We start from the raw sequence: 72089 nt of genomic DNA, 5'->3' as shown, positions 1-72089 counted from the left end.
ATCCGTCAGGCAGGGGATTTCAGGTCCTCTGGCCAAGAAACCCGAAGGCACGGTCACACGCATGGGACCAGCACCGCCTTCGTGGAGCGGAAGCTACTAGAAGGCCCCGAGTCACCGGCCATACGGGTGAGCACCACACGGTACACTCAGGGACGTGGGCTACTTATACTCGCTTCTAGCAAGGTAGCCAGAAGAGTATCGTTAGTTTGGGAGGCCTACAACTCCGCCTGGCCAGGGGAGATCCCATCTGCTCAAGGACTGACCAGGCCCCAACCGCTAGCCAGTACTCCGGGAGGGTCTATCTTTGTCACCAGTAAAGACCCTGAACTACACCGCATCGTCTCTGAGTGGTTCCTGCTACCCCCATCATCCACGTCGGCTGCCCTGAGGCCATACCCCTCCCGTTGGGGGTTATACTATCACGCTGCACAATCCTACCACCGGCCTCAGCGGTCTGCCCTGCAGCAGCAGCTCCTTAGCTGTACTCAACGGGTGGCGTAGTCGTCCAACATCTACCGCTAATACAGCGCCACTTAGTCTGACTCCCTGGGCACGGACCGGATCACCGCCACGAGACTACAACCCTCAAGAGATCCGGCTCCGGGTAAGCTCCCGCGTGCGCAACGCAGCGCGACACAGGCCCAGGGGCGCGTCAACTTTTGGCGTAGTCGGCAGGATTTCGTGCCCGCAACCACCGGGTACTGCGTGCCTGAAAAAGACTGTTCAAACTTACCCGTGGTGAAGATTCCCGCCATCCGGCGCCATCTTCCGCTTCCTTCCCGCCATCGGTGGAGTTTTCCCGCCATCCGGCGCCATCTTCAGCCTTCTTCCCGCCATACGTGGAGTTTTCCCGCCATTGGACGCCATCTTGAGGACGCCGCGCGGGAAGAAGAGGGGCGTGGACTCCGAAAGCGCGCGAGAACTGAAGCCCCGCCTCACGTCCGGACGTTGCGTAAGGTCCTGGAAGGAGCCCAGCAGACGCCGACGTCACAGGAGCGCGACGGAAGGTCCTCAACCCTGACGATCCACTGCGGAGCCGCGGCCTATGGAAGAGGATCATCGCAAGGTAGGCCACGGTCCACTAGGGGGGAGAAGGATGCCGGATACGGAGTAGAGCTTCACCGCTTCAACCCCCGCCAGCGCCACCGCTGTTGCGGTCATGCCTTTCACCATGCCCTATATCCCGGGGGCAGCCTGGCTACCCCAGTACTCAGGGGAGTCACATACCCTGCATGACTTTAGAGAAAAGCTGGATAGCCTCTTCCAGGTGTACCCCCTCACAGAGGAGCAAAAAGTGAGCATCCTGGTGGCCCAATTAACCGGGGCAGCCCAAAGGGGGGTAAAGTCCTGGCCACCTGGGAGGAGGACTGTCGCAGAGATACTAACCCAGCTAACCGAGGAGGAGCTGCAGTACTACCAATACGAGGAAAGCCAAGAGGACCCGGACGGGTCTGAGGACTACCCTCAGGAGGGAGCACAAAGAGGACATAGCTACTGAAGGGAAGTAGCGTGAATAAAGAGCTGTGAATAGTTACCCGTAAGGGTACAAGGACTGCTGCTAATTAAAATATGGTCCCCGTTGGGATTAGTGAATTGTTCCCCATGTGCCCCTATCCCTTACCAGGCTGAGGACTGTGAGCAGCCATCCCCTATCCCTTACCAGGCTGAGGACTGTGAGCAGCCAATCCTTATCCCCACTGGCCGAGGACTGAGAGCGGCCATATCCTGTAAATAATTATGTGTTTCTAGTAATTTATAGGAGTCCTTGGTGGATTTACCGGGAATCCTTTGTACAGTTAGTGGAGCGTAACCCAGGATGGACTAAAAGACTGTTAAGGACTCGGGGCAGGACAGACCCCTACCTGGTCACGTCTCCCTGTTTTGGTGAAATGGACACCTTTGTTTCCTTCAAAGACTGCACCCGGTTGCGGACATGCCGTGACCACCTTTATGTGTTTTTCTTATTGTATTATTATTGTTATACCCTGTTATGTCTTTCTAAAAAAAAAATATGTTTAGTCCCGGAGTACTAAATTTCACTAGGGGGGAATGTGGCACCCCAGGGGTCTGGTTTCCACAGTAATGCAATGTTATGTCTGAGAGCAGGTGGGAGGTCTCTTGGTCAGGAATCCTATGCATGCCACACCTCCTGCCCAGTCCTGGGAGGGGAAGGACTTCCCCTATATAAACCTGGGGCTGAGGCAGGGTTAGAGAGTTCAGAGGGAGAGTTCAGCCAGGAGGGCTGACAGGGAGCTGTGGCCCCGGCTGGGCCCAGCTCCTGGGCCATGCCAGAAGTAGAGAAGAGAAGCAGCATAGGAAGAAACAACAGGAGCTCTGTGGGAGCAGTGTTACAAAGAGTCCGGGGCTGGCAGCTGCAGAGCTCGCCCTGACTGAGAAGATTTCTTACCGGACCCGGAGTCCGAGGCTGTGGGGACTAACTCCTACCCAGCAGCAGAATCCGTCAGGCAGGGGATTTCAGGTCCTCTGGCCAAGAAACCCGAAGGCACGGTCACACGCATGGGACCAGCACCGCCGTCGTGGAGCGGAAGCTACTAGAAGGCCCCGAGTCACCGGCCATACGGGTGAGCACCACACGGTACACTCAGGGACGTGGGCTACTTATACTCGCTTCTAGCAAGGTAGCCAGAAGAGTATCGTTAGTTTGGGAGGCCTACAACTCCGCCTGGCCAGGGGAGATCCCATCTGCTCAAGGACTGACCAGGCCCCAACCGCTAGCCAGTACTCCGGGAGGGTCTATCTTTGTCACCAGTAAAGACCCTGAACTACACCGCATCGTCTCTGAGTGGTTCCTGCTACCCCCATCATCCACGTCGGCTGCCCTGAGGCCATACCCCTCCCGTTGGGGGTTATACTATCACGCTGCACAATCCTACCACTGGCCTCAGCGGTCTGCCCTGCAGCAGCAGCTCCTTAGCTGTACTCAACGGGTGGCGTAGTCGTCCAACATCTACCGCTAATACAGCGCCACTTAGTCTGACTCCCTGGGCACGGACCGGATCACCGCCACGAGACTACAACCCTCAAGAGATCCGGCTCCGGGTAAGCTCCCGCGTGCGCAACGCAGCGCGACACAGGCCCAGGGGCGCGTCACATTCACACACCTCCACCCTACCACCTCAGACCAGCAGAGGGAGCCAATTAGGGACATATATAGGGAGGGTGGAGTTAAGCAGCTCAGTTGAGTTCCTGTTGAGACACAGAGAGGGAATAATCCCAAAAACCCCATATAATAGAAGTTCCGCTTTTCACTGACCGCCCTGGGTCACGGACCGGGCCAGTCCCTGTGATATCCCCTGGCAACCAGAGGCCCGTTTGCCGAGCACCCCCCGGCCCTGGGGGCGCGTCATGTTTTGGCGTCACGAACAGGATTGCGTGCCCGTTGCCACCGGGTACTGTACGCCTTTATTGGACTGAACTGTGTGTTAAACTGCGGTGAGGACCGCCGCCATTATCACGCTGCAGCGCGGGATGAAGTGGGGCGTAACCGCGGGAACCTGGGAGGCGTAACTGCTAAAGCACACGAATCCCAGGACACGCCCCACCTCTGATGTCGAACCAGGAAGCGTCAGGTTCTGGAAGGAGCCAGAGGATGCTCTGACGTCAGACGCAAGCGATGCAAGGTCCTGAAAGAAGACCGTCGCCCGCGGAGCTGCAGCCTACCTGTTGAAGAAAGTGAAGAAGGTAGGGTCCGGTTCACTAGGGGGGCGCAACCATGGCCGACGACCAGCAAGCCGCCGGGGCACCGGTTAAAGCTCCTGATGCCCAACTTGCACCCGGCCCTGCACAGGCCGGAGCGGCCGCTCCACCAGCAGGGGTCGTGACCCCGGTATTACCTATGGCCCTGCCATATATCCCTGGAGTGAAGTGGCTCCCCCAGTATAACGGCAAACCGGACACCCTGTCTGGATTCAAGAGAAGAATATGCGGAGTGCTAGATATGTGTTCTTTGACTGGCAAACAGAGAGCTGCTGTAGTTTTGGGACAATTGACTGATGCCACAGAGTGGGAGGTTGAAACCTGACCAGCCGCAGTCCAGGAATCAGTATCCATCATCTTTAAGAGACTGCAGACTGTGTTTTAAAACCGCTCCAAGATGGATCTCAGGATGAGGTTCTACCATTGTGTCCAGAAAACTGAGGACAGTATCCGGGACTATGCCTGGCGCTTACAGGAAGCCCTGCGGTCCCTGAAACAGGTTAGTCCAGCCAGCATACCAGATGAAAATAAAATCCTGATGGAACGGTTTATCCGGGGGTTGAGGTCCCAGGAGGAGAGCAGAACTGTACGGTGGTGGGCCTTAGATCATCCAGATGCCACCTTGGACACCCTTAAGGACATGGCTATAAAGGGTCTGCAACCACTGGAAACAACAGATACTGCTGTCCAACGTTACCAGGGTGGGGCCCAGTGCCCGCAGCACCCACTGCTCCTCCACTAATGGCTGAAACAAAGATGTAAACAGTGCCTCCTAGCGAGCTGGACAGCCTACGCTCTGAAGTGCACCAGTTAAGTAAAACCCTGGCCACTGTCATGAGCACCCTGCAGCTACACGAGGAGCCCGAGCCAGATGGAAGGATACTACTCGCCAACAGCCCTGAGAATGTCTCCTGGATGAGAAGAAGAAGGAGGACAACGCCACCCCGGAGGAAGACAACGCCACCCCGTGGGAGGACCAACGACCAACGTCACCCTCCAGGAGAATTCAGCTGCTACCTCTGCCAGAAGGCAGGACACACAGTGCGGAACTGTCTTTTAAATGAGCAAACCCTTGGGCCGAGGGCCGACACCCAGGAGTAAATTAAGCAGGCCCATCAAACTGGTACCATCGGTTCATGGGAGGAAGAACTTTCCTGTCCATTGTGCTGGATGGCATAGCAACAACTGCACTACTAGACACCGGGTCACAGGTAACCATCATACCTGACATCCTCTACAAAAGGTACTGGTCCCTAGATGAACTCCATCCACCAGCTCCAAACCTTTCCGTGTACGCCTCCAATGGCCTTCCCCTGAACCTAGTCGGGGTTAAGGATGTGGCAGTAAAGGTGGGAAGAGTGGAACTCAAGGACCAGGGCCTAATTGTAGTAGAGACTAATCCTGATGATACAGACTTGTATATGGTACTTGGCACAAATATTGTCAGTAACTGTTTGGGAGAAGTGTTGTTTTTACTCCAACAGATGGCCGACACTGCCAAATCAGGGCAGAGGAGGGTGCTCCAGAAAGAGATCTGAGCCCTTATGTACCAGCAACAGGTAAAGCTATCAGGTGGTGAAATTGGTAATGTATGGGTGACAGACCCGATACCCATTGTGATTCCCCCGATGAGTGAGATGCTGATTTGGTGTAGAGCAGCAATAGGTCTCAAAGGACGGAGATACCAGGCGGTAGTAGAGCCCCTTAACTCGGAGCATAGACCTACACTCTTGACTGCCAGAGGGGTAGCGGATGTACGCAATGGGAGGGTGCCCGTACGCCTCCTAAACTATGGGGAGGACGAGGTTAGATTACCATGCTATGCCACTGTTGCCAAACTGTACACAGTATATAACAACTGCATACACACGGCGGAGTCCTTAACCTCATCAGACGAAGTGGAGGATAATGACCCGGGAACCCAGGAGGAGGATTTTTGTCAACAGCTCCATGTTGGGACAGACTCCACTCCTGCCCATCAGAAACAGGGTGTACACCGGGTGGTTCAGGAATACAAGCAGGTATTCAGTAAACACCCACTTGACTTTGGGAGGATTAAAGGGGTACAACACCATATACCCACAGGTGACCATCCACCCATCAAAGAACGTTACAGGCCCATACCACCAGCACACTACCAGAAGGCGAAGGAGATGTTGCACCACATGAAGAAGGCAGGGGTAGTAAGGGATAGCTGTAGTCCCTGGGCAGCTCCCCTGGTCCTAGTCAGGAAAAAGGATGGAAGCATGAGAATGTGTGTAGATTACAGACAGGTAAATCGCATAACACACAAAGATGCATACCCTTTGCCCCATATAGAGGAATCCCTGGCTGCATTAAAGTCTGCAAATTACTTTTCCACCCTTGACCTCACTAGTGGGTACTGGCAAGTAGCTGTTGCTGAGGAGGATCGGGAAAAGACGGCCTTTACTACCCCAATGGGACTCTGCGAGTTCAACAGTATGCCGTTCGGACTCTGCAACGCCCCCGGAACATTCCAGAGATTGATGGAGTGCTGCTTGGGACAACGCAACTTCGAGACTGTACTGCTATACCTGGATGACATGATAGTGTACTCTAAAACATATGAGGACCATTTGAAGCAGCTGGCAGAGGTATTTGAGTCACTGTCCCGGTATGGGATGAAGCTGAAGCCTTCCAAGTGCCACCTGCTCAAGTGAAAGGTACAGTACCTGGGGCACATCGTCAGTCCAGAGGGAGTAGCACCGGACCCGGAGAAGGTCACTGCCATCCAGAAATGGCAGGAGCCGAAGAGCCTCAAGGAGGTACGTCAGTTCCTGGGACTAGTCTGGTATTACCGGAGGTTTGTGAAGGACTATACCAAGAAAGCAGCGCCTTTGCAAGATCTCCTGGTAGGACAATCTGGGAGAGGCAGAAACCCCCTGTTCCAGTGGGGTAAGGAGCAAGCTGAATCCTTAGAGGTTATGAAGGAGATCCTGACCGGCGTAGAGATCCTAGCCTACCCTGACTACAGCCAACCGTTCCTGCTGTACACTGATGCCAGCAACGAGGGATTAGGAGCTGTGTTAAGTCAGAAGCAGAATGGCCGAGAGAAGGTGATAGCCTATGCAAGCAGGAATCTCCACCAGACCGAGAGGAACCCAGAGAACTATAGCAGCTTCAAGTTGGCGTTCCTGGCCCTGGTCTGGGCTATCACCGAGCGGTTCAAGCACTACCTAACCTCCAGTAAGTTAACTTCCTACACTGATAATAACCCCTTGACTCATCTAGAAACAGCCAAGTTAGGAGCCATGGAACAATGATGGATGGCTCGGCTGTCAAACTACCAGTTCACCATTAAGTATTGGGCAGGCCGCAAGAATGCCAATGCCGATGCCCTGTCCAGGATGCCTCACCAGTCGGACACTGAAGAAGAAGTGGATGACCTGGAGGAGATTGAGCTACCTGCCTTCCACCGTAATGGAATGGTCCACGAGCAACGAGCCTCCAGGAGGCATTGCGGTAAGACGTTAAACCCTTTGCCTCACCACAGCTGGAAGGAGACCCAGGACAGCGACCCGGTTGTCAGCCGTATCAAAGAGCTTATAACCCAGGAAGGTTCCTCCCTGGAGAAGGACATGTCTCCACAAAACAAGCAACTGTGGAATGAGAGAAGCCGGCTGTTTATCTATAGAGAGAAGCTGTGCCGAAGGTATGTCAACCCTAGGACCCATGAGATGGTATGGCAGATTGTAGTGCCTAGGACGGACATCCAGATGGTGTTGGAGGCCTACCACGATCAAGTGGGGCACTTTGTCTGGAAGAAGCTCGAAACTCTGCTGAAAGGTCGCTTTTATTGGGCGGGAATGCGCAGTTCCATAGAGAGATGGTGCCGGGATTGTGGACCCTGTAGCCTCAGAAGAAAAGACTACAGCAGCCAGAAGGCACCGCTGCAACCCATCAAGACAACTCGACCCTTGGAGATCGTGGCCCTGGATCATGTCAAGCTGTCACCCAGCAGGTCAGGATATTCCTATGCCCTGACCATGGTGGATCACTACTCCCTGTTCCTGATGGTCGCCCCCATCAAGGATCTGACTGCAGAAACTGCGGCGAAGACGTTTCAGGCATACTACTGCAGGCCCCATGGATACCCGGAGCAGGTGCTGACAGATCAGGGCCCTGCCTTTGAAGCCGAATTGTTAAAGGAGTTCTGCCATCTGTACGGGTGTAAGAAGATCCGGACTACACCGTACCACCCCCAAACCAATGGGTTATGTGAAAAGATGAATAACATCGTCATCTACCTATTGAAGACCTTACCGCTAGAAGAAAGAAACCAGTGGCCAGACAAGCTGCCTGACCTGGTAGATCTGTACAACCACATACCTGTGAGTTCCACCAATTGTACTCCAGCATATCTCATGCGAGCAAGACCCAGAAAGTGCCCATGGACCTGGAGCTTGGAGTGGTGGAGTCCAAGGCAAATATGTCCACTGAGGACTGGGACACGACGCGACAGGAACAGTACAGGCCTGTGTCGAAGACAATCTGAATAGGGTAAGAGACAAGCAGGAAGCACAGTACAATAAGAGTGCGCCAGCAGAACCCATAGCACCTGGAGAAGTTGTGCTAAAGAGAAAAAGAAGAAACCACAAACTTGATGACCAGTGGGAGAGGGAACCCTATACTGTGTTAAATTCAAGATTTGATAACAGGAAGACATGTTTAATTACCAAGGACGGAGGAAGAATGACTACAACGGTATCTAGAGACCATCTGAAGTTGTGTCCAGTTCTGCTAAAGCCCCAGGAAGAAGTGCCTCTCATCATACCGGAGGAGCCTAAAGAAGCAGTAATACAGTACATACTGAATTAGGAGATTTCCCGGCAGATTGGCCCCAACTAGGAGTAGCAGTGATAATACCTATGATCCACTTCTACCAACAGCCAGAAGACCCTCCACAGCAAGTAGGACCTGTAAGTGCCCCAGAAGAGCCTGCTCAGGAAGAATCCCTGGAAGAAGGATCACCAGTAGAAGCAGAGCCAGAAGGCCCAGTAACCAGTGTACTTGCCAGCCCCATAGAGAGGTTAAGACAGTTCTACAATTTACCCACACGTAGATCTGATAGGGTAGCGGACAATGCAGACACGGACATCAATAACACCCCAGTACTACGTAGGTCAACATGCAGTACAAAAGGCCAGGTCCCTGTCAGGTATAAGGAGTAAGTTAAACATACCTGTAGTATAAATAGTTACCCCATGGGGTATGTTATTCTTGTGTAATTTTCATGTATGTATTGATGTATTTTTGCCTTACAATGGACAATTTAGGTGACATGGACACTTTTCTTGTTGCATTTAGTTACCCGTAAGGGTATATATGAAGGACTCGGTGGCTGAGGACTGTGAGCAGCCCAAAAACTGTCCTGTACATAGTTGCACTCCCTGGAGTGCCCTTTTAAGTGACCACTGAACAAAAACCAGTTTGGCGTGGCGGAAGACGTGGTCGAGCACCTGGATCACCTATGCTCTGTAGCCACGCCAAGGGCCTACGTTGAGGGTTTTCAGGCGGGTCCCTCATGATCCTTCATCGGTGAAATGGACACCATTTACTTGAAAAACTCCGAACTTGTTTTATAAATATTTGTTCATAATGTTATCTGTAACGTTTAAGAAAGTGCCTCCCTTAAAGGGAATAAATGTTATTGTTAATCTGTTTTGAAAAATGCTTCAGTCCAGGAGTACTGAGTTTTACTAGGGGAGAATGTGGTGCCCTGCTGCGCATTGGTGCCACAGAACCCAGAAGGGTGCATGGATGGACTTCTCCACAAGAGGCCCTCACACATTCACACACCTCCACCCTACCACCTCAGACCAGCAGAGGGAGCCAATTAGGGACATATATAGGGAGGGTGGAGTTAAGCAGCTCAGTTGAGTTCCTGTTGAGACACAGAGAGGGACAGAGCTCAGAGTGAGCTGAGAGTATGCTGACGCTCAGAGAGCAGTGAAGAAAGCAGCAAGCTGGCTGCTGTGCTTAGGCAAGCCAAGGTCTACAGCACATGTGGAAGCCTAGTGAGGGCCTTGAGTGGGCCGAAGGCGAGAGGAGAAGGAAGAAGTAGTGAGGGGGCAGAGGAGCATACCAGTCTCACCCCGATATATATACCAGACACCGGATCCACGCCTACAGGGACACTTTACACCCAGTAGGAACAAACAGAACCCCTGGAGGACTACAGGTCCCAGGTTCACCAAACACTGACTAAAGTACCAGGGCTAGGAGTAACGGAGGTCCCAGAGTCCAGGGAGAGTGATCTCCAAAGAGAAGGCCCTACCACCAGGTCAGCAGGTGCAGAGAGAGACCGTAACCAAGCTAGTCCCAGCTCCAGGCAGGCCAGAAGCTTAGAGAATAAAGAAATGGATCAGGAGGCCCTATACCCACTCACTGGGGAGAGTCCAGAAGTGCACCCTTCACCTGGAGTACCCTGGACCGTGCCTGCAGCATCACCAGTAAAGATACTGAAGCTCACCCCTGTGTGAGTGTCCATCCTTCCTCTGGGACCGTCCTGCCGTCTCTCCCCTGCACCACCATCCAGTCCATCCCCCACACTGCCCTGAGGCCTGCTTCACCTGTGGGGAGCCGTTCCATCTCAAGCTTCCCTAACATCTGCCTCAGAGGACTGTTGCAGCGCTGGTGATCCTCACCAGACACCACAGGTGGCGTCACGATTAATCCCAAAAACCTCATATAATAGAAGTTCCCCTTTTCACTGAACGCCCTGGGCCACAGACCGGGCCAGCCACCGTGATATCACCCGCAACCAGAGGCCCGGCTGCCGAGTACCCCACGGCCCTGGGGGCGCGACACCAGTCCTTTCACTGAGCTAAAGAATATGGCTGTAGTGAAATACAACTCCCACTGAGAAGCTGTTTCAGATTGAAAAACATTGTGCCCATCGGAGGATTTGATTCTGAGGGCTCACCTTTCTCCCCCGCTCAAGAGCCCCATAGCAGCTGCAAAGTTAGCGCTATCATGAACTCTCCTGAGGTAGAAGCCAAGGCACACCAGAGGATTCCCTGGTGGGACGTCCAACCCTGTCGAGAAGCAGTCCTGGCTAAGAAAAGTGTGTGGGAAGGTTCCTGGACACTCTACGGCTGCTTTTTTAATGTGGATCAGACATGCTTATGCATGTTATTTCTCAAACCGCATTGCAGATCAGGCCATTGTCCAACTCTGTATTCATGGAATTAAATGCGCAAAGAAAGATGTTTGTGTGCCAAAGCACCACCGACAAGTGCGAGTTGATTTTGGACGGGCTGCCATTGCTTCTGCAACAAGTTGCATTACATGACTTCCTGGGAGAAATGACAACCAGGGTAGATTTGGTTTCCCTCTATGCCAGTCCTTTCACCGCGCTAAATACAATTCTCAGCTAAAAAAGCTGTGGACTGGCTCCGTACAGTCCCAGGCCACAATCACCTGTCCACGTGTTTGTGGTTAGGCATTCCTTCCCAGTATGTGCACTGGGGAGGGCACGGTTAATGTTATGAGACCCGTGCTTGTGGAAGACGGAGACGATACCAGGAGAAGTAGTGGCGGCTGGGGACCGAGTATGGACTCCTGGCCGCCGCCGGCATGAGGTTGTGAAAATTTGCCGCCTCCACGAGCCTAATAGGCCGTATTTTAAGTGTGAGCAGCTGCCCAGAAATCTGACAGTTTAGTATTGCGGGCTGTGGGTTGGTGGCTGGCTGCATACTTGCACTTGCATTCTAAGTAACAGAAAACTAAGCAGATGGTGGCCTCTATCATCATCATGGCCTCACCTCGGCACCATGAACTTTCCTGAAGGAGAAGCCAAGGCCCACCGGAGGAGTCTCCGGTTCTCCGGTGGGCCCATCAAACCCTGCCGAGAAGCAGCCCTGGCTAAGAAAAGTGTGGGGGAAGGTTCCGGACGCTCTATGGCTGCTTTTTTAATGTGGATCGGACATGCTTATGCATGTTATTTCTCCAACCGCATTGCAGATCAGGCCATTGTCCAACTCTGTATTCATGAAATTAAATGCGCAAAGAAAGATGTTTGTGTGTCAAAGCACCACTGACAAATGCGAGTTGATGTTGGACGGGCTGCCCTTGCTTCTGCAAAAAGCTGCATTAGAGGACTTCCTAGGAGAAATGACACCCAGGGTAGATACGGTTTCCCTTTATGCCAGTCCTTTCACTGAGCTAAATATAACTTTCAGCAAAAAAAGTTGTAGACTTTCTCCGTACCATCCCTGGCCACATTCACCTGTCCACATGTTTGTGGTTAGGCGGTCCTTCCCAGTAAGTGCACTGGGGAGGGCACGGATAATGTTGTGGTACCCGTGCTTGTGGAAGGCGGAGATGATACCGAGAGAAATAGTGGTGGCTGGGGACCGAGTATGGACACCCGGGCGCCGCCGGCATGAGGTTGTGAAAAGCTTCCGCCTCCACGAGTCTAAAAGGCCATATTTCAAGTGCAAGAAGCTGCCCTGAAATCTGGCAGTTTAGTATTTCGGCCTGTGGGTGGGTGGCTGGCTGCATACTTGCACTTGAATTCCAAGTAACAGAAAACTAAGCAGATGGTGGCCTCTATCATCATCATGGCCTCACCTCGGCACTATGAACTCTCCTGAATGAGAAGCTAAGGCCCACCGGAGGAGTCTCCAGTTATCTGGTGGGCCTGTCCAACCCTGCCGAGAAGCTGCCCTGGCTAAGAAAAGTGTGGGGGAAGGTTCCAGGACACTCTATGGCTGCTTTTTTAATGTGGATCGGACATGCTTATGCATGTTATTTCTCAAACCGCATTGCAGATCAGGCAATTGTCCAACTCTGTATTCATGAAATTAAATGCGCAAAGAAAGATGTTTGTGTGTCAAAGCACCACCGACAAGTGCGATTTGATGTTGGACGGGCTGCCAATGCATTTGCAACAAGCAGTATTAGAGGACTTTCTGGGAGAAATGACACACAGGGTAGATACGGTTTCCCTCTATGCCAGTCCTTACACCGAGCTAAATACAACTCTCAGCAAAAAAAGCTATGGACTGGCTCCGTACGGTCCCTTGCCACATTCACCTGTCCATGTGTTTGTGGTTAGGCGGTCCTTCCCAGTAAGTGCACTGGGAAGGGCATGGGTAATGTTGTGGGACCCGTGCTTGTGGAAGGCGGAGACGATACCGGGAAAAATAGTGGCGGCTGGGGACCGAGTATGGATACCCGTTCGCCGCCGCCATAAGATTGTGGACAGCTTCCATCTCCACGAGCCTAAAAGGCCACATTTCAAGTGCAAGCAGCTGTCAAAAATTTTTTCAGTATAGTACTGCAGCCTGTGAGAGGGTGGGTGGCTTGCTGCATACTTGCGTTTGTATTCCAAGGAATAGGGTAGTGACAACTGAACGCTGCACTGGGACAAGGACGTGGACGGTGATTGTTACAAATCTGCAACGACAGGTGCATGGCGGGAGGCATCTTCGCATGCGCCAAGGATCACTTATGATGGGCACACTTTTAGGCAGTGACCTGGGAGCCAGAAATGCTTCTGGAGGTCTTCCCCATGCTGTTCCCATGTCTTTTCAGCACTGTATTCATGTGTCCGATGATGTGTCGCACACTACATGGCCAGATAAGATTGTAAAATGTTAAAATTACATTTCCCAGTGAATGCATTTGTCTTTGTTGAAAGCATTGCAAAAGTGCAAAAACGCATCAAAAGCGCTACGTGTGAACATAGCCCAAGGTGTGGAGGAGTATTTTTGGTTTGGATTATTTGTTTTCCCTTATATACAAGTCATTACCCTGGAAAGTATGTTCCTTAACATATTTCCCAGGAAAATCCATTTTGGTTTAGTTTTTGTATGTTTTATTGTGAGTCCGTAAAAGTGGCGTAATACTCTGACAACGTTGTTGATAGCAGTGACCTGGGAGTCAGAAATGCTTCCAGGCGTCTTCCCCATGCTGTTTCCATGTCATTCGAGCACTGTTCCCATCGATTTGGGCTATTTTTAGGCCCTCTGCTGACCGCCATAGGGAGTCACCTGAAAAATGCTTGAGTTTCCCATAGACTTTCATTGGGCTCGTATCTCTGATCGAGCACCCGAGTGTTCCAATTTGCTCGACCCGAGCAACAAGTACCCGACCTTTTTAGTGCTCGCTCATCACTATTCTCCACATTCCAAAAAATTAGGGCTTAAAACCACCAACGTGGCATCAATTTCAGTACTTTAGAAATGATAGAATTAGGAATGACACCTCTTCCACTACAGCCAACCCAATAGATGGAGACCCAATCAGGATTCTCCACATTTCCAAAAATTAGTGGCAGACACCACCAAAGTGGCATAAATTTCAGTAGATTAAAAGTACTATAATGGGGACAGACACTTCTTCCACTACAGCCTACCCAATAGATGGAGACTAGTGTTGAGCGAGCACTAAAATGCTCGGGTGTTCGAAGCTCGGCCCGAGCTCGCCGTGATACTCGGGTGCTCGACCCAAGCAACGAGCCCAATGTTAGTCTATGGGAGACCCGAGCATTTTTGCGGCCGCACCCCCGTCAGTCTGTAGAAAGCCTAAAAAGTGCCCAAAACGATAGTGACAGTGCTCAAATGACAAGGGGACAGCATGGGGTTCGCCCCAGGAAGCATTTCTGACCCCCAGGTCACTGTTGTCAACAACGTATTCAGAGGTATTAAGCCACTTTTACAGGCTCAAAATAAAACGTTCAAAAACGAAAGTGAAACTTTTTTTCCTGTGAAATATGTTAAGGAATATCTTTTCCAGGGTAAAGACTTGTGTATAAGGTAAAATAAATAAAAAAAAAAAAATACTTCTCCACACCTTGGGCTATGTTCACAAGTAGCATTTTTTATGCATTTTTGCACTTTTGTATTGCTTTCAACCGTGACAAATGCATTCACCGGGAAATGTCATTTTAACATTTTACAACCTTATCTGGCCATGTGCTGTGTGACACATGCATACAGTGCTGAAAAGACATGGGGACAGCATGGGGAAGACCCCTGGAAGCATTTCTGACTCCCAGGTTACTGCCTAAAAGTGTGCCCATCAGAAGTGATCCTTGCCGCATCAGAAGATGCAGACTTGCAACTATCCCCGTGCAAGTCTTTGTCCCAGGGCAGTGTTCAATTATACCTCCCCCATTCCTTGCAATGCAAGCGCAAATATGCAGCCAACCACTCACCCACCCTCAGGCTGCAATACCATACTGCTAGCTTGCACTTGAAATGGGGCCTTTTAGTTTTGACGAGGCCGAAGCTGGCCACTACCTCATGACTGCTTCGGCAGCAAGGTATCTATACTCAGTCCCCAGCCGCCCGGCGGCCGGGTGTCCACGCTCGGTCCCCAGCCGTCAGGGGGCGGCTGGGTGTCCATAAACGGTCCCCAGCCGCCCTGCTTTCTCGGCGGAACATCCCCACAGACTGTTCTTAGCCCGGGCTACTTTAGGGCAGCATTGGACGAGCCCACCAGAGAACCAGACTCCACTAGTGGGCCCTGGCTTCTCCATCAGGGGAGTTGAGAGTGCCAAGTAGAGATGAGCGGTGTTCGACTAGAACTGTTCGCCAATCTCAAATTCGAGCTGTTTTGGGCAGTGTTCGAGTTGTTCGACGAACCCGAACGATTTGCAAAAAATTCGGCTGTTCGAGGTTATGTTCGATAACTGTTCGTGCACCAAAAGCGTGTCCTGCATGTCTGGCGCTATTTAGAGCACCAATCATGCAGGGATTGTCTGCCACTCACTGTCATGCCACAGCCATGGTGGTTGTGGCATTAGAGTGATTGCCCAAATCGATGGGAACTGTGCTCACAGTGAAACATGAAAAGCCGGCAATTCAGCAGCGGCGTACAACGGTACCCGACAATTTAGAACCGAAAGAATAGAGCTTCACACATAGATTAGATAGATAGAAACATGTCAGTCACATATATATGAAGTACAGTGAAAGTGTTGATTACTGTACTTGTCATTTAGTGTAAAGGATTTATTTAAAAAAATATTAGTGTTTTTATGCACCGTCTCTTTAAAAAAGCCGGCCGGCAATTCGGCAGCGGTACCCGACAATTTAGAATAGAAGGAATAGAGAATCACACATAGATTAGATAGATAGAAACATGTCAGTCACATATATAAGAAGTACAGTGACAGTGTTGATTACTGTACTTGCCATTTAGTGTAAAGAATTTATTAAAAAAAATATTAGTGTTTTCATGCACCGTCTCTTTAAAAAAGCCGGCCGGCAATTCAGCAGCGGTACCCGACAATTTAGAATGGAAGGAATAGAGCATCACACATAGATTAGATAGATAGAAACATGTCAGTCACATATATATGAAGCACAGTGACAGTGTTGATTACTGTACTTGTCATTTAGTGTTAAAATAAAGGATTTATTTAAAAAAAAATTGGCGTGGGGTTCCCCATAATTTTAGGCTCTAGCGGAGGTTAAGCAGACAGCTGGGGCAGATGCTTGAAGCCTGGGAAGGGGTAATACCCACTGAGCTTCCCAGGCTACTAATATCAGCCCCCAGCTGAATGCCTAGCCTTTACTAGCTATTAAAATTGGGGACCCCCCAAAAAATTGATGTGGGGTCCCCCCTATTTTAATAGCTAGCAAAGGCTAGGCAGACAGCTGGGGGCTGATATTAATAGACCAGGAAGGGTGCCATGAATATTGGCCCCCTCCCAGGCTAGAAACACCAGCCATCAGCCACCCCAGAAATGGCACATCCTTAGGATGCGCCAATTCTGGCACTTAGCCTCGCTCTTCTCACTGCCCTGTAGCGGTGGCAGTGGGGTAATAGGGCTGGGGTTGATGTCAGCTTATAATGCCAGCTGACAGCAAGCCCAGTTTAGTAATGGAGAGGCGTCTATTAGACACCCCCATTACTAACCCCATAGTCAAAGTTAAAAAAAAAACACAAACACCCAGAATAAAGTCCTTTAATTGAAATAAAGACACAATTCTTTATTGTTCTAAATTAAACCATACTTACCATCACGCCCATTCCAGCTGAAGCCAACAATCCCCTGCTGGCCCTAACCCCTTTATTACCCAGTGAGCCACCGCACCAGGGCCCTGGATGAGTTGGGTACAGCGCCAGAAGATGGCGCTTCTATGAACGCGCCATTTTCCGGGGTGGCTGCGGACTGAAATTTGCAGCGGGGGGGGGGGGGCAAGAAAGCTTGGGCCTCCCTGCGCTGCAGATTCCAGCCCCCAGCTGCCTAGTTGTACCTGGCTGGACACAAAAATAGGGCGAAGCCCCACGTATTTTTTTTTTAATTATTTCATGAAATTCATGAAATAATTAAGAAAAAAAGGCCTTCCCTATATTGTTGTGTCCGGCCAGGTACAAATAGGCAGCTGGTAGTTGGGGGCAGCCCGTTCCTGCCTGCTGTACCTGGCTGGACACAAATATAGTGCGAAGCCCCACTTCAATTTTTTTTAATTATTTCATGAAATTCATGAAATAATTAAGAAAAAAAGACCTTCCCTATATTGTTGTGTCCGGCCAGGTACAAATAGGCAGCTGGTGGTTGGGGGCAGCCCGTTCCTGCCTGCTGTACCTGGCTTGACACAAATATAGTGCGAAGCCCCACTTCAATTTTTTTTAATTATTTCATGAAATTCATGAAATAATTAAGAAAAAAAGGCCTTCCCTATATTGTTGTGTCCGGCCAGGTACAAATAGGCAGCTGGTGGTTGGGGACAGCCCGTTCCTGCCTGCTATACCTGGCTGGACACAAATATAGTGCGAAGCCCCACTTCAATTTTTTTTAATTATTTCATGAAATTCATGAAATAATTAAGAAAAAAAGGCCTTCCCTATATTGTTGTGTCCGGCCAGGTACAAATAGGCAGCTGGTGGTTGGGGGCAGCCCGTTCCTGCCTGCTGTACCTGGCTTGACACAAATATAGTGCGAAGCCCCACTTCAATTTTTTTTAATTATTTCATGAAATTCATGAAATAATTAAGAAAAAAAGGCCTTCCCTATATTGTTGTGTCCGGCCAGGTACAAATAGGCAGCTGGTGGTTGGGGGCAGCCCGTTCCTGCCTGCTGTACCTGGCTGGACACAAATATAGTGCGAAGCCCCACTTCAAGTTTTTTAAATTATTTCAGGAAATTCATGAAATAATTAAAAAAAAATTGACGTGGGGCTTCGCACTATATTTGTGTCCAGTCAGGTGCAGCAGGCAGGAACGGGCTGCCCCCAACCACCAGCTGCCTATTTGTACCTGGCCAGACACAACAATATAGGGAAGCCCTTTTTTTCTTAATTATTTCATGAAATAATTTAAAGAAAATTGACGTGGGGCTTCGCCCTGTTTTTGTGTCCAGCCAGGTACAACTAGGCAGCTGGGGGCTGGAATCCGCAGCGCAGGGAGGCCCAAGCTTTCTGGGCCACCCCCGCTGCAAATTGCAGTCCACAGCCACCCCGGAAAATGGCGCGTTCATAGAAGCGCCATCTTCTGGCGCTGTACCCAACTCATCCATGGCCCTGATGTGGTGGCTCACTGGGTAATAAAGGGGTTAGGGCCAGCTTGGCATTATCTGCTGGCCCTAAGCCCGAAATTCATGGGATCAAGCCAATATTAGACATGACCGCCATGTCCTTTAATTGAAATAAACACACAAACACCCAGAATAAAGTCCTTTAATTGAAATAAACACACAATTCTTTATTGTTCTAAATTAAACCATACTTACTGTCACGCCCATTCCAGCTGAAGCCAACGATCTCCTGAAATAAAAGAAAAATAATAAAGCAACATCATCCTTACCTTTCCATGGTTCCCATGACAGCTTCAGCTCTGCTACATCGAGATGACAGCCTGGACCGCAGCAGAACGCTGCCATCCAGCCTGTCATCCCGCAGACACTGAGAAGCGCAGGCTTGCTTGCGCTCCACAGTGTCTCTCTGTGACGGCATAAAGATGAGCCGAGTTAATGTCCAATGAACTCCGCTCACCTCATGCACGTCACTGACAGCGTGGGAAAATTCTGCACTCAGCTCTTCAGCGTGGGAGAATTCTCACGCTGAAGAGCTGAGTGCAGGAGAATTTTCCCACGCTGTCAGTGACGTGCATGAGGTGAGCTGAGTTCATTGGACATGAGCTCACCTCATGCACGTCACTGACAGCGTGGGAGAATTAGTAGCCTGGGAAGCTCCGTGGGTATTACCCCCTTCCCAGGCTTCAAACATCTGCCCCAGCCGTCTGCTTAACCTCCGCTAGAGCCTAAAATTATGGGGAACCCCACGCTAATTTTTTTTTAATAAATCCTTTATTTTAACACTAAATGACAAGTACAGTAACCAACACTGTCACTGTACTTATTATATATGTGACTGACATGTTTCTATCTATCTAATCTATGTGTGAAGCTCTATTCTTTCTGTTCTAAATTGTCGGGTACCGCTGCTGAATTGCCGGCCGGCTTTTTTAAAGAGACGGTGCATGAAAACACTAATATTTTTTTTAATAAATACTTTACACTAAATGACAAGTGCAGTAACCAACACTGTCACTGTACTTCATATATATGTGACTGACATGTTTCTATCTATCTAATCTATGTGTGATGCTCTATTCCTTCTTGTCTAAATTGTCGGGTACCGGTGTATGCCGCTGCTGAATTTGCCGGCCGGCTTTTTTAAAGAGAGTGTCTTCTGAGCAGTTTGTCAGCTTTTGGACACCTTTGAAGGTGTTTTCTATGTGTTTCTATGTGTTTTTGTTTGCCTGCCATTGGTTTTAATGGTGTTCTAAGGTGTTCGACGAACAGTTCGACGAACAGTTCCTCGAACATCCCGGTGTTCGACGAACCGAACCGAACCCGAACACTACGGGGGTGGCTCAACACTAGTGCCAAGGTGAGGAGCATGATGATGATGATAGAAGTTAGCATCTGCTTCATTTTGTTGGAATGCAAGCGTAAGTGTGCAACCTTACTCACCCACCCACCCACAAGCTGCAATACCATACTGCTAGCTTGCACTTGAAATGGAGCCTTTTAGTTTTGAGGAGGCCGAAGCTGGACACTACCTCATGGCTGCTTCGGCACCGAGGTATCCATACTCAGTCCCCAGCCGCCAGGCGGCCGGGTGTCCCCGCTCGGTCCCCAGCCGCCAGGGGGCGGCCGGGTGTCCACACTCGGTCCCCAGCCGTCCCGCGGCCCGGTGTCCACACACGGTCCCCAGCCGCGCCGATTTCTCCGCGGAACATCCCCACACACTTTTCTTAGACTGGCCTGCTTAAGGGCAGCCTTGTACGAGCCCACCAGAGAACCCGACTCCTCCGCTGGACCCTGGCTTCTCCATCAGAAGAGTTGAGAGTACCAAGGTTAGGAGCATGATGATGATAGAAGTTAGCATCTGATTTGTTTTGTTGGAATGCAAGTGCATGTATGTAGTAGCGGCTAGGCCTGAGGTGGTCAGTGTTTTGGCGCATATCCTACCTCCTCCGAGGATTGCTGGATGTTTTCCTGCTACTATCCAAGTTCTATGACTCCCGTTAAAACCAAGCTTCAGGTGATAAATGATGGATGAGGTAGTGGCAAAGGAGAAAGAGCAGGAGGAACAGGGACCATTCACATCAATATCAGGCCAGTCAACCACATATGTCTTGTAGGATATGTTTCTGTAACAAAAGGAGCGGTTCGGCTACACAGTTATAGGGCATACAGTGAATGCAATGGCTACCAAAAATTTTGAGGCACTCCAATGCCCTTTGGAAATGACATGGAGGTCAGAGGGCCTTAGCTAAACCTTTTTTTCCATTTATAGCAACTGGGTCTGCTGTGCATTGTTGGCCTAAGCAGTGAACGGAAGGCTTTCCAAAAATTATGAGGAACTGCAATGCCCCTTGAAGCAGACGTGGATTACAGCATACTAAAAATCTTCTACCCATTATTGGGGAGTGTGTCTCCCTTAGTTTTCACCTTTGCATTGAAAAGCAAAAGCTAACTAAAATTAGGAAGAAATGCAATGCCCGTTGGAAGAGTCGTGGAGATTAGAGGTAAGGTAATTAAAAACAACATTTCAATGCCCCTTGGAAGAGCTGTGGAGTTCAGAGTGGCTTAAGAAGACGCTTTTAATGCCCCTTTGAAGAGACGTGGAGGTCACAGTAGCTTAACAAGACGGTTTTAATGCCCCTTGGAAGAGTGGTGGAGGTCGCAGTGGAATAAAAAGACAATATCAATGCCCCGTGAAAGAGACATGGAGGTCACAGTAGCTTAACAAGATGGTTTTAATCCCCCTTGGAAGAGACGTGGAGGTCACAGTAGCTTAACAAGACAGTTTTAATGCCCCTTACAAGAGCCATACTGTACAGCTTCTTAAAAACATTATTCCCATTATTGGAGAGTGCGTCTGACATAGTATTTGCTTATGCCTTCCAAGGAAAAGCTTCCAAAAATTAGGACGGAGCAACTTGCAATGCCCCTTACAAGAGCCATGCAGTACAGCATATTACAAACATAAGTCCCATTATTGGGGATTGGGTCTCCCATAGTATTTGCTTATGCCCTCCAAGCAAAAGCTTCCAAAAATTAGGACGGAGCAACTTGCAATGCCCCTTACAAGAGCCATGCAGTACAGCATATTACAAACATTAGTCCCATTATTGGGGAGTGGGTCTCCCATAGTATTTGCTTATGCCTTCCAAGCAAAAGCTTCCAAAAATTAGGACGGAGCGACTTGCAATGCCTCTTACAAGAGTCATACAGTAAAGCATATTACAAACATAAGTCCCATTATTGGGGAGTGGGTATTCCATAGTATTTGCTTATGCCTTCCAAGCAAAAGCTTCCAAAAATTAGGACGGAGCAACTTGCAATGCCCCTTACAAGAGCCATGCAGTACAGCATATTACAAACATAAGTCCCATTATTGGAGAGTGGGTCTCCCATAGTATTTGCTTATGCCTTCCAAGCCAAAGCTTCCAAAAATTAGGACGGAGCAACTTGCAATGCCTCTTACAAGAACCATGCAGTACAGCATATTACAAACATTAGTCCCATTATTGGGGAGTGGGTCTCCCATAGTATTTGCTTATGCCTTCCAAGCAAAAGCTTCCAAAAATTATGAGGAAATGCATTGCCCGTTCGAAGATTTGTGGAGGTCCCAGTAGCTTAACAAGATGCTTTTAATGCCCCTCACAAGAGACGTGGAGGTCAGAGTGGTATAACAAGATGGTTTTAATGCCCCTCAGAAGAGACATGGAGGTCAGGGTGGTATTACAAGACGCTTTTAATGCCCCTCAGAAGAGACGTGGAGGTCAGAGTGGTATAACAAGATGCTTTTAATGCCCCTCAGAAGAGACGTGGAGGTCAGAGTGGTATAACAAGACGATTTTAATGCCCCTCAGAAGAGACGTGGAGGTCAGAGTGGTATAACAAGACTCTTTAAATGACCATCAGAAGAGACGTGGAGGTCAGAGTGGTATAACAAGACGGTTTTAATGCCCCTCAGAAGAGAGGTGGAGGTCAGAGTGGTATAACAAGACGCTTTTAATACCCCTCAGAAGAGACGCGGAGGTCAGAGTGGTATAACAAGACGCTTTTAATGCCCTTCAGAAGAGACGTGGAGGTCAGAGTGGTATAACAAGACGCTTTTATTGCCCCTTACAATAGACGTGGAGGTCAGAGTGGTATAACAAGATGGTTTTAATGCCCCTTACCAGAGACGTGGAGGTCAGAGTGGTATAACAAGATGCTTTTAATGCCCCTCAGAAGAGACGGGGAGGTTAGAGTGGTATAACAAGACGCTTTTAATGCCCCTCAGAAGAGACGTTGAGGTCAGTGTGGTATAACAAGTAGAGATGAGCGTTGTTCTACTCGAACTGTTCGCCAATCTCAAATTCGAGCTGTTTTGGGCGGTGTTCGAGCCGGTCGGCGAACACGAACAATTTGAGAAAAATTCGGCTGTTCGAGGTTATGTTCGATAACTGTTCGTGCACCAAAATCATAACTGGATTTTTTCTCAGTAATGATGAAAATTAATGTTAATACGCAGTTTGAGTGTACAGCGGGGCGGGGGGAGGGGCAGGGGATGGATCTCTGCAGGAACAATGAAGATCTCCATTTTTTTTTCTCTTTCCCGCATTTGCAGTGGGGAGGTGCAATCTGTCAGCCTATCAGCAGCGCACACACGGAGCGAAGTGCTTTTTTTCACACAAGCAAGGGCATGTGTGATTGGCAGTGTATGTCACATGTCCTTGCCCTATAAGACCAAGCCATTTTCCCCGTCGCCACCATTTTCTCACTGCTGCAGCTGCGTGTTAGACGGCACCGCTGTTGCTGTGTGCGCTATACCTTGTTAATTTCAAGCCAATTTTCGCACAAATATACAGATAGCTTGGGAGTAGGGAATAGTTGTGATTGCAGTCCTTTTAAGGACTAGGTTACAGCATTTCCTACGACTTTTATCAGGCAGGTCTGTGCTCTTAAATAGATAGATTGTGGGAGTAAAGACTAATTGTAATTGGAGTCCTTTTCAGGACTAGGTTACATCAGTTCCTATCAGTTTTTGCCAGGCAGGTCTGTGCCAGTGCTGTGCAAGTTTTTTTCACAGCATTTGGCTGAATCAAGCAAAGCTAATCCTTTTTGGCCTATTGCAGAGTGTGTTAGTCAGTGGAGTAGCCTATCTGTGTTGCAAGATATACCACCTGTGTATAGAATACCAATTTTTTTACTGCACCTAGTGAAGTAAAATCTTTTGGGCATAGCATCATTCTATTAGTCCATCTATACTGACCTCCATCAGGTTGCAAACTGAATATAATTTTTTTCTGCATCTAGCTCTGAAAAAATATTTGGGCTTCTAGCAGTGTGTGGGACTTGGTCTATTAGTCCATCTATACTGACCTCCATCAGGTTGCAAATTAAAAATAATTTTTTTCTTCATTTAGCTCTGAAAAAATATTTGGGCTTCTAGCAGTGTGTGGGACTTGTTCTATTAGTCCTTCTATACTGACCTCCAGCAGGTTGCAAATTGAATATAATTTTTTTCTGCATCTAGCTCTGAAAAAATATTTGGGCTTCTAGCGGTGTGTGGGACTTGGTCTATTAGTCCATCTATACTGACCTCCATCAGGTTGCAAATTAAAAATAATTTTTTTCTTCATTTATCTCTGAAAAAATATTTGGGCTTCTAGCAGCGTGTGGGACTTGTTCTATTAGTCCATCTATACTGACCTCCATCAGGTTGCAAATTAAAAATAATTTTTTTCTGCATCTAGCTCTGAAAAAATATTTGGGCTTCTAGCAGTGTGTGGGACTTGGTCTATTAGTCCATCTATACTGACCTCCATCAGGTTGCAAATTGAATAAAAAAACTTTCTGCATCTAGCTCTGAAAAAATATTTGGGCTTCTAGCGGTGTGTGGGACTTGGTCTATTAGTCCATCTATACTGACCTCCATCAGGTTGCAAATTAAAAATAATTTTTTTCTGCATCTAGCTCTGAAAAAATATTTGGGCTTCTAGCAGTGTGTGGGACTTGGTCTATTAGTCCATCTATACTGACCTTCATCAGGTTGCAAATTAAAAATAATTTTTTTCTTCATTTAGCTCTGAAAAAATATTTGGGCTTCTAGCAGTGTGTGGGACTTGTTCTATTAGTCCTTCTATACTGACGTCCAGCAGGTTGCAAATTGAATATAATTTTTTTCTGCATCTAGCTCTGAAAAAATATTTGGGCTTCTAGCGGTGTGTGGGACTTGGTCTATTAGTCCATCTATACTGACCTCCATCAGGTTGCAAATTAAAAATAATTTTTTTCTGCATCTAGCTCTGAAAAAATATTTGGGCTTCTAGCAGTGTGTGGGACTTGGTCTATTAGTCCATCTATACTGACCTCCATCAGGTTGCAAATTAAAAATAATTTTTTTCTGCATCTAGCTCTGAAAAAATATTTGGGCTTCTAGCAGTGTGTGGGACTTGGTCTATTAGTCCATCTATACTGACCTCCATCAGGTTGCAAATTGAATAAAAAAATTTTCTGCATCTAGCTCTGAAAAAATATTTGGGCTTCTAGCGGTGTGTGGGACTTGGTCTATTAGTCCATCTATACTGACCTCCATCAGGTTGCAAATTAAAAATAATTTTTTTCTGCATCTAACCCAGCCAATAGTTTTGGCCTAATACCACAGTTTGGCCACTCAGCTCTGCTCGGTTACCATCCATTGTTTTTTTGTGCAAACAACTCCAGAGTTGTGAATTAGTTAACCACCAAAATGAGTGGAAAAAGGCCTGCTGCTGGTGGAAAGGGGAATAGGCGTGTTGGGAAGGGGAAAAAAGGTTGTGTCCGTGGGGTAGGTGCAGAAGAAAGACCATCTTCCAGCCAAACTAAAATGTCTACTTCTTTTAGCAGACAATGTGATAAGATCCCTTTCTTACGGCCACGCCAATCGCTACAAATTCCAGATGAGGCACAAAAACAGCAGGTGCTTCAACGGATATCAAGTGCTCCTTTAAGTGGGCTCTCCTCCACATCAACTTCAACATCACAAATACTCCAGTCCTCAAAGGTGTCACCCAAATCGCACTTGCTTCCTCACAGCTCCCAAATCTCCAGCTGCCCGTCTGAGTATGAGGTAGAACAGATGGTTGAGTCTGCAGAGCTGTTTACTCATACTATAGCCTGGGAATCAGAGGTCGACTCCAGCGCTTCTGTGAATCCAGACGAGGAAATGATCTGCACTGATGCCCAGAATCTTTATGAGTCGGATCCAGGACCAGACGCAGAAGGTTCTGACCATAATGTAGACCCTCATTCCCAAACTGTAACTCCTGTTGGTGGAGACAATGAGGAAGACGATGATAAGACTCAAATACCTGATTGGAGCGACAACTTTAGTTTTTTGTCAGGGCAGGAACAGGTTGGCTCTGAGGACGACGGGTGTGATAACGCACAGGGTGATGATGATGAGGTCGGAGATCCCACTTACTGTCAACCCACAGTCAGCGAAGAGATGAGGTCAGCAGAGGAGGTGGAGGAAGATGCTAGTGACGACGAGGTCAGGTTGCGCCTTCCTGGACAGAGACGTAGTACTGGAAGCACGTCAACAACTGCATCCTCAAACACAACTCTGCCTCTCACCACAAGTCGTGGTGGCTCTTCAGGTCGCATGGGTGCTAAGCCTTGCATAGCCTGGGCATTTTTTCAGATCGATAAAGATGACCCAACTCGTGTTATCTGTAACATTTGTCAGCAAAAGCTAAGTAGAGGCTAAAAAATACATAGTTTGAGTACTTCATGCATGAACCGGCACATGGACATGAAGCATAAGTTGCAGTGGGAAGCTCAGTGTGCTACAATGCGGTCTAGCCGGCCGGGCCAACCACCGTCTGCCATATCTTGTGCATCCGCGGCCTCTTCATCCTCTGTGACTGGGGGGACAGCAGTCACACCTGTTTTGGGGCGCAGACCTGCCACCTCTTTACCCGCAACAGCCAGCGTGATTGGCAGGTCATCATTTTCTTTGGAGGTGGTAACACCAGCTGGTCTTGAGCGCTGTCCGACATCGATAGCACCACCTTTGGATCAAGGCAACCTAACATGTCCGCCTGCATCTTCCTCACAGACCGGCAGTTTGCCGGGGACACCCTTATCAACCCCGTCTAAGCACAATAGCCAGCCCTCGGTCCCTCAGATGTGGACAAGTAAAAGACCATTTCCTCCTAGCCATGAGAAAGCTAAGAGGTTGAATTTCACCATCTGCAAGCTCTTGGCTACAGAAATGCTGCCTTTCCGCCTGTTGGACACAGAGGATTTTCGAGACCTTATGTCCGTCGCAGTGCCCCAGTACCAGATGCCCAGTCGGCACTACTTCTCAAAGAAAGGTGTGCCTGCGCTCCACCAGCATGTCGCACACAACATCACCGCTTCTTTGAGAAACTCTGTGTGTGACAGGGTGCATTTCACCACAGACACTTGGACGAGTAGGCATGGACAGGGGCGTTACATGTCGCTGACTGGGCACTGGGTAACTATGGTGACAGCAGGACAAGGGGCTGCTGTCCAAGTCTTGCCGTCCCCACGAGTTGTGCGTCAATCCTCTTTATGTCATTTTTCCTCCACTGCTTCTGCCTCCTCAACCTCCTCTCGGTCTTCCACCTGCACCCAAAGCCTGTCTGGTCATGCCACAAGCTTTCTAACTGCGCAGAAGGGATCCTGCACACCTCCTTACTATGCTGGCAGTAGGGCTCAACGTCATCAGGCGGTTTTTACATTGAAATGTCTGGGAAATGTGAGTCACACAGCTGAGGAGTTGTGGTCAGCTCTGGAGAACCAATTTCATGAATGGTTGTCTCCACTGGACCTGAAACCAGGGAAGGCCGTGTGCGACAATTCTGCAAACCTGGGTGCGGCCCTTCGCCGGGGCAATGTCACACACGTGCCTTGTATGGCTCACGTGTTGAACCTGGTTGTCCAGCAATTTTTAGCCCACTATCCCAGACTAGATGGCCTTCTGCAGAGGGCACGGTCGCTGTGTGCTCACTTCCGCCGTTCGCATCCCGCAGCTCAGCGACTTACATCTCTACAGAAGTCGTTGGGCCTGCCACTTCACCGGCTAAAATGCGATGTGCCTACCCGGTGGAATTCAACTCTGCACATGTTGCAGCGACTGTGGCAGCACCGACAAGCCCTGGTGCAATACGTTCTGACGTATAGCCTGGGCCAACGAGATTCAGAGGTGGGGCAAATCACGCTGGAGGAGTGGTCTCAGATCAGGGACCTATGCACCCTTCTGCACAGTTTTGAAATGGCGATGAAGATGTTTAGTGCTGACGATGCCATTATCAGCATGACTATTCCGGTGATTTACATGCTGGAGCACATGTTAAACAGAATTTCGGAGTCAGGTGGTGGCACAAGAGGAGGTGGAGGAAGTAGAGGAGGAGGAGTTGTATGCGGAAGGGCTAACATCTGCAAGGTCCAGACGGTCGGCAGCACCAAGGCGGCAGGCATGTGAGGGTGGGGGAGATGATTTTACCAGGGCGCATGGTAGCAGCCAAACTAGTGAGGAAGGTGCAGGAGCCCAGGAAGAAGTGGAGGACGAACTGATGGAAGACTCATCAGATGAGGGAGACCTTGATCACATTTCTGTTGTGCGAGGTTGGGGGGAGAGGACAGAGGAAGGAAGCATGATTGTTACCTCGCCACCAACACAACAGGGACTTGGTGCTCCTGGATGCGCAACACACATGAGTGCCTTCTTGCTGCACTACCTGCAACATGACCCTCGAATTGTGAGAATTAGAAATAATCCTGACTACTGGGTTGCCACACTGTTAGATCCCCGGTACAAAAGTAAATTTGCAGAAATTATTCCTGCCATAGAAAGGGATGCACGCATGCAGGAGTATCAGCAGAGACTGTTGCAGAATCTTACATGTGCTTTTCCACAAAATACCAGTGGTGCACGTAGTGAATCTCACAGTTCCAACTTGCCAACCGTGGGACCGTCAAGTGTTCAGCACTCAAACCGTAACAGAACCACAGTATCTGCTGGTAACATCAATTTTGCGGAATCATTTCACCACTTTTTTAGCCCATCCTTTGCAAGGCCACAGGAGACAAGAAGTCTGACACATAGTCAACGCCTAGAGACGATGGTACAGGAGTATCTCCAAGTAAACATTGAAGCCACGACTGTGTCACTGGACCCTTGCTCTTTTTGGGCTTCCAATCTGGATAAATGGCCGGAGCTAGCCACTTACGCCTTGGAGATCTTGTCATGCCCCGCAGCCAGCGTTCTGTCTGAACGTGTGTTCAGCGCTGCTGGTGGTGTGCTGACAGATAAGCGCACGCGGCTCTCCACTGATAATGTAGACAGACTCACGTTCATAAAGATGAACAAATCATGGATCCGAAACGACTTTTCTACCCCTGTGTCATCCTGGGGAGAGTAAAAGCTTGATGGTTGGTTAAAATCACCCTACCAACCGTTTTAAGCTTTCAAATTACTAATCATGTTTATCTGTATCTTGACTGGAAAATAATTTGGGCTTTGTAGCAGTGTGCAGCACTGATCCTATTAGGCCATCTATAATAAGCTTCACCAGATTTAAAATTAAAAATAATTTTTAGCTGCATCTAGCCCGGAAAATAATTTTGGGGCTCCGAGATGCGCAAGACACATAAGCGCCTTCTTGCTGCACTACCTGCAGCATGACCCTCATATTGTCAGAATTCGAAGTAATCATGACTACTGGGTTGCCACACTCTTAGATCCCCCAAACTTTTCGATCAACCTTTTCATTTTAATAAAGACCAAAAAAATGGTCATTTTTGAAATTATAAGCATTAGCAGGTTGTTAGAAACTGAAATCAAACAGTTTTCAACTCAAAACTTTATTCTAGGTGATGTTACATTTTCACATAGGACCCCTTGTTCGAAAGGAGCTTCTGAACTCTCTCGTCCATTGAATTTGTCAGGTTTTGGATGGTTTCTGCTTCAATTGTTTTGCATGAGGACAGAATACCCTCCCAGAGCTGTTGCTTAGATGTGAACTGCCTCCCGCCATCATAGACACTCCTTTTAATGATGCTCCAAAGGTTCTGAATGGGGTAGAGGTCAGGGGAGCATGGGGGTCACACCATAAGTTTGTCCCCTTTTATGCCCATATCAGCCAGAGATGCAGATGTTTTATGTGCAGCATGAGATGGTGCATTATCATGCAGAAAAATGATCTTGCTGTGAAATACACGGTTCTTCTTCTTGAACCATGGCAGGAAGTGCTGTTTGAGAAAATCCACATACATTATGGAGTTCATCTTTAGCGCCTTCAGGGATCCTAAAGGGGCCGACAATCTCTCTCCCCATGATTCCAGCCCAAAACATTACTCCACCTCCTCCTTGTTGGCGCTGTAGCCGTGTTTGCGTGGGGTGTCCATCAACCAGCCATCCTCCACTCCATTCATCTGGACCATCGAGCGCTGCACGGCACTCATCCATGAACAAAACAGTTTTGAAATCAGTCTTCATGTAATGTTTGGCCCACTGGAGCCGTTTCTGCTTGTGTGAAGTGGATAGAGGAGGTCGACAGGATGGCATATGAACAGCTGCAAACCTCTGAAGGACCCTGCATCTTGTTGTTCGGGGGACGTTGGAGGCACAAGCAGCTTCAAAAACTTGTCTGCTGCTATGACAAGGCTTTTTTGCCGCTGCTGTTTCAACCTGACGTAATTGCCTGTAGGAAAGAGTCCTCAATTTGCCCTTATCAGCACGCACACGTGTGTACTGTGAATCAGCTACATACTTCTTGATTGCCAAGACACTTCATCCTGATCATCGCACAATGTTGATTGTAGTCATGCCTTGACCTAAACACTCCACAATTTGTTGCTTCTCAGCAGCCGACACATCCTTTTTCTTTCCCATTTTGGCAGAAAATGTAGGCTGCTTAATAATGTGAGAGAGCCTTCTTAAGTAGTCTTGCCTTTCATTGGACACACCTGCCAAACTAATTAGCACAGGTGTCTGCAATTGCTTACAGTGATATAAAGAGCCCTGACACACATCACCATCAATGAGTTTAACTGACAAACAAACAAATTCTTCCCTTATCACTCCTAAACACTTTTTGCATAATAATTTGGAACGCGGTGTACATGTGCTTTTCCACAAAACACCAGTGGTTCACGTAGTGAATCTTACAGGTCTAACTTGCCAACCGTGGTCTGTATGGAATTGTTCAATAAAGGGCCCAAAATTAAGATAACATAGATGGGAGAGGTCTCTATGAATAGGAATTCCTAAGTAATTGAGACCCTGTGAGGGCCAGGCAAAGGGAAAGTTGCACTGGATGGAATCCTATATGGATTTAGGGAGGGAGACATCGAGGGCCTCAGACTTCGCTGCATTGATTTTAAAATTTTGCCATGTAACAAAGTGATCTATTTCAGCCATAACAGCAGGGATGGATATTTGTGATTGAGTGATATATACTAGGACATCATCAGCAAATAGAGAGCACTTGTACTCGGTGCCTCCCACCTCAATCCACCTAATATTGGGGTTATGGCGAATTGATGAGAGCAGGTGCTCCGTCACTAGGATGTATAAGAGAGGGGACAGAGGACATCCCTGCCTTGTCCCATTGGTGATTGTGAAAGGTGATGAAAATGTTCTGACGCACCCCCTGGGCCTTGGGACACCCGGAGCCGGACCCTTTTTGGTGGATGCTGGTGATTGTAGTCTTCGTGGCGACGATCCGGTTCCGTGGCTCAGGGCGGTCAAACCAGTGGCGGAACTATTTATGTGGTTTTGATGTTTAAATGTCCGACTACGCCACCCGTGGATTGCGGTCAGAGTGAACCACCGCTACAGGGCAGACCGCTAAGGCTGGTGTTGTGGGTGCAGCAGAGCGTAGCATAACTCCCCACGGGAGGAGTATAGCCTCAGGGCAGTGTATGCGGAGGATGGGGGTGATGGTGCAGGGCAGCAGCAGTAACGACACGGAGTCAGTGATGCAGTTCAGGGCCTTTACTCACAGTTCTTATTATCCAGACCACGTCTGCAGGTAACGGCTGCCCACGTCGTACTGTGCTCACCAGGTGAGGGGCTCAGACAACTCCCAGATAACTTTGGAGCGCTTCACAGGACCCCCTTTGTGTGTCCTTTGTCTGGCCTTTCTTACCAACACTTCTGTCCGGCTGCCTCGGGCCTCCTCTTGGTAAACTTGGCGCCAGTTTTCCTGACCCTATGTGGTGCCTTCCTAGCGGGTGGAGCAAGGGGCTGCGCCACATAAAATGTCAGAGCCTCCGGATTCTAGCTGAGGGTCGTTTCCTGCCTCCACTAGTTCGGGGACCGGTCTCCCCCTTTGGCCTGACCCCTCCACGCAGGTGGATTCGGGCGTGCGGTGGCGACTCGCCCGTCCGCACCCCTGGGATCCCTTCATTCCTCGTTCCTGGAGCCTTCTCCGCTCCTCTTCCTTCCTTCTCCCTCTTGCAGGCCTGGGCCTCTGTTACTAGGTCCGCCTCCGGAGCAGAGCTCATGCAGAGCCCCTGCTCCCTGCCACTTCTGCTCAGACTTCTCTGCACTGAACTAAGATGGTGCCCACCTTTTATACTCCCTTCTCAATGCACCCAGGAACTGCTTCCTCCCTGCTCCTGCACTGCAGGGTTCCCCTTCCTCAGTGTTCCCTCCCCCCACTCCAGCCAGGGACAGGGACTGTCGTGCCCATCTCAGGGGCATATTGGTCGCCCTGCCCCACGGCAATGTGGTGTAATGCATGCAGGTGTCGGGTCCTGATCCACACTCCATCCTTATCTGAGAGTGAGATATCACACCTCTGGGTGAGGTGCAATACGTCTGTAGCAACCGAGCCCTCGGTGCTACAGTTCCATTTATCTTCAGCCTAGGTGACGTATTGTGATACAGGGCCGTGATTTTGGCTATAAAAGGGTCCCCTAGACCCCTACCCCAAGCTTTTTAAGAGAATCATATATGGCGTGCCAGGAGACTCTATGGAATGCTTTCTCAGCATCCAACGAGAGTATCTACTTACAAATTTTTAACTGCATCTAGCCCAGGAAATACTTTGTGCCTAGTAGCAGTGTCTGCTAGTCAGCGGATTATCCCGGCTGTTAAGCAAGCTACACCACCTGTAGTTTGGACACTTAATTTTTTCAAAGGAAATGCTTCGGGACCACGGGATACTTAGTGAAGAGCATCAGGAGGCACCCCAAGGCATAGGGGCTGGGACTGGCACTAGGATGCCTTGCGGTGGACAGCCGAGCTCGATCCTTATAAAAGCTTTTTAACTGCAGCAGCTTTAGTGGACGCTACTGGAGCTGGAATTACGCGGCTGCTGGCATGAGACTTGCCCTCCAATAGATCCTTGTAAATGGATTTAAAGTGTATTCATTCAAATTAGAGGGACAATTTAAATTAAAAAGCTTAGAGCTGCCTCCACCACAGGGGGGCTCTCTCGACCCACCAGCGGACAGGCACCAGTATTGGGAGAGGGGGGCTGGCCGTCAGGGTTCACCGCGGCTCTGGCACAAACCCGGCGACACGGAGGTGGCACGGGCAGGAGCGGACTGGCCGTCTCGGCTTCTCACTTTTTGGATTTTAGAAGGGCATGACATGCCTATATCTGTGTCTCCCCCTCCTTTTACTCCTCCACCTCTTTTATTTTCGCATGACTATATGTACTTGTCACTTTTCCATGTGTTAGTTGTGTCTTCTGAGCAGTTTGTCAGCTTTTGGACACCTTTGAAGGTGTTTTCTATGTGTTTCTATGTGTTTTTGTTTGCCTGCCATTGGTTTTAACGGTGTTCGAAGGTGTTCGACGAACAGTTCGACGAACAGTTCGGCGAACACACGGGTGTTCGACGAACCGAACCGAACTCGAACACTACGGGGGTGGCTCAACACTAATAACAAGACACTTTTAATGCCCCTCAGAAGAGACGTGGAGGTCAGAGTGGTATAACAAGACGTATTTAATGCCCCTCAGAAGAGATGTGGAGGTCAGAGTGGTATAAAAAGACGCTTTTAATGCCCCTTACAAGAGACGTGGAGGTCAGAGTGGTTTAAAAAGACGCTTTTAATGCCCCTCAGAAGAGACGTGGAGGTCAGAGTGGTATAACAAGACGGTTTAAATGCCCCTTACAAGAGACGTGGAGGTCAGAGTGGTATAACAAAGACGCTTTTAATGCCCCTCAGAAGAGACGTGGAGGTCAGAGTGGTATAACAAGACGCTTTTAATGCCCCTTACAAGAGACGTGGAGGTCAGAGTGGTATAACAAGACGGTTTTAATGCCCCTTAAAAGACACGTGGAGGTCAGAGTGGTATAACAAGACGGTTAAATGCCCCTTACAAGAGACGTGGAGGTCAGAGTGGTATAACAAGACGCTTTTAATGCCCCTTACAAGAGACGCGGAGGTCAGAGTGGTATAACAAGACGCTTTTAATGCCCTTCAGAAGAGACGTGGAGGTCAGAGTGGTATAACAAGACGCTTTTAATGCCCCTTACAAGAGACGTGGAGGTCAGAGTGGTATAACAAGATGCTTTTAATGCCCCTTACAAGAGACGTGGAGGTCAAAGTGGTATGACAAGATGCTTTTAATGCCCCTTAGAAGAGATGTGGAGGTCAGAGTGGTATAACAAGATGGTTTTAATGCCCCTTACAAGAGACGTGGAGGTCAGAGTGGTATAACAAGATGCTTTTAATGCCCCTTGGAAGAGCCATACAGTACAGCATCTTAAAAATATTATTCCCATTATTGGAGAGTGGGTCTCCCACAGTCTTTGCTTATGCCTTCCAAGCAAAAGCTGACAAAAATCAGGATGGAGTAACTTGCAATGCTGGCAACATGGACCACGGTCACCCTGGTGGTATAGTGATGGTGGAGGCTGAGGATAAGGAGAAGAACATAAAACAGCCGAAATGAAGAAGGGTATACCCATGTGTGGGTGTGTAGTGGTGCATGTGAATACACCTCCCGAAATAACACAATGGATTTGACTTTATGTTACTCTGCTGTCATTTGGTGGTGATGAGAAGCCTGGCCCAATACAGCCCTTGTTTATTTTGATAAGGGTCAGCTTGTCAGCATTGTCAGTTGACAGGAGAGTGCGCTTATCAGTTATAATTCCCCCAGCGGCACTAAAAACACGCTCTGATAACACGCTAGCAGCAGGGCAGGCCAGGACCTCCAAGGCGTACAGAGCGAGTTCATTCCAAGTGTCCAGCTTGGATACCCAATAATTAAAAGGCACAGAGGAATCACGGAGGACGCTGGTACGGTCGGCAAGGTACTCCCTCACCATCTTTTGAAACTTTCCACTCCTTGTGAGAGTACCCCGCGCCTCAGGGTCTGTCCGAAGGGAGGTTCTGAGAAAACTGTCCCAGAACGTTGACAGTGTTCTCCTGCCTCTGCTGGATTGGAGTTGCATCTCTCTCGCATGTACGCCTTGGTTGGGCAACAAGGAACTGTGACCTCTGCCTCTAGCGTGTTCAGATGGGAATTTTTTTAAAAGTTCTGCAGCAAGGGCCTTCTGGTACTGCCCCATTTTTGTAGACCTCTCCACCTCAGGAATAAGAGAGTGAAAGTTGTCCTTGTAACGGGGGTCTACAAGTGTCACCAACCAGTAATGACTGTCACCCAAGATTTTGACAACGCGAGGGTCGCGGTTAAGGCAGCATAACATAAAGTCAGCCATGCGTGCCAGACTGGTAACGGACAAGATTTCCGTGTCCTCACCAAGATGATGACTGACCATGCTCTCCTCCTCCTCCTCCTCCTCCTCCCCCCTGTCCTCAGGACACCCATGCTGAACCGACAGTATGACAGTTGTAGAGGTACTACCGTCTACGCGCATGATACCAGCTCCTGTTCTTCCTCCTCCTCCTCTCCCTCATTGTCCCCCAATGCACATTGGGATGAAATGAGGCTGGGCTGTGTGTAATCGCCTGCTACGGCTTCTTGATCCATCTCATCATACTCTGGCTGCAATGCCTCCTCTTTAATTCTCTGCAGAGAGCGTTGCAAAAGACAGACAAGTGGGATGCTGACACTAATGATGGTGTCATCGCCACTCACCATGTTGGTGGCCTCCTCAAAGTTTGTCAGGATGGCACATATGTCAGACATCCAGGTGCACTCCTGAGGTCTTATGTGTGGAGTCTGACCTGAATATCGATGTCCTTGTTGCAGCTGGTACTCCACAACTGCTCTCTTCTGCTCACAAATCCTTAGCAACATGTGGAGGGTAGAGTTCCAACTTGTGGGGACATCACACAGCAGTCGGTGTGCCGGAAGCTGCAAACGCTGCTGCAACACAGTAAGGGCGGCGGAAGCTGTAGCCGACTTGCGAAAATGAGCTGACAGGCGGGGTACTTTGATGAGCAGATCTGGCACCTCGGGGTACGATTTAAGAAACTGCTGAACCACGAGGTTAAGCACATGAGCCAGGCATGGTACGTGTGTGATCTCGCCTCGCCTCAGAGCCGCCACAAGGTTACTGCCATTGTCACACACGACCATGCCTGGATGTAGGTTCAGCGGTCTCAGCCACAGATCTGCCTGCGCTTTCACAGCTGTCCACAGCTCACAAGCAGTGTGAGGTTTATCACCTAAGCTTATGAGTTTCAGCACAGCCTGTTGCCGCTTGGCTGAGGCAGTACTGCAGTGCTTCTAGCTTGTAACTGATGTGGTGATATCTGAGATGGAGGCTGAGCATGAGGAGGAGGAGGAGGATGCTGCACAGTAGCTGTACACTGTGGGGGAAACTCTAACTGACATAGGGCCCGCAATCCTCGGTGTGGAGAGGATGTGTTCCGTCCCAAGGTCCGACTGGGTCCCGGCTTCCACTATGTTTACCCAGTGTGCCGTCAGGGAGATGTACCATCCCTGGCCACAAGCACTTGTCCACGTGTCCGTTGTCAGGAGGACTCTCCCAGTAACTACCTTGTTGAGAGCACGACAGATGTTTTTGGACACGTGCTTGTGTAGTACGGGGATGGCACACCGGGCAAAATAGTGTCGGCTGGGGACAGAGTACCGAGGGAGGGCCACCGCCATAAGGTTGCAGAAGGATTTGGTCTCCACCAGACTAGAAGGCAGCATTTCCAATGCAAGCAGTCGTGAAATGTGCGAATTTAGGACTGTGGCCTGTGGGGCGTTAGCTGCGAATTTCCGCTTTCGTTCAAAGGTCTGGGATATGGACAATTGAACGCTGCGGTGGGACGTGGACGTGGACGTTGATGCTGTTTCTTGAGAAACTGCCATAACAAGTGAAGACTGAGATGAGGGGGCATCTTTACATGTAGTATGGACAGGGGATTGCCTTGCACACACAACAGCGGGTTCTATTGCACGCACAACAGTGGAAGAAGCAGTGGTGACACCCGCTGACACTGGTCGGGGACCCTGGGGTTCGCCCCACAAAGTCGGGTGCTTTGCTGCCATTTGCCTGATCATGCTGGTGGTGGTCAGGCTGGTAGTTTTGTCACCCCTGCTGATGCTGGCATGGCAGGTGGTACAAATGGCCTTTTTGGGGTTATCAGCAGAGTCTTTAAAAAAATTCCAGACTCTGGAAGACCTACCGGTTGTACTGGCAACATCCCTCGTGTTGGTGTTACGGTGAACGGTTGCCCGCCTTCTGTCTGCGGTCACCACACTGCTTCTTCCTGCCTGTTGGGGTACTCTGCCTCCCTCCCTCTGTGTGCTGCTGGCCTCACTCTGCATGTCCTCCTGCTACTTTGGGTCAGTTACTAGATCATCCACCACCTCCTCCTCTTCCACTTGCGCACCACGATCCTCCTCCTCACTTCCTGGCAATTGTGTCTCATCATCGTCCTCCTCTTGTGACAAATTGCCAGCGTCAACTTCCTGTGGCCGTGGCTGTTCAAATATTTGGGCATCGCTACATGGGATCTCCTCTTCCACCACTTCAAGCGGAGCAGGCGAGGGTCACAAATATGGAAATGGACCAGTGAACAGCTCTTCAGAGTGTCCAAGTGTGGGATCAGTTGCTGTCTGACGACACTTGGCATGATGGGAGGAAGGAGCATCAGGGTGAGGAGGAGTATGCAGTCGAGACTCACGACTACTAACATTTGACCGTGTGGAAGACAGACCAGAGGTGGTGGTGCTCAGGTAACTGGAAGTATTATCTACTATCCAATTAATAACTTGTTCACACTGATCAGTTTGCAATAGTGGTGTTGTTGTGTGCTTCCCTAGTAATTCGGTCAAGAAGTGGGAGCGAGAAGATGTGGCTGTTGGTTGTGGCACATTTTCACTTGGCCACGGCCCCGTCCTCTGCACGCACCATCACCAGAACGTCCACTTCCAAGTCCCTTGCCACGCGCCTTGCCCATTGTATAGGAAGTAAAATAGCTTACACTCGCACTATCAATGGAAAAAGGGTAATAAAAAGTAGATTAGAACCGTGGAAGATGAAAAGCACAGTTCTATTTCTCTGGCCTTCACCTGACTCTTTTAAACAATCAGAACAATCAGGGATAAACTATTACTGTTGTTCTTTACGGAAAAAATACCAAAACCTGAATAATAGAGATTTTTTACCGTGGAATGGCAAAACCACAGTTATTGTTTACTGGGGTATACCATAAAATTTTAAATATATACATTTGCGGCTGAACAGTGAGCGACACACTCAAACTATTTTTTATAGATACAAAAGACCCAAAACTGGATACTACAGAGATTTGACCCGTGGAACTCTTAAACCACACTGGGATTTGTCGGGCCTACAACAGACTATTTTCAACTGATATATTTTTGTGTCAGAACAGTCAGGAGACACTTCATTTTTTTTTAAGGCAAAAAATGCGAAAAGCAGGATAATAGAGATTTTTTACCGAGGAACAGCAAAACCACAGTTTTAATTTACTGGTGTATACCAGACTTTTTTAAAAATATATATTTGCGGCTGAACAGTGAGCTACACACTCAAACTGTTTTTTTTTAGATACAAAAGGCCCAAAACTGGATACTACAGAGATTTGACCCGTGGAACTGCAAAACCACACTTGGATTTGTCGGGCCTACAACAGACTATTTTCAACAGATATATTTTTGTGTCTGGACAATCAGGGAGACACGATTAAATTTTTTTTTGCTGCCAAAAATGCAAAAAGCAGGATAATAGAGATTTTTTACCGTGGAACAGCAAACCCACAGTTATAATTTACTGGTGTATACAAGACTTTTTTAAATGTATATATTTGTGGCTGAACAGTGAGCGACACACTCAAACAGTTTTTTTTGGATACAAAAGGCCCGAAACTGGATAATACAGAGATTTGACCTGTGGAAATGCAAAACCACACTGGGATTTGTCGGGCCTACAACAGACTATTTTCAACAGATATATTTTTGTGTCTGAACAGTCAGGAGACACTACTGTTTTTTTTAAGGCAAAAAAAGCGAAAAACAGGATAATAGAGATTTTTTACCGTGGAACAGCAAAACCACAGTTTTAGTTTACTGGTGTATACCAGACTTTTTTAAAAATATATATTTGCGGCTGAACAGTGAGCGACACGCTCAAACTGTTTTTTTTTAGATACAAAAGGCCCAAAACTGGATACTACAGAGATTTGACCCGTGGAACTGCAAAACCACACTTGGATTTGTCAGGCCTACAACAGACTGTTTTCAACAGTTATAATTTTGTGTCTGGACAATCAAGGAGACACGATTAAATTTTTTTTTTTACTGCAAAAAATGCAAAAAGCAGGATAATAGAGCTTTTTTACCGTGGAACTGCAAACCCACAGTTATAATTTACTGGTGTATACCAGACTTTTTTAAATGGATATATTTGCGGCTGAACAGTGAGCGACACACTCAAACAGTTTTTTTTTAGATACAAAAGGCCCAAAACTGGATAATACAGAGATTTGACCCGTTGAACTGCAAAACCACACTTCTGTTTCTGTGGCCTATACCAGACTCTTTTCAACACATATATTTGTGTCAGAAAAATCTGAGACACACATTTTTTTTTGGGGGGGGACACCAATAGGTTAATAAGACGGGTATTTGTACAGTGTGGAGGAGGAAAAAAAAAGAGGATTTAGATGAAAAAAAAAGGATTTTTACTGGCCCCTGAGAACTGGAGCTAAGTCCAGCAATTTCAGAAACAGGAGCACACAGGACTGTAATGCAGCGTTTGCTGGTATAACCACTGCGTCTCCTATACAGCCTGCCTGCCTGCCTGATATCTGGGATGGATATTAGTCCTGAGAAGGACTGTTTGTTTGTTCTGGCAGCCTTTACAGACCCTACACTAACTATTTCGCAGGAAAAATCTCTCCCTAGCTCAGCAGCGCTGTCCCTACACTCTCTTATCCGGAGCGACTGTGTCCAAGATGGCGGCGCCCGGTTTTAAATACTCGAGGTGACGCTGTGCGGCCAGCCAATCTTTGCAATGCCCACAAACAACATGGCTGCGGCATTACAGTGACTGGCTGGCAATCCCTGCATGTTCATTGGCTCTGTAAAGAGCGCCAAACATGCAGGGCGGAGACCCGAGCTCACGCCCGAATAACCCGGAAATGCTCGGTTCTCGCCGGACATCCCGAGTAGCGTGATGCTCGGGCGAGTACCGAGCAGTGTCGAGCATGCTCGCTCAACACTAATGGAGACCCAATCAGGATTCTCCACATTTCCAAAAATTAGTGGCAGACAACAGCAAAGTGGCATCAATTTCACTACAGTACAAATAGTGTAATTAGGAGCAACACCTCTTCCAGTACAGCCAACCCAGGAGATGGAGATCTAACCAAGAGTGTTCACATTTCCCTAAATTAGGGCCTAACACCACCAAAGTGGCATCAATTTCTCTAGAGTAGAAGTAGTATAATGGAGACCAAAACGTCTTCCACTACAGGCAAACCAACAGAAGGAAAGACTGAATCAGGATTCTCCACATTTCCAAAAATTTGTGCCAGACACCAGCAAAGTGACATCAATTTCACTATAGTACAAATAGTAGAATTAGGAATGACACTTATTCCACTGCAGCCAACCCAATAGATGGAGAGTTAATCAGGAGTGTTCACATTTTAAAAAATTTGGGCCTAAAACCACAAAAGTAGCATCAATTTCACTAGAGTATAAGTAGTATAATGGGGACCGACACCTCTTCCACTACAGCCAACCCAGCAGATGGAGACACAATCAGGAGCGTTCACATTTAAAAAAAATAGGGCCTAAAACCTGCAGCAGCAGCAATAGAGGCACAGAAGCCATATCACAGATTGCAATTCCGCAAGATCAATTCAGTACACTAAAAACTACAACATCGACTAGTCTATACAGTCTGTGATTGGGGTGCAAAAGTCCTTGGAGATCCATGACTTGTTTATCTTGATGAAAGTTAGGTGGTCTACACTTTCATGGGACAGCCAGCTGCATTTATCTGTCAGGACACCACCAGCAGTGATGAAGACACGTTCTGAGAGAATGCTGGCTGCCGGGCAAGATAAAACCTCCAAGGCGTGACAGGCAAGCTCAAGCCATTCATCTTTTTTTGAAGACCAAAATGTAAAAGGCTCCACATCCTTCCTTATGGTATTCATATTGAGCTCTAGATAATCCTACACCATCTCTCCACATGTCAGTCTTGTACTCTGTTGTGCTGGTACATTTTCTGGTCTAAAAAATGTGTAAATGGATTCACAGAAATTGCTTCTGCCATTTACTCTGATCCTGCTGCTAATGTTTTGGCATTGACGAACTGACGTGCCGAAGGTTGAAAGACTACAGCTGCGATGCACACTGTGTGCCTCACTGCTATCTTGGGGAAAACCTCTCTTAATGTTGTTTAAAAGCTGTTTTCGATACTCCAGCATTAGCGGGTCCCTTTCCAGGGCGGGAAGCATCTGAAAAAATTTACTCCTATAACATGGATCTAACAGAGTGGCAACCCAGTAGTCATCATTATTTCGAATCTTTACAATACGGTGATCATATTGCAGATAGTGTGTCAAGAAGGCACTCATATGTCGGGCTCTTCAAGGAGGTCCAAAGTCTGTCTGTATTGATGGCTGCGTAACACTGATGCTTGTTTCCTCCTTTCCCTTCTGCCAACCAGCACGTTCAACAGAGAGGGGATGATTATCCTCTTCATCTTCTAGCTGTTGCTCACTCATCACCTCTTAGTCCTCCATTTGTTCCTCGACTCTTGAACCTTCATTAGCAGTTTGTCTAGTATCACCAACCCCTCTCAATTGCAATAATCCACCGTCACTTGGCATACGCCTGTGTAACGACAGTCTGGAACTTTGAGACATTCTTATCCCTTCCGCATCCTCCTCTTCTTCTGGGACAACCACCTCCTGCGGCAAGCTATTCAAAGTTTGCTCCAGCATGTAGATGACCGGAATAGTGATGCTGATGACTGTATTGTCAGCGCTAACCATTTTAAAACCAAAGTAAGGTGAAGGGGAGAGGGGGTTTGTAGGAGCTCACCACGCTGATAGAAACTTGCTTCGGTTCAGTTTGGAGTCCAACTGGAGAGTACCGCACCCACTGGTGATTGCAGCCAAATAGTATGAAGTAAAGGTGAAAAAAACGGCACATTCATCTAGATTGTAAAAGAAAAATTGTAAAACTTTATTGAACTGGACAAACTGTTGGACCTTGAGTGAGGTGCAGGTGCAGATGTTACAGTGGATTAAGAAACATGTGGTGTGCTCGGTGAAACAAACACAGCAGGCATGTCCGCTTCCATTACAGCTGACGGGCTCTCACTCAGTCTGACTGGAGCGGGGAGAGAACCGGAGGTTCTGCTCTGGGAGGCCTGCATGACAATACTTAGCATGGTAACAGAGGAGGAGGAAGAGGCAGCAGATGTGGATGATGGCTGTTGAGGTCCGCTGGTCCGGATTTCAGCGCAGTGAGATTATCAGTGTAACGCATGTCATGTGCGTATGTGAAGGTTCATGCATGTAGTAGTCAAATTATTGCACTTTTTCCCTCTACTGAGTTTTTTATTGCAAAGTGTGCAGTTGGCTCATCCTTTGCAGTGACAAAAAAGGTCCTGGCTAGGCAACCCTTGCCGCCCCTACGAGCTGCAGACCCGTGACCGTTGCTAGCCACAGTCACATTTGTGGTTAAGGACGCAGTACTCCTCATGCTTGCATTACTCCGTGTCTGCACTGTAGGGCCAAACGTAGCCTCCTCGTCTTCCTCCTCCACCTCCTCAGATGAGCTACTCGGCTGCGTGACTCTGGGTTCACACCAAGTAGGATTTACAACCTCGTCATCATCCAATGTGTTATCCCATTCCTCACCATCACAGTGCCCTTCTCCTCTTGTAGCCCTGACTGCACATTACAGTCCACATGAGCCTCAGGTATCTGAGTCTCATCGGGATCACCTCCGTCCCCTGTGGTTAATGTCTGGTGACGAGGGTCAGGAACCTGCTCAGACCCTACTCTGTCCTGCCCCGAATCCAACTAAAAGAAAATTTTGGCATTGGTGCAGATGCTTTCCTCCTCTTCTTGACTCTGTGAATGTTTGGAGTACACTTCTGATGCCCATGGTATACAATGGATGAACAGTTCTACAGACTCGCCAATCTATGGTTCGCTACAGTCAGTTGGACAGTTGTGACTCAAGAGAAGCAAGGGTAAGTGGAGTGCCACCTCTGTGGACTGTACTGTGTGTGATGTTGAGGTGGAGGAAGAAGAGGAGAGGCCACTTGAAGCAGTGCTTGCCATCTACTGGAGCACATGCTCTTTCTGGCCCTTATCAACAAGGCATATCGCTGTCCGACTGCCAAATAAAGGGAGTGGAGTAGCCCGTCCACTAAGAGAAGTTGTCAGTTGTCTTTGGATAGGGCATGACTGTGTTGGTTCACTAGTGCTTTCACTAACATTACCACAAATCCCACGTATACCTTCAACACGAAGCCTATTCCCCCTTCCACCAAGACCTCTATTTTTCCCACTCATGATGCTCAGATAGTGTGGTAGGTGCATGCTAGTAGCAAAACAAAATTAGATTTTTTCCTCTGCAACAGCTCTTCACACACCTGAATTTCAGCGGCACTAAGTGCCAAGGTAAGACATGGCTTGCTGTATAGCATTACTAACAGAACAAAATTTATTTTTAGTGTGGATGAGGCCTATATAACATACGAGATATTCTCCAAACTATTTCAAACTGAGACGTCTCCTGCTGTATAACATTAGGAATCGAAGAAAGTATTTTTTTTTTACTGTGGATGAGGCCTGTATAACATAGGAGATATGCTACAAACAATTTCAAAACTCAGATGTCCCCTACTGTATCACATTAGGAAAAGAAGAAAGTATTTTTTTTAGTGTGAATGAGGCCTATATAACATACAAGATATTCTCAAAACTATTTCAAACTGAGATTTCCCCTGCTGTATAACATTATGAACCAATCAAAGTATTTTTTTTATTGTGGATTAGTGTTGAGCGAATTTGCTCGGCGAATGTTCGAAAGTTTCAAATTCGGCACGAATATGGCACATTCGGATTCGTGATTGCACGAGGCGAGCAAATTTTCTTAAAGTTGGAAAAGTTCAACGAATTTGCGCGGGACAGCGAATACAGGGCAACCACGGTGTTTTGAACAGTTTTGTTAGCATAGTGAAAGTGTATGATGAGCGGTGACATGTGCCAGGTGAGTGTGGGGGCTGAGGGGAGCTTAGAACAGGTCAGATCAGCGGTGCACTGTTTTTTTTCTTCCTGTTGGCGGTAACTTTAACTGAGGAAAGCGTGGCCAGCCAATCATAGCGCAGGAAGTATCTATACTGTCCAGACATAAGGACTTCTGCAATTGGCTGCAGAAATCACATGTCCTCTCAATATAAAAAGTGGCCATTATACCCATGTCACTGTTGGAGACAGACGCAGCTCAGCAGTCTCCTGTGTAGTGTTGAGCCACCCCCGTAGTGTTCGAGTTCGGTTCGGTTCGTCGAACACCCATGTGTTCGCCGAACTGTTCGTCGAACTGTTCGTCGAACACCTTCGAACACCGTTAAAACCAATGGCAGGCAAACAAAAACACATAGAAACACATAGAAAACACCTTCAAAGGTGTCCAAAAGCTGACAAACTGCTCAGAAGACACAACTAACACATGGAAAAGTGACAAGTACATATAGTCATGCGAAAAGAAAAGAGGTGGAGGAGTAAAAGGAGGGGGAGACACAGATATAGGCATGTCATGCCCTTCTAAAATCCAAAAAGTGAGAAGCCGACACGGCCAGTCCGTTTCTGCCTGTGCCACCTCTGTGTCGCCGGGTTTGTGCCAGAGCCGCGGTGGACCCTGACGGCCAGCCCCCCTATCCCAATACTGGTGCTTGTCCGCCGGTGGGTCGAGGCCCCCCACGGTGGGGGGGGAGTAACATCTGCAGAAGAAAGACCATCTTCCAGCCAAACTAAGATGTCGACTTCTTTTCGTGGACAATATGATACGATCCCATTCTTACGGACACGCCCATCGCTACAAATTCTAGATGAGGCACAAAAACAGCAGGTGCTTGAACGGATATCAAGTGCTCCTTCAAGTGGGCTCTCCATCACCTCAATTTCAACATCAAAAATACTCCAGTCCTCAGAGGTGTCACCCCAATCGCACTTGCTTCCTCACAGCTCCCAAGTCTCCAGCTGCCCGTCTGAGTATGGTGTAACACAGATAGCTGAGTCTGCCCAGCTGTTTACTCATACTATAGCCTGGGAAACGGAGGTCTGCTCCAGAGCTTCTGTTAATCCAGATGAGGAAATGATCTGATCCGATGCCCAGAATCTTTATAAGTTGGATCCAGGACCAGATGAAGAAGGTTCTGAGCATAATGTAGACCCTTGTTCCCAAACTGTAACTCCTGTTGGTGGAGACAATGATGAAGACGATGATGAGACTCAGATACCTGATTGGAGCGACAACTTGACTTTTCGGTCAGGGCAGGAAGAGGTTGGCTCTGAGGGCGACGGGTGTGATAACACACAGGGTGATGATGGCGAGGTTGGAGATCCCACTTACTGTCAACCCACAGTCAGACAGTCGATGAGGTCAGCAGAGGAGGTGGAGGAGGATGTGACTAGCCCTGGGGATGGGGATGACTCTGTACCCGGGCATTTGCCTGGCCTTGGGGATGTCGCGGTGGTCGGCTCCCTGGCCCGTACCCTGGGGTCTCTCCTTAAAATGGTGGATAATTGTTAATTTTATAAGAGTTCATGACGCCACCTGTGGTATCTGGTGACAAGCACCAGCGCTGCAGCAGTCCACTGAGGCCGGTGATAAGGCAGCTCGATGGTATAGCTCCCCACAGGTGGAGCTAGGTCTCAGGGCAGCGTATGCAGGGGGAATGCAGGACAGGCGAGACCCAGCTGGGTCAGAGCAAGAACGGGAATGGACACGGTAGTCACTTCAGTACCTTTTACTGGTGGAAATTCAGGCACATCCCGGAGCACTGTAGGGTGAAGGGTGCATATCAGGATCCTCCCCAATGAGCGGGTGTAGGGCCTCCTGTTTCTTGCCTCTGCGTAGTAAGTTCCTGACCTGCCTGGAGCTAGGCCTAACTTTGTCTCTGTCCTGCGCTGGCTGACCTTGTGGTAGGGCCTTCTCTTGGAGTTCACGCTCCCAGTATGCGGGGCCTAAGCGTCTCCTGGCTCTGTTACATATCAGCACCTTAGCGATCCTGGGACTTGTAGTTCTCCAGGGATTCCGGTTATGCCTTACTGGGTCATAGAGATACCCTTAAGCTCGGATTCTGTGTCCGGTAAATGCTTCGGGGTGAGCTGGTTAAGCTCCTCTGCCCCTTATGTACTAACTCGCCACTCGCCTTCGGCCTACTCGGGCCCTCACTATGCTATACACACTAACGGCAGCTTGCCGCGCTTCACTGATCTTACGGCACCGGCACACCTTAAGCTCTATCTGGGCTCCCTGAATCTAGCAAGCAGGAGCCTCGTGCTCCACTGCTGAACTATTAACTGCGTTCTCTAGACTAGACTGAGCTCCACTGCAGACTGACCTCTCTTAGGCTTCTCTACTGCAGGAACTCTTCAGAGGAACTGAACTGCCTAGCTCCACCTTCCCTATTTATATCCCTAACGGGCTCCCTCTGCTGGTCTGAGGTGGAAGTTGGAGATGTGTGAATGTTTATGGGGGCCTCTTGTGGAGGATTCCATCAATGCACTCTTGTAGGATCTGTGATACCAAGCGCAGCGGGGCATCACAGATGCTATTAACGACGAGGATAGGTTGCGCCTTCCTGAACAGAGAGTTCTAACTGCGCAGAAGGAATCCTGCACACCTCCTTACTATGCTGGCAGCAGGGCTCAACGCATCAGTGTTTACTTTGAAATGTCTGGGAAATGTGAGTCACACAGCTGAGGAGTTTTGGTCAGCTCTGGAGACCCAGTTTCATGAAAGGTTGTCTCCACTGGACCTGCAACCAGGGAAGGCCATGTGCGACAATGCTGCAAACCTGGGTGCGGCACTTCGCCGGGGCAATGTCACACACGTGCCTTGTATGGCTCACGTGTTGAACCTGGTTGTCCAGCAATTTTTAGCCCACTATTCCGGACTAGATGGCCTTCTGCCGAGTGCACGGTCGCTGTGTGCTCACTTCCGCCGTTCGCATCCCGCAGTTCAACGACTTACATCTCTACAGAAGTCGTTGGGCCTGCCAGTTCACCGGCTGAAATGCGATGTGCCGACACGGTGGAATTCAACTCTGCACATGTTGCAGCGACTGTGGCAGCACCGACAAGCCCTGGTGCAATACGTTCTGACATATAGCCTGGGCCAACGAGATCCAGAGGTGGGGCAAATCACGCTGGAGGAGTGGTCTCAGATCAGGGACCTATGCACCCTTCTGCACAGTCTTGAAATGGCGACGAAGATGTTTAGTGCTGACGATGCCATTATCAGCATGACTATTACGGTGATTTACATGCTATTGCACATGTTAAACAGAATTCGGAGTCAGGTGGTGGGACAAGAGGAGGTGGAGGAAGTAGAGGAGGAGTCGTATGCGGAAGGGATAACATCTCCAAGGTCCAGACGGTTGGCAGCACCAAGGCGGCAGGCATGGGAGGGTGGGGGAGAGGGATTAACCAGGGCGCATGGTAGCAGCCAAACTGTTGACGAAGGTGCAGGAGCCGAGGAAGAAGTGGAGGACGAACTGGCAATGGGCATCGAAGACTCATCAGATGAGGGAGACCTTGATCACATTTCTGTTGTGTGAGGTTGGAGGGAGAGGGCAGAGGAAGGAAGCATGATTCTTACCTCGCTACCAACACAACAAGGACTTTGTCCTTCTGGATGCGCAAGACACATGAGTGCCTTCTTGCTGCACTACCTGCAACATGACCCCCGGATTGTCAGAATTCGAAGTAATCCCGACTACTGGGTTGCCACACTCTTAGATCCCCGGTACAAAAGTATATTTGCCGAAATTATTTCTGCCATAAAAAGGTATTGACGAATGCAGGAGTATCTGTTGCAGAATCTTACATGTGCTTTTCCACAAAACACCAGTGGTGCACGTAGTGAATCTCACAGTTCTAACTTGCCAACGGTGGGACTGTCGAGTCTTCATCACTCAAACAGTAACAGTAACACAGTATCTGCTGGTAACAGCAATTTTGTGGAATCGTTTCACCACTTTTTTAGACCATCCTTTGCAAGGCCACAGGAGACAAGAAGTCTGACACATAGTCAATGCCTAGAGAGGATGGTACAGGAGAATCTCCAAGTGAACATCGAAGCCATGACTGTGTCACTGGACCCTTGCTCATTTTGGTATTCCAATCTTGAAAAATCGCCGGAGCTCACCACTCACGCCTTGGAGATCTTGTCATGCCATGCAGCCAGCGTTCTCTCTGAACGTGTGTTCAGCGCTGCTGGTGGTGTGCTGACAGATAAGCGCACGCGGCTGTCCACTGAGAATGTAGACAGACTCACGTTCATAAAGATGGTCAAATCATGGATTTGCAAGGACATTTCTACCCCTGTGTCATCCTTGGGAGACTAAAAGCTTGGGGATTTGGTAAAATCACCTCACCAACCGTTTTAAGCAACAGTGGGGCAATTGATGCCACTTAACCCTAGAACGCATGACCATAAAAATCTACACTTTCACATACCTGGGGCCCTTTAGGCCCGTGTGCAAATAACATGGAATAACTCAAACTCAAATGACAAACAACTATATACATGAAGAATACCTAGAGTTTCAAAATTCTAACTAAAGCAATCTTGCAGAAAATAGAAAACAATTAACTGGGCGGGCCTGCAAGGCCACAGGTATGCATTCTAGGGTTAAGTGGTGTCTGTGCCACAATTTTGGGAGTCCCCTTGCTGTGTCTTACGTGACGTTGGCATCGTCAATTCCAGGTGGGTTGGGTCGCACCCCCCCCTTTTAACTGTAAGAAACTACATACACTATGGCTTGGGGTAACACAGATGGTTGAGTCTGAAGAGCTGTTTACTCAGAGGTCTGCTCCAAATCTTCAGTGTCTGCTAGTCAGCGTAGAATTTTTAACTGCATCTAGCCTAGGCAATACTTTGGGCGTAGTAGCCCAGCTGCGAAGCAAGCTGCACCGCCTGTGTATCTAATAAGAATTTTAAAATTAATCTAGCCTAGGCAGACTGTGGGGACCCCCAACCAAACCCAGATGCTCAGCTCCCCTACCGCCCCCCTTTCATGGACAACCCAATAATGTAACTCTTACAACTGGATGGGTGAGGATCGGTCACAGCCTTATTAACTCTTTATACTCATTCCATTAGAAAGGCATTTTATTTCTAAAATAATTCAGCTTGTTGCAGCATGCCCTGGGTCCCCACTCCGGCAAGTTGGCTAACAAGTGTAACTCTCCAACATGTCCTTTCTATTTCCAGGCCACGGAGGATCCAGCGTACTCGTATGCAGGACTCTGACCCCCACCCATCACTCTTAACGCTTGTTCCACTCCGTCCTGGAGTCCTGACAGGAATATGTCCAGTCCAATATCTATTAAGTGAACACCGTCGGGCCGTATGAGGCCTGCTTTATCTCCTTCCAGTTGTCGGTGTCGTATCACTACACCGCCTCTGTCTCTTCTAAATTTTGCCATCCGAATATTTATTACCCGCCTTGTCCATTCGATGGCCGTGATGTCTCGCGCACTTTGCCATACCGCTATAGGCACAATCTCTGACCATACTATAGCTAATTTTGTGAAAAATTCTCTGAAGCGCTCAGTGTCTAGTTTCATTTTTGCCATTAGTTATGCGCTCTTGTGATGACCTAGGTTGTTTCCCCCGGCCTGTATAACTAAGATGACCGGACCTCTTGCCTCTCTCCCTACCTTGATTACCTCCATTAGTACCTGTGGCCATAGCAGGCCTCTAATACCTCTCCAGTTGAAATATGTGTTATGAAACTCTAATTTCCTCCCGCCTGGGCGGACTTTCGCCCTTTTTTGTGCCCAATATATATACGAGTGGCCTATCACTCACACTGTTGGCTTAGCGTCACCTGTAAAAGAAACAAACCACGTTAGGATAACAAGTCCGGTCTTATGTATCTCGCCAAACACGTGGATCGCCATCTCCCTATCCTCTGAACTTCCGTTTCTGACAGTCCTGCTCTTGCTGCTTACGTGGCCGTACCTATGCGGAATGAGTGTGTCCAGTAATCTTTGGGGTGGTTCCCTGCCGATGTTATGCATTTATTAAATATAGCTTGGAACAGGTATCTTGATAATGGCGTTCCATCAATGTGTGATACGAAGAAATTACTTTGTGATCTGATGGTTAGATATGTTTTTACTATTGTTACCCGACTCAGTGTACCGTTTGTGGGTTGTAGAAGTACCCAAGTACCCCTGCCCGCTGGAACCATTTTCAATTGGTGTATGCGTACACGTATTGCATTATTGGCTATGACTACTTCCTGGTGTAATAAGCGTCCACTGGTGGTAATTTTGGATTGAGGGACTAATTCGCTTATACATAGCGCCCCAAAGAAGGCGATCACAAATGCAGTAGACATTAGTGTTGCTTCAAATTGGGAGTGTCATGTTAATGGTGTTAGGGATAAGATGTGAGAAATCAGTTTTAGTGACACGGGACGGGACGTCTACATTCCTGACTTGGCTGACCCCTTTTCCACCCTTTTATGGATTGTCTGATGATGAATCTTTGTCACATCTCCCCAATTCAGTAGTTGGAAGTGAAATGCTACTCCGGTCAGACACCGCTGCGCTGACGCCCCTGATATGCCCCTCATCATTAGCTGGTGGATAAATTCTATGGTGACTTGTGATCTGGCTTGTTCACATTGGTCAACCCGTCTGCCTGCTACTAGTCGTGTCCACTCTTCCCATGCCTTACCGTATGCTTGCCACGTTGACGGGGCAACTGACGCTCTGATTAATGGCATCAACTATTCGCCACTAGATCCCATAGGGAGGGTGGGCAACTGTTGCCCGATGGGTGGGCGTTGTGGAAGAGCTCTGTGAAAATCTGGCAATTGAATTGTTATAAAGCGTTAGCAGCAGCTTTATACCCCTCAGCATAGTGGCTAGCGCGGACCCATACATTGTGTTTTAGGCACAGGAATACTAGCCTGCGTAGTAGGCCTAGCACTGGGAGAGACGAAGATGCCATCTTATTAATGCAGTGCGCTAGGCTGGTGTTTTGTGTTATGAAGCGTATATTTTTGTTAGCCAGGCGCGCGCCCCATATTTCTATTGCTACCAAAATTGGGAAAAATTATTTTCAGGGCTAGATGCAGCTAAAAATTATTATTAATTTCAAAGCTGGTGGAGCTTGGTATAGATGGCCTAATACGATGAGTTCCACACACTGCTAGAAGCCCAAATATTTTTTCAGAGGTAGATGCAGATAAAAATTATTTTTAATTTGCAACCTGATGGAGGTCAGTATAGATGGACTAATAGAGAAAGTCCCACACACTGCTAGAAGGCCAAATATTTTTTCAGAGCTAGATGCAGATAAAAATTATATTCAATTTGCAACCTGATGGAGGTCAGTATAGATGGACTAATAGAACAAGTCCCACACACAGCTAGAAGCCCAAATATTTTTTCAGAGGTACTGTAGATGCAGATAAAAATTATTTTTAATTTGCAAACTGATGGAGGTCAGTATAGATGGACTAATACAACAAGTCCCACACACAGCTAGAAGCCCAATATTTTTTCAGAGCTAGTTGCAGCCAAAAAATTATTTTGAATTTGCAACTAGAGATGAGCGGTGTTCGACTAGAACTGTTCGCCAATCTCAAATTCGAGCTGTTTTGGGCGGTGTTCGAGTTGTTCGACGAACCCGAACGATTTGCAAAAAATTCGGCTGTTCGAGGTTATGTTCGATAACTGTTCGTGCACCAAAAGCGTGTCCTGCATGTCTGGCGCTATTTAGAGCACCAATCATGCAGGGATTGTCTGCCACTCACTGTAATGCCACAGCCATGGTGGTTGTGGCATTACAGTGGTTGCCCAAATCGATGGGAACAGTGCCAACAGTGAAACATGAAAAGCCGGCAATTCAGCAGCGGCATACACCTGTACCCGACAATTTAGAACCGAAAGAATAGAGCTTCACACATAGATTAGATAGATATAAACATGTCAGCCACATATATACGAAGTACAGTGAAAGTGCTGCTTACTGTACTTGTCATTTAGCGTAAAGGATTTATCAAAAAAAATAATAGTGTTTTCATGCACCGTCTCTTTAAAAAAGCCGGCCGGCAATTCAGCAGCGGTACCCGACAATTTATAACAGACAGAATAGAGCATCATACATAGATTAGATAGATAGAAACATGTCAGCCACATATATGCGAAGTACAGTGACAGTGTTGCTTACTGTACTTGTCATTTAGCGTAAAGGATTTATCAAAAAAAATAATAGTGTTTTCATGCACCATCTCTTTAAAAAAGCCGGCCGGCAATTCAGCAGCGGTACCCGACAATTTATAACAGACAGAATAGAGCTTCACACATAGATTAGATAGATAGAAACATGTCAGTCACATATATATGAAGTACAGTGATAGTGTTGGTTACTGTACTTGTCATTTAGTATTAAAATAAAGGATTTATTATTAAAAAAATTGGCGTGGGGTTCCCCTTAATTTTAGGCTCTAGCGGAGGTTAAGCAGACGGCTGGGGCAGATGTTTGAAGCCTGGGAAGGGGGTAATACCCACAGAGCTTCCCAGGCTACTAATATCAGCCCCCAGCTGAATACATAGCCTTTACTAGCTATTAAAATGGGGGACCCCCCCAAAAAAATGACGTGGGGTCCCCCCTAATTTAATAGCTAGCAAAGGCTAGGCAGACAGCTGGGGGCTGATATTAATAGCCCAGGAAGGGAGCCATGAATATTGGCCCCCTCCCAGGCTAGAAACACCAGCCGTCAGCCGCCCCAGAAATGGCGCATTCATAGGATGCGCCAATTCTGGCACTTAGCCTCGCTCTTCCACGCTGCCCTGGTGCGGTGGCAGGGGGTAATAGGGTTGGGGTTGATGTCAGCTTATAATGCCAGCTGACATCAAGCCCAGGTTAGTAATGGAGAGGCGTCTATAAGACACCCCCATTACTAACCCCATAGTCAAAGTTAAAAAAAACACAAACACCCAGAATAAAGTCCTTTAATTGAAATAAAGACACAATCCTTTATTGTTCTAAATTAAACCATACTTACCGTCACGCCCATTCCAGCTGAAGCCAACGATCTCCTGCAATAAAAGAAAAATAATAAAGCAACCTCATCCTTACCTTTCCATGGTTCCCACGACAGCTTCAGCTCTGCTACATCGAGATGACAGGCTGGACCGCAGCAGAACGCTGCCATCCAGCCTCTCATCCCGCAGACACTGAGAAGCGCAGGCTTACTTGCGCTGCTCAGCATCTCTCTGTGACGACATCCAGATGAGCCGAGTTCATGTCCAATGAACTCGGCTCACCTCATGCACGTCACTGACAGCGTGGGAAAATTCTCACGCTGAAGCGGTGAGTGCAGGAGAATTCTCCCACGCTGTCAGTGACGTGCATAAGGTGAGCTCATGTCCAATGAACTCAGCTCACCTCCTGCACGTCACTGACAGCGTGGGAGAATTCTCCTGCACTCAGCGCTTCAGCGTGAGAATTCTCCCGCTGAAGCGCTGAGTGCAGGAGAATTTTCCCACGCTGTCAGTGACGTGCATAAGGTGAGCTCATGTCCAATGAACTCAGCTCACCTCCTGCACGTCACTGACAGCGTGGGAGAATTCTCCTGCACTCAGCGCTTCAGTGTGAGAATTCTCCCACGCTGAAGCGCTGAGTGCAGGAGAATTTTCCCACGCTGTCAGTGACGTGCATGAGGTGAGCCGAGTTCATTGGACATTAACTCGGCTCATCTGGATGCCCTCACAGAGAGACACTGTGGAGCGCAAGCAAGCCTGCGCTTCTCAGTGTCTGCGGGATGACAGGCAGGATGGCAGCGTTCTGCTGCGGTCCAGCCTGTCATCTCGATGTAGCAGAGCTGAAGCTGTCATGGGAACCATGGAAAGGTAAGGATGATGTTGCTTTATTATTTTTCTTTTATTTCAGGAGATCGTTGGCTTCAGCTGGAATGGGCGTGATGGTAAGTATGGTTTAATTTAGAACAATAAAGAATTGTGTGTTTATTTCAATTAAAGGACTTTTTTCTGGGTGTTGTGTTTTTTTTAAATACTTTACTAGAAATTCATGGTGGTCATGTCTAATATTGGCGTGACCCCATGAATTTCGGGCTTAGGGCCAGCTGATAATGCCAAGCTGGCCCTAACCCCTTTATTACCCAGTGAGCCACAGCATCAGGGCCCTGGATGAGTTGGGTACAGCGCCAGAAGATGGCGCTTCTATGAACGCGCCATTTTCCGGGGTGGCTGCGGACTGCAATTTGCAGCGGGTGTGGCCCAGAAAGCTTGGGCCTCCCTGCGCTGCGGATTCCAGCCCCCAGCTGCCTAGTTGTACCTGGCTGGACACAAAAACAGGGCGAAGCCCCACGTCAATTTTCTTTAAATTATTTCATGAAATAATTAAGAAAAAAAGGGCTTCCCTATATTGTTGTGTCCGGCCAGGTACAAATAGGCAGCTGGTGGTTGGGGGCAGCCCGTTCCTGCCTGCTGTACCTGGCTGGACACAAATATAGTGCGAAGCCCCACGTCAATTTTTTTTAAATTATTTCATGAATTTCCTGAAATAATTTAAAAAAATTGAAGTGGGGCTTCGCACTATATTTGTGTCCAGCCAGGTACAGCAGGCAGGAACGGGCTGCCCCCATCCACCAGCTGCCTATTTGTACCTGGCCGGACACAACAATATAGGGAAGCTCTTTTTTTCTTAATTATTTCATGAATTTCATGAAATAATTAAAAAAAATTGAAGTGGGGCTTCGCACTATATTTGTGTCCAGCCAGGTACAGCAGGCAGGAACGGGCTGCCCCCAACCACCAGCTGCCTATTTGTACCTGGCCGGACACAACAATATAGGGAAGGCCTTTTTTTCTTAATTATTTCATGAATTTCATGAAATAATTAAAAAAAAAGTACGTGGGGCTTCGCCCTATTTTTGTGTCCAGCCAGGTACAACTAGGCAGCTGGGGGCTGGAATCTGCAGCGCAGGGAGGCCCAAGCTTTCTGGGCCCCCCCCCCGCTACAAATTGCAGTCCGCAGCCACCCCGGAAAATGGCGCGTTCATAGAAGCGCCATCTTCTGGCGCTGTACCCAACTCATCCAGGGCCCTGGTGCGGTGGCTCACTGGGTAATAAAGGGGTTAGGGCCAGCTTGGTATTATCAGCTGGCCCCAAGCCCAAAATTCATGGGGTCACGCCAGTATTAGACATGACCGCCATGAATTTCTAGTAAAGTATTTAAAAAAAACACAACACCCAGAATAAAGTCCTTTAATTGAAATAAAGACACAATTCTTTATTGTTCTAAATTAAACCATACTTACCATCACACCCATTCCAGCTGAAGCCAACGATCTCCTGCAATAAAAGAAAAATAATAAACCAACCTCATCCTTACCTTTCCATGGTTCCCACGACAGCTTCAGCTCTGCTACATCGAGATGACTGGCTGGACCGCAGCCGAACGCTGCCATCCAGTCTGTCATCCCGCAGACACTGAGAAGCGCAGGCATGCTTGCGCTCCTCACTGTCTCGCTGTGACGGCATCCAGATGAGCCGAGGTCATGTCCAATGAACTCGGCTCACCTCATGCACGTCACTGACAGCGTGGGAAAATTCTCACGCTGAAGTGCTGAGTGCAGGAGAATACTCCCACGCTGTCAGTGATGTGCATGAGGTGAGCTCATGTCCAATGAACTCAGCTCACCTCCTGCACGTCACTGACAGCGTGGGAAAATTCTCCTGCAATCAGCGCTTCAGCGTGAGAATTTTCCCACGCTGTCAGTGACGTGCATGAGGTGAGCCGAGTTCATTGGACATGAACTCGGCTCATCTGGATGTCGTCACAGAGAGACGCTGAGCAGCGCAAGCAAGCCTGCGCTTCTCAGTGTCTGCGGGATGACAGGCTGGATGGCAGCGTAATGCTGCGGTCCAGCCTGTCATCTCGATGTAGCAGAGCTGAAGCTGTCGTGGGAACCATGGAAAGGTAAGGATGAGGTTGCTTTATTATTTTTCTTTTATTGCAGGAGATCGTTGGCTTCAGCTGGAATGGGCGTGATGGTAAGTATGGTTTAATTTAGAACAATAAAGGATTGTGTCTTTATTTCAATTTAAGGACTTTATTCTGGGTGTTTGTGTTTTTTTTAACTTTGACTATGGGGTTAGTAATGGGGGTGTCTTATAGACGCCTCTCCATTACTAACCTGGGCTTGATGTCAGCTGGCATTATAAGCTGACATCAACCCCAACCCTATTACCCCCTGCCACCGCACCAGGGCAGCGTGGAAGAGCGAGGCTAAGTGCCAGAATTGGCGCATCCTATGAATGCGCCATTTCTGGGGCGGCTGACGGCTGGTGTTTCTAGCCTGGGAGGGGGCCAATATTCATGGCTCCCTTCCTGGGCTATTAATATCAGCCCCCAGCTGTCTGCCTAGCCTTTGCTAGCTATTAAATTACGGGGGACCCCACGTCATTTTTTTTGGGGGGTCCCCCATTTTAATAGCTAGTAAAGGCTATGTATTCAGCTGGGGGCTGATATTAGTAGCCTGGGAAGCTCCGTGGGTATTACCCCCTTCCCAGGCTTCAAACATCTGCCCCAGCCGTCTGCTTAACCTCCGCTAGAGCCTAAAATTAAGGGGAACCCCACGCCAATTTTTTTAATAATAAATCCTTTATTTTAATACTAAATGACAAGTACAGTAACCAACACTATCACTGTACTTCATATATATGTGACTGACATGTTTCTATCTATCTAATCTATGTGTGAAGCTCTATTCTTTCTGTTCTAAATTGTCGGGTACCGCTGCTGAATTGCCGGCCGGCTTTTTTAAAGAGACAGTGCATGAAAACACTATTATTTTTTTAAATAAATCCTTTACACTAAATGACAAGTACAGTAAGCAACACTATCACTGTACTTATTATATATGTGACTGACATGTTTCTATCTATCTAATCTATGTGTGAAGCTCTATTCTTTCTGTTCTAAATTGTCGGGTACAGATGCTGAATTGCCGGCCGGCTTTTTTAAAGAGACAGTGCATGAAAACACTAATATTTTTTTTAATAAATCCTTTACACTAAATGACAAGTGCAGTAACCAACACTGTCACTGTGCTTCTTATATGTGTGACTGACATGTTTCTATCTATCTAATCTATGTGTGATGCTCTATTCCTTCTTGTCTAAATTGTCGGGTACCGGTGTATGCCGCTGCTGAATTTGCCGGCCGGCTTTTTTAAAGAGAGTGTCTTCTGAGCAGTTTGTCAGCTTTTGGACACCTTTGCAGGTGTTTTCTATGTGTTTCTATGTGTTTTTGTTTGCCTGCCATTGGTTTTAACGGTGTTCGACGGTGTTCTAAGGTGTTCGACGAACAGTTCCTCGAACATCCCGGTGTTCGACGAACCGAACCGAACCCGAACACTACGGGGGTGGCTCAACACTATTTGCAACCTGATGGAGGTCAGTATAGATGGACTAATAGAGAAAGTCCCACACACTGCTAGAAGGCCCAATATTTTTTCAGAGGTAGATGCAGAAAAAAATATATTCAGTTTGCAACCTGATGGAGGTCAGTATAGATGGACTAATACAACAAGTCCCACACACAGCTAGAAGCCCAATATTTTTTCAGAGGTAGATGCAGAACAAAATATATTCAGTTTGCAACCTGATGGAGGTCTGTATAGATGGATTAATAGAACAAGTCCCACACACAGCTAGAAGCCCAATATTTTTTCAGAGGTAGATGCAGAAAAAAATATATTCAGTTTGCAACCTGATGGAGGTCTGTATAGATGGATTAATAGAACAAGTCCCACACACAGCTAGAAGCCCAATATTTTTTCAGAGGTAGATGCAGAAAAAAATATATTCAGTTTGCAACCTGATGGAGGTCTGTATAGATGGATTAATAGAACAAGTCCCACACACAGCTAGAAGCCCAATATTTTTTCAGAGGTAGATGCAGAAAAAAATATATTCAGTTTGCAACCTGAAGGAGGTCTGTATAGATGGATTAATAGAACAAGTCCCACACACAGCTAGAAGCCCAATATTTTTTCAGAGGTAGATGCAGAAAAAAATATATTCAGTTTGCAACCTGATGGAGGTCAGTATAGATGGACTAATACAACAAGTCCCACACACAGCTAGAAGCCCAATATTTTTTCAGAGCTAGATGCAGACAAAAAATTATTTTGAATTTGCAACCTGATGGAGGTCAGTATAGATGGACTAATAGAGAAAGACCCACACACTGCTAGAAGGCCACATATTTTTTCAGAGGTAGATGTAGAAAAAAATATATTCAGTTTGCAACCTGATGGAGGTCTGTATAGATGGATTAATAGAACAAGTCCCACGCACAGCTAGAAGCCCAATATTTTTTCAGAGGTAGATGCAGAAAAAAATATATTCAGTTTGCAACCTGATGGAGGTCAGTATAGATGGACTAATACAACAAGTCCCACACACAGCTAGAAGCCCAATATTTTTTCAGAGGTAGATGCAGAAAAAAATATATTCAGTTTGCAACCTGATGGAGGTCTGTATGGATGGATTAATAGAACAAGTCCCACACACAGCTAGAAGCCCAAATATTTTTTCAGAGGTAGATGCAGATAAAAATTATTTTTAATTTGCAACCTGATGGAGGTCAGTATAGATGGACTAATAGAGAAAGTCCCACACACTGCTAGAAGGCCAAATATTTTTTCAGAGCTAGATGCAAATAAAAATTATATTCAATTTGCAACCTGATGGAGGTCAGTATAGATGGACTAATAGAACAAGTCCCACACACAGCTAGAAGCCCAAATATTTTTTCAGAGGTACTGTAGATGCAGATAAAAATTATTTTTAATTTGCAACCTGATGGAGGTCAGTATAGATGGACTAATACAACAAGTCCCACACACAGCTAGAAGCACAATATTTTTTCAGAGGTAGATGCAGAAAAAAATATATTCAGTTTGCAACCTGATGGAGGTCTGTATAGATGGAATAATAGAACAAGTCCCACACACAGCTAGAAGCCCAATATTTTTTCAGAGGTAGATGCAGAAAAAAATATATTCAGTTTGCAACCTGATGGAGGTCAGTATAGATGGACTAATACAACAAGTCCCACACACAGCTAGAAGCCCAATATTTTTTCAGAGCTAGATGCAGAAAAAAATTATATTCAATTTGCAACCTGATGGAGGTCAGTATAGATGGACTAATAGAATGATGCTATGCCCAAAAGATTTTACTTCACTAGGTGCAGTAAAAAAATTGGTATTCTATACACAGGTGGTATTTCTTGCAACACAGATAGGCTACTCAACTGACTAACACACTCTGCAATAGGCCAAAAAGGATTAGCTTTTGCTAGATTCAGCCAAATGCTGTGAAAAAAACTTGCACAGCACTGGCACAGACCTGCCTGGCAAAAACTGATAGGAACTGATGTAACCTAGTCCTGAAAAGGACTCCAATTACAATTAGTCTTTACTCCCACAACCTATCTATTTAAGAGCACAGACCTGCCTGATTAAAGTCATAGGAAATGCTGTAACCTAGTCCTTAAAAGGACTGCAATCACAACTATTCCCTACTCCCAAGCTATCTGTAGATTTGTGCGAAAATTGGCTTGAAATTAACAAGGTATAGCGCACACAGCAACAGCGGTGCCGTCTAATACGCAGCTACAGCAGTGAGAAAATGGTGGCGACGGGGAAAATGGCTTGGTCTTATAGGGCAAGGACATGTGACATACACTGCCAATGACACATGCCCTTGCTTGTGTGAAAAACAGCACTTCGCTCCGTGTGTGCGCTGCTGATAGGCTGACAGATTGCACCTCCCCACTGTAAATGCGGGAAAGAGAAAAAAAAAAATGGAGATCTTCATTGTTCCTGCAGAGATCCATCCCCTGCCCCTCCCCCCACCCCGCTGTACACTCAAACTGCGTATTAACATTAATTTTCATCATTACTGAGAAAAAATCCAGTTATGATTTTGGTGCACGAACATTTATCGAACTTAACCTCGAACAGCCGAATTTTTCTGAAATTGTTCGTGTTCGCCGAACGGCTCGAACACCGCCCAAAACAGCTCGAATTTGAGATTGGCGAACAGTTCGAGTAGAACAACGCTCATCTCTACTCCTGTGTAATGAGAGATATTAGCTAGATAGATGGGCGCTTATGTGGTAGTCAGATAGTGTAGATAATTCCTGGCCTGGGTACCTCTGCAACCGCTGGTGCAGCACATTTTTGGTGTTCTTATGCAAGTACTGCAAGTAGTGAGATTCTGACCGAAACAGAGGGCCCATGACATACAATAGTGCTGTGCACCATTGGTATAGAGCTCCATGTCTCAGAATACCTTGATTCTTTTTTTGCACTTGCTAATGTGATCAAGCAAGCACCTTTTCATTTAGTGGGGTCGATATTGTTCTCCGCACAGTCTGCAGAGCTTCTTATTGCAGAGCACAAAATCTGTTTTTTTTTTCTGTTGCTATTGTGATATTGAATGCTGTGTGCACTAAAGTTTTTTTTAGTGTCAGATACTATTTTAGTGGAGTTGAACTTCAGGTGGTTTCAGAGTAAAAAAATATTTTTTTCTCTTGCTACTCCCAGTCCAAAAAATATTTTTTCCTGTGCCAAAAGTCATACAGTGCTATAAGCCAGCTACTACATCAGTGGCGATCAAATTCAGCTTGTACGCACCGTCAAACCTATATATATTTTTGGTTGGCAGGCAGAGTCCACCAAAGGTTTTTTACTGTGGCAAAGTTGATCCAGTCTACTAAAAGGCAGATCCTATTTTAGTGCCGTTGAACTTGTCCTGGTTTCACAGTAAAAAAAAAAAACTTCTCTTACTAGGCCCAGTCCAAAATATATTTTTTCCTGTGCCAAAATCATACAGTGCTATAAGCCAGCTACTACGTTAGTTGCGGTCAAAGTAAGCTGGACGAAGAGCTTAAGCAGAGTAACCCAAAAATATTTTTTGCTCTGAGTAAAGTGATACAGCTGGCTAGATCTGAGTTTGAAATATTTTGGAGCATATATTCTATGTCATACTGGCTTCATCCACATTCAAAAAAAAATTCTTCTGTTTCTAAAGTAAAACAACAGGGGACATCCAAGTTTGAAATTGTTTGGAAAATATCTCGTAGGTTTTAACAGCCTCATGCACACTAACAAATTTCTTTTGTCTTTTAGTAACGATATACGGCAGGCCATATCTTACCTTGTCATTTAGTGTCGCTGAAATTCAGGTGTGTGCTGAGCTAATGCACAGGAAAAAAACATATTTTTCTTTAGTTAAATGTGTGCTCCTACCACTGTATCTGACCAACATGAGTGGGAAAAAGAGGGCGTGGTGGAAGGGGGAATGTTAGTGAAAGAACTAGTGAACCAACACAAACAGGTCGTATTCAAAGACAACTTATGTTGATAAGGCCCAGAAAGAGCAGGTGCTCCAGTGGATGGTAAGCTCTGCTTCCAATGCCCTCTCCTCTTCTTCCTCCACCTCAACATCAAATGCAGTACAGTCCACAGAGGTGGCACTTCAATTACCCATGCTTCCCCCCGCCTCACAACTGGCCAACTGCGAACCACTGATAGGCGAGTCTGTAGAACTCTTCACCCATTCTACACCATGGGCATCAGAATTGTACTCCAAACAGTCACAGAGTCAAGAGAAGGAAAGCATCTGCACTGATGCCCAAATTTTTTTTAGCTTGGATTCGGGGCAGGATGAAGTAGGGTCCGAGCAGGTTCCTAACTCTCGTCACCAGACATTAACCGCAAGGGAGGGAGGTGATACCAATGAGACTCAAATACCTGAGACTCATGCGGACTGTACTGTGCTGTCAAGGCAACAAGAGGAGAGGGGTAACTCTGGGGGCAAGGAATGGGATAACACATTTGATGATGACGAGGTAGACGATCCCACTTAGTGTGAACCCAGAGTCACGTAGCTGAGTAGTTCATCTGAGGAGGCGGAGGAGGAAGACGAGAAGGTTACATTTCGCCCTATGGCGCAGACACGGAGTGATGCAAGCACGAGGAGCACTGCATCCTTAGCTACAACTGTGGCAGTGGCCAGCAGCGGTCACGGGTCTGCAGCTCGCAGGGGCAGCAAGGGTTGCCTAGCATGGGCCTTTTTTGTCACTGCAAAGGATGAGCCAACTCTCGTTATATGCAAACTTTGCAATAAAAAACTCAGTAGAGGGAAAAACTGCAATAATTTGACTACTACAACCCCTGGCAAAAATTATGGAATCACTGGGCTTGGAGGATGTTCATTCAGTTGTTTAATGTTGATGAAAAAAGCAGATCACAGACATGGCACAAAACTAAAGTCATTTCAAATGGCAACTTTAGGGCTTTAAGGAATACTAAAAGAAATCAAGATAACAAATGTGGTACTCAGTAAGGGTAATTTTTTTCATACCAAGCAGAGGGAAAAAATTATGGAATCACTCAATTCTGAGCAAAAAATTATGGAATCACCCTGTAAATTTTCATTTCCAAAACTAACACCTGCATCAAATTAGATCTGCTCATTAGTCTGCATCTAAAAAGGACTGATTACACCTTGAAGAGCTGTTGCACCAAGTGAACTGACATGAATCATGGCTCCAACACGAGAGATGTCAATTGAAACAAAGGAGAGGATTATCAAACTCTTAAAAGAAGGTAAATCATCACGCAATGTTACAAAAGATTAGAACCACAAGTCTCAGAAACATATTCAGTGGACAGACCTCTACAAAAAATTGCAGATGGGTTTCACTGAAACAACCACTTCAAATGCATAGAATAGAAAAAAAGGAAAATGAAGTCTTAACGGTTGGTACAAAAATATAACACCTTTATTGATACAAAAAATACACATTTAAAAGTCTGCAAGTGCAAGGGATGTGTGTACAAAAGAATGGCAATACCGAAAAGCAGCAGGGACACATAGAGGTAGAGAATCGATCAATCAATCCTGCGTTTATCAGAATGCATGGGACTCAATAGGGATAGATGGAGAGGAACAGTAGTATATCACAAGAGATGAATATATAAACAATATTGTAAAGCTTAGTGCTCTATCTCCTGCGTGATATAGTGCAATCATATAGGCAGTAATGCTCCTCTCCTAGAGCCCAGTGCTCAATGATATAGCTGTGCTTTATCATAATCGATCCCCTTAAGTACCCCATGAATATCCATGTATATCTACAAAATCATTACCTCAAAGTATAAAAATGTGCCCCACCAGGTGGTAGGAAGGACTAGTGCCTGTCCCTCCCGACGCACGTTTCGCAGGGAACACGTCCAGCTTTCTCAAGGGAAGGTGACATGTTACAAAAGATGTTGGTTGTTCTCAGTCAGCTGTGTCTAAAATCTGGAACAAATACAAACAACATGGGAAGGTTGTTAAAGGCAAACATACTGGTAGACCAAGGAAGACATCAAAGCGTCAAGACCGGAAACTTAAAGCAATATGTCTGCAAAACAGGAAATGCACAACAAAACAAATGAGGAACGAATGGGAGGAAACTGGAGATAATGTCTGTGACCGAACTGTAAGAAACCACCAAAAGGAAACGGGATTTACATACAGAAAAGCTAAATATAAGCCATCATTAACACCTAAACAGAAAAAAACAAGGTTACAATGGGCTAAGGAAAAGCAATCGTGGACTGTGGATGACTGGATGAAAGTCATTTTCAGTGATGAATCGCGAATCTGCATTGGGCAAGGTGATGATGCTGGAACTTTTGTTTGGTGCCGCTCCAATGAGATTTATAAAGATGACTGCATGAAGAGAACATGCAAATTTCCACAGTCATTGATGATATGGGGCTGCATGTCAGGTAAAGGCACTGGGGAGATGGCTGTCATTACATCTTCAATAAATGCACAAGTTTACATGGATATTTTGGACAGTTTTCTTATCCCATCAATTGAAAGGATGTTTGGGGATGATGACATAATTTTTCAAGATGATAATGCATCCTGCCATACAGCAAAAACTGTGAAAACATTCCTTGAAAGAAGACACATAAGGTCAATGTCATGGCCTGCAAATAGTTTGTATTTCAATACAATTGAAAATCTTTGGTGGAAGTTGAAGAAAATGGTCCATGACAAGGCTCCAACCTCCAAAGCTGATCTGGCAACAGCAATCAGAGAAAGTTGGTGCCAGATTGATGAAGAGTACTGTTTGTCACTCATTAAGTCCATGTCCCAGAGACTGCAAGCTGTTATTAAAGCCAGAGGTGGTGCAACAAAATGCTAGTGATGTATTGGAGTGTTCTTTTGTGTGTTTGTTTTTCATGATTCCATAATTTTTTCCTCAGAATTGAGTGATTCCATAATTTTTTTCCTCTTCTTGGTCTGAAAAAAATTACCCTTACTGAGTATCACATTTTTTATCTTGATTTCTTTTAGTGTTTCTTAAAGCCCTAAAGTTGCCATTTGAAATGACTTTAGTTTAGTGTCATGTCTGTGATCTGCTTTTTTTCAACAACATTAAACAACTGAATGAACATCCTCCGAGCCCGGTGATTCCATAATTTTTGACAGGGGTTGTACATGCATGAAGTTCACATGCTCAAACACCATTCTTTACGCTGGGAATCTTACCGCGCTGAAATGCGATCCAGCGCACCTCAACAACCATCACCTGCCCCATCAAATGCATCTGCTGCTTCTTCCTCCTTCTCTGTTACTGTGCCAAGTATTGTCATGCAGGTCTCCCATCGCACAAACTCCAGTTCTTTACCTGCTCCAGTCAGGCTGAGTGACAGCCCTTCAGCTGTAACGGAAGTGGACACGCATACTGTGTTTGTTTCACCGAGCACACCACATGTTTCTCAATCCACCGTAACATCTACACCTCACTCATGCTTTACTAGTTTTTCCGGCACAACATACTCCGCCCTCTCTCAGCACCTTAGCCAGCCGTCGGTCCTGCTGTTGTGGTAATGTAAAAGATTGTTTCACCCTACGCATGACAAAGCTAAGAGGTTGAACTCCACCATCTCTAATCTGTTGGCCACATAAATGCTGCCTTTCCTCCTGGTAGATACAGACAATTTCCAAAAACTGATGGCCGTCACCGTCCCCCAGTACCAGTTGCCCAGTCGCCATTACTTCTCTAAGCAAGCTGTGCCTGCGCTACACCAGCATGTCGCAGAAAACATCAGCTGTTCCTTGTCTAAATCTACGTGTGCCAGGGTGCATTTCACCACAGACACCTGGAAGAGTAAGCATGGCCAAGGGCATTACATCTCGCTGACTGAGCACTCGTGACTCTGTATTTCCCACTTCATCTGCTGCTTCTGCGTCCTCCACCTCCTCTAGGGCCTTCACCTGCGCACTCAACCTCTGCCTTAACGAGACACGCATTCCAAGGGTGCAGAGAAAATACACACCACCAGCGTACTGCGCAGTTAGGGCTCACCATAATCAGGCAGTCTTCAAATTAATATGCCTTGGAGATCACAGTCATACAGCTGAAGAGTTGTGGGCAGCTCTCCAGGCTCAATTTGAGCAATGGTTGTCTCCGCTTAACCTAGAGCCAGGGAAGGCCATGTGCGATAACGGTGTGAACCTGTTAGCAGCCCTAGGCCGAGGCAAGCTTGCACACGTGCCTTGCACGGCTCATGTCGACAACCTGGTGGTACTGTTATAATCTGCTACAAGCACTAAGGAAAGACAGGAGATCTGTCCCTACAATAGAACTAAGCTAGATCTCTATGATGTAACGGGGAACCTGATCCTGCTATCAGACCCGCTAAAGTCCTAAGCTAGTCTGAACGAAGACCTATAGATGTGAGGGAGGGATCCCTACAAGAACTAGGGACTGGGAGAAAGATGGACACCTCCTAGCCGAAATTGTAGCAGTAAAAAGACAAACAAACAACAAAGAACATAGAGGTCAAAAGACCTAGCTAAACTGACTGAGTAAGGTAATAAAGCACCTGGCTAGCTTAAGAGTAGAAATTACAATGAAGTCCAGCAAGGCCAGAAGGACGGAGCAGGATTAAATAGGCAAAAACGGTCATGTGACCAGCATAATAGAAAAAACCTAACAGGAGAGTTCTAACAGGTACAGTGATTTCTCTGCCACTATCCTAGCCTGGATAAGCTGCTTCACAAAGTACGGAAGTTGTGTACTCACTTTCGCCATTCGCACTCCTCATGTCATCGATACAGAGGTCTTTGTCCAAGCCAGTTAACAGGTATATCTGCGTTGTGCCAACGCGGTGGAATTCCACTCTGCACATGTTGCAGCGACTGTGTCAGCAGCAACGAGCTCTGACGCAGTATGTCATGATGTATAGCTTCGGGCAACGCAGTACGGACTTGGGGCATATCACATTTGCGAAGTGTGAACAGATTAAGGACCTCTCCACCTTTCTGCACGGTTTTGAAATTGCTGCCAAACTGGTTAGCGCTGACGATGCCATCATCAGCATCACTATTCCGGTCATATACAGTACAGACCAAAAGTTTGGACACACCTTCTCATTTAAAGATTTTTCTGTATTTTCATGACTTTGAAAATTGTACATTCACACTGAAGGCATCAAAATTATGAATTAACACATGTGGAATTATATACTTAACAAAAAAGTGTGAAACAACTGAAAATATGTTTTATATTCTAGGCTCTTCAAAGTAGCCACCTTTTGCTTTGATGACTGCTTTGCACACTCTTGGCATTCTCTTGATGAGCTTCAAGAGGTAGTCACCGGAAATGGTTTTCACTTCACAGGTGTGCCCTGTCAGATTTAATAAGAGGGATTTCTTGCCTTATAAATGGGGTTGGGGCCATCAGTTGTGTTGTGCAGAATTCTGGTGGATACATAGATGATAGTCCTACTGAATAGACTGTTAGAATTTGTATTATGGCAAGGAAAAAGCAACTAAGTAAGGAAAAATGAGTGGCCATCATTACTTTAAGAAATGAAGGTCAGTCAGTCCAAAAAATTGTCAAACTTTGAATGTGTCCCCAAGTGCAGTTGCAAAAACCATCAAGCACTACAAAGAAACTGGCTCATATGAGGACCGCCCCAGGAATGGAAGACCAAGAGTCACCTCTGCTTCTGAGTATAAGTTTATCCGAGTCACCAGCCTCAGAAATCGCAGGTTAACAGCAGATCAATGCCGCACAGAGTTCTAGCAGCAGACACATCTCTACAACAACTGTTAAGAGGAGACTCTGTGCAGCAGGCCTTCATGATAAAATAGCTGCTAGGAAACCACTGCTAAGGACAGGCAACAAGCAGAAGAGACTTGTTTGGGCTAAAGAACACAAGGAATGGACATTAGACCACTGGAAATCTGTGCTTTGGTCTGATGAGTCCAAATTTGAGATCTTTGGTTCCAACCACTGTGTCTTTGTACAACGCAGAAAACGTGAACGGATGGACTCTACATGCCTGTTTCCACCGTGAAGCATGGAGGAGGAGGTGTGATGGTGTGGGGGTGCTTTGCTGGTGACACTGTTGGGGATTTATTCAAAATTGAAGGCATACTGAACCAGCATGGTTACCACAGCATCTTGCAGCGGCATGCTATTCCATCCGGTTTGCGTTTAGTTGGACCATCATTTATTTTTCAACAGGACAATGACCCCAAACACACCTTCAGGCTGTGTAAGGGCTATTTGACCAAGATGGAGAGTGATGGGGTGCTACGCCAGATGACCTGGCCTCCACAGTCACCAGACCTGAACCCAATCGAGATGGTTTGGAGTGAGCTGCACCGCAGAGTGAAGGCAAAAGGTCCAACAAGTGCTAAGCATCTCTGGGAACTCCTTCAAGATTGTTGGAAGACTATTTCCGGTGACTACCTCTTGAAGCTCATTAAGAGAATGCTAAGAGTGTGCAAAGCAGTCATCAAAGCAAAAGGTGGCTACTTTGAAGAACCTAGAATATAAGACATATTTTCAGTTGTTTCACACTTTTTTGTTAAGTATATAATTCCACATGTGTTAATTCATAGTTTTGATGCCTTCAGTGTGAATGTACAATTTTCATAGTCAAGAAAATACAAAAAAATCTTTAAATGAGAAGGTGTGTCCAAACTTTTGGTCTGTACTGTACATGCTGGAGTAAACTTTGAATAACCTGCGGCAGGAGGTGGTGACCCCAGAAGAAGAGCAGGATTCGGAAGGGATACCAATGTCTCAAATTTCCAGACTGTCGTTACACAGGCGGATGCCAAGTGACTGTGGATTACAACGATCGAGGGTCTTTGGTGATACCAGGCAAACTGTTAGTGAAGGTGCAAGAACTGAGGAACTAATGGAGTAGGAAGAGGTGATGGGCGAGCAGCTGTCGCAGGATGAAGAGGATAATCATCCCCTCTCGTTTGAATGTGTTTGGCAGGAGGGGATGGAGGAAACAAGCATCAGTATTATGCAGCCCACAATATAGCCTGGTTTTGGACCTCCTGGAAGAGCCCGACATATGAGTGCCTTCTTGATGCACTATCTGCAACATCATCCCCTTATAGTTAGGATTCAAAATAATGCTGACTATTGGGTTGCCCCTCTGTTAGATCCACATTATAAGAGTCAATTTTTCCAGATGCTTCCCACCCTGGAAAGGGACCCGCTAATGTTGGAGTATCGAAACAAGCTTTTAAGCAAACTTAATAGAGGTTTTCCCTAAGATAACAGTGAGGCACACAGTGTGCATCGCAGCTGTAGTCTTTCAACCTTCGGCACGTCAGTTCGTCAATGCCAAAAAATTAGCAGCAGCAGAATAAGTGGCAGAAGCAATTTCTGGGAGTCCTTTCATACATTTTTTGCACCATCTCATGCACCAGCACAACAGAGTACAATAGTGATGAGCGAGCATGCTCGCTACTGCTCGGTGCTCGCCCAAGTATCTCACTGCTCGAGATGCTCGGTGCTCACCGAGTATTTTCAGGTTTCTCGGGTGGGAACTCGGGTCCCCTCCTTGCATGTTTGGTGCTCTTTAAAGAGCCAATGAACATGCAGGGATTGCCTGCCATGCACTGCAATGCTGTAGCCATGTTGATTATGGGCATTACAGTGATTGGCTGGCCGCATAGCGTCATCAGGTGTATATCAGACCTGGCGCAGCCATGCTCGTCACAGTCACTCCGGATCAGACAGTGTGGGGAGAGCTGCTGCTGCTGCGTTAGGGAGAGATTTGATTGTGTATTAGGTAGTGTAGGGAGAAAAAACATACATTACACATATCCATTTTAACAAACAGTCCTTCTGAGGACTAATCCATCTGCAGAGATATCAGGCAGGCAGGGTGTATAGGCAGGCAGTGTATATAGCAGGCTGCACTGCATATAGCACAAGAGGCTCCATTCCAATTCTACCTTCTGCTGCTGTTAGATATTTCTATACAAGGTCCAGGTCTCAGAGGCTAGGAACACTTTTCTTTGGATCTTAATCCTCATTATTTGCTTAAAAAGCAATCCAGAGAACACCATTTTTATGTGCCATTTGCTTGTGTAAGGAGAGGTGCTGCTGCATCAGGGACTGATTTGCTTGTGTATTAGGCAGTGTAGGGAGAAAAAGCGTACATTACACATATCCATGTTAACAAAAAGTCCTTCTGAGGACTTATCCATCTGCAGAGATATCAGGCAGGCAGGGTGTATAGGCAGGCATGTATATAGCAGACTGCAGTGCATATAGCACATGAGGCTCCATTCCAATTCGGCCTTCAGCTGCTGTTAGATATTTCTATATGAAGGCCCAGGTCTAAGGGGCCAGGAATACTTTTCTTTGGATCTCAATCCTCATTATTTGCTTAAAAATCAATCCAGAGAACAATGTTTTTTCTGCGCCATTTGCTTGTTGGCACTGCAGAATACAGCCAGATCCTTTCCATATTAGAGCGCTAGAAATCCAGCTATTTAAAACTCTGTTTTCTCCGTCAAACGGATCACATATAAGTGACGCGCCCCCTGGGACTGTGGGGAACCCGGAAGCGGGCCTTTTAGGATGAATGCTGGGGGTTGTAGTCCTCGTGGCGATGACCCGGTCCGTGCCCAGGGTGGTCAAATCAGAGGCAGGGTTATTGGTATGATGATAGTCCGACTACGCCACCCGTGGATTGCGGTTAGTGGGGACCGCCGCTGCAAAGCAGACCGCTGAGGCCGGTGTTATGTGTGCAGCTAAGAATGGGATGACTCCCCACGGGAGGAGTACAGCCTCAGGGCAGTTAGTGTGGATGATGGGAGTGATGGTGCACAAGCGCAGCAGGAATAACTCAGAGTCCGTGCAGTGCAGTTCAGAGTCTTTACTGATGTTATAAAGCAGACCCTCCCGGGAGTACTGGCTAGCAGTAGAGGCCTGGTCAATCTGAGAGCTAGCAGGATCTCACCTGGCCAGGTGGAGTTGTAGGCCTCCCCGTCTATCTGTACTCTTTCCTGGCTACCTTGCTGTGTGCGGGTAGAAGTAGCCCACGTCCCTGAGTATACCGTGTGGTGCTCACCTGTATGGCCGGTGACTTGGGGCCTTCTGTTAGCCTCCGCTCCACGGCGGCGGTGCTGGTCCCTTGCTTGTGACCGTGCCTCCGGGCTTCTATGGCAAGAGGACCTGGAATCCCCTGCCGGTTGGATTCTGCTGCTGGACCTGGATGTCCCCACAGCTTCGGTATTAGTGTCTCCAGCCAGGGCGAGCTATCTGGCTTCCAGCACCTGGCTCTCACTCCTGCTCCTACAAAGCTCCTGGTTCTTCCTTTCCCTGTGTCTGCTGTCCTCCAGACCTGACTGCGTCTCTGTCTGGGACTCTCTCTCCTAATCCCACCCCAGACCCAGTTTATAAGGGCAGATTCCTCCCCTCCCAGGTCTGGGCGGGCGGTGTTGCATGCTTAGGGCTCCTGACCAGAGAAACCTCCCACCTGCTCTCAGACGTAATATTTCTATTACTGTGGTAACCAGACCCCTGGGGTGCCACATAAGTCGTCAGAAAATACTGCCTTTTCTGGCCTCCATTAAAAATTTCCTTTAGTGTGTCATTGAAGCAATTCACTGCAGTTTGCTGTTCAAACTACTTACCTACAGGCCAGGTATTTAAAACTCTGTTTTCTCCATCACACGGATCACATATACATTGTCAGAAAATACTGCCATTTCTGGCCTCCATTAAAAATTTCTTTCAGTGTGTCAGTGAAGCAATTCACCGCAGTTGCTGGTCAAACTACTTACCTACAGGCTTCTGGTACTGGTACTGGTGCTAATACCATGGCGTCGTACCATAGTTTGCTGGAAATATTCCAGGCTGGTAGGAGGCAAGCAAATTCCCACAGAAAAGTGCCAGCAGTAATGTTCAGGCCACATTTCAAATCCAAGCAGCTTTAGAGGACTTCCTGGGAGAAATGACACGCAGGGTAGATACGGTTTCCCTCTATGCCAGTCTTTTCACCAAGCTAAATACAACTGTCAGCAAAAAAAGTTGTGAACTGGCTCCATACCATCCCTGGCCACATTCAGCTGTCCATGTGTTTGTGGTTAGGCGGTCCTTCCCAGTACGTGCACTGGGGAGGGCACAGGTAATGTTGTGGGACCCGTACTTGTGGAAGGCGGAGGCGATACCAGGAAATATAGTGGCGGCTGGGGACCGAGTATGGACACCTGACCGCCGCCGGCATGAGGTTATGAAAAGCTTCCGCCTCCATGAGCTTAAAAGGTCATATTTCAAGTGCAAAGAGCTGCCCTGAAATCTGGCAGTTTATTGTTGCAGCTTGTGGGTGGGTGGGTGGGTGGATGGGTGGCTGCATACTTGCACTTGCATTCCAAGTTACAGAAAACTAAGCAGATGGTGGCCTCTATCATCATCATGGCCTCACCTCAGCACTATGAACTCTCCTGAAGGAGAAGCCAGGGCCCGCCGGAGGAGTCTCCGGTTCTCTGGTGGGCTCGTCCAACACTGCCTAAAAACAACCCTGGCTAAGAAAAGTGTGGGGGAAGGTTCCCGGACACTCTATGGCTGCTTTTTTAATGTGGATCGGCCTTGCTTATGCATGTTATTTCTCAAAACGCATTACAGATCAGGCCATTGTCCAGCTCTGTAGTAAAGAAATTAAATGCGCAAAGAAAGATGTGTTTGTGTCAAGGCACCACCGACAAGTGCGAGTTGATGTTGGATGGGCTGCCATTGCTTCTGCAACAAGCTCAATTACAGGACTTCCTGTGAGAAATGACACGCAGGGTAGATACGGTTTC

This window comes from Phyllobates terribilis, unplaced genomic scaffold (assembly GCF_046119375.1).
Source record: "Phyllobates terribilis strain yellow unplaced genomic scaffold, ASM4611937v1 Scaffold_9__5_contigs__length_417890890, whole genome shotgun sequence".
Classification (NCBI taxonomy): domain Eukaryota; kingdom Metazoa; phylum Chordata; class Amphibia; order Anura; family Dendrobatidae; genus Phyllobates; species Phyllobates terribilis.
The sequence above is the reverse complement of the archived record's forward strand: the minus strand, read 5'-3'. Positions refer to the sequence as shown.